At 49.3% G+C, this 72,089-nt stretch overlaps 1 non-coding gene across 1 annotated transcript; it reads left to right on the plus strand.

Moving 5' to 3' along the window:
- The first annotated feature begins 21,497 nt into the window (after nt 1–21,497).
- TRNAS-GGA (transfer RNA serine (anticodon GGA)) lies at nt 21,498–21,571 on the plus strand. Its single transcript has one exon. It is a non-coding gene; the product is annotated as a tRNA-Ser (tRNA).
- Nucleotides 21,572–72,089: the final 50,518 nt, after the last annotated feature.

The following is a 72,089-nucleotide window of genomic DNA, read 5'->3' on the forward strand; positions in this document are numbered from 1 at the left end:
GATGGAAGGACGTTTCGACTTGCACACGGAAGTCTTGTTCACTGATGGAAAAATTTCGCACACAAAGCTTAAGTACGTTGTGCTAATCGTCGCAGGCATCTAGCGTACGAGGGCGGTAGATTGCCGATGTTACGGTTGAGCGTCTGATCTGTTGTCTGGATAAACAGACTCCAGATATTGGCGTGACATCCAGTTTTTCTCACGGCCGATAATTGCCGCTTCTTCCCAAGCGATATCATGCTTCGTGTTTTCAACGTGTTCAGCCAGTGCATTGGAACAAGCCTTCTTTTTCTTGACATCATTCTTGTGCTCATTCAGCCGTCTTTCAAAGTTTCCGCTTTCACCTATGTAGGAGTGATCGCAGTCTGAGCAGGGGGTTTTATAAATTACTCCGGGAAACTTTTACTTTTTTATCTTGTCCTTTACGGACACCAACTCGTGACGAAGCTTGCACGCAGGCACGTGAGCTATATGCACATCGTAGGTGCGAAAAATGCGGGCCAATGACTCGCTCACGCCTGGCACATAGGGTATTGCAGCTCGGGCACGGCAAGGTAGGCGAACGGGCTGAGCTGGTCTCGTTGTCTGCTGTATTACAGCGTTCACGAAGTGCTGTGGGTAGCCACAATTGTTGAGCTCGCGTCGCACTTGGCGTATGTCAGAGGCTTTTTCTTCGGGTTTCGAGCATATTCATTCCGCACGACGGACGAGGGTAGAAACGACGGAGCGCTTATGGCATGTAGGATGGACTGAATTAAAGTGAAGGTATTGGCCTGTGTGCGTGTCCTTTCTGTACACCTTGAATGATAGGCGGTCATCACGTCGCTCCACCATGACGTCCAGAAAAGGAAGACGGCCAGAAATCTCCTCCTCGACGGTAAACTGGATGGAATCTTCCATGCTGTTCAAATGGTTCGTGAAAGCAGCCAAGGCATTCTTTTTGATTATGAAAAAGCAGTCATCAATGTACCGCAGGAAGACCTTCGGGCGCGGGTCGAACGAAGCCAAAGCGCGGCTTTCCAGTGCTTCCATTGTGAGGTTTGCGGTTGTGACCGAGATAGATGCTCCCATGGCAGTGCCATGAACCTGCTTGTAGACAGTGCCCCGAAAGATGAAGTACGTGTTCTTCAAGCAAAACTGCAGAAGCTTCAACAGGTCCGATGGATCGATGGGTGTCCTAGCACTCAGGCCGTCGTCGTCTCGAAGCGCTGAACGGCATACCTCCACCGCCAGTTCCACGGGGACGCTGGTAAACAGTGATCTGACGTCAAATGACACCATTATCTCGTCGCTGTCAATCGTGATTTCGCGTATTCTTTCAGTAAAATCAAAGGAGTTGCGTACGAAAGTCGGTCTCTTGCCAACGAGTGGCGAAAAAACTTTGTGCAAGTAGCCTGAAAGCCGGTACAAGGGAGAGCGGGTAAACGTCCCAAAGTGACTCAGGATAGATTTCAGACAACTTTCTACTTGTCCAACTAAATACATTTGCTGAGTCTTTATAAGAAAACCCTAGAGCTGTGTATTCCCGTGATAGCAGGATTTATCGGGACTGGCGCAAGATTTTATATCATATCTGCCCGACTAGCATCAGCTAATCTTTGAAGCCTTGCGGTTTATATTTTAGGATGACACATCGGCACATTGCGAATTGTATAAAATTATTCCTTTGAAATTAATCTGTCATGCTTGAAGAAACCTTCACATAAATACACGTATTATTACTGCATTTTCCTGTAGCCCCATAACGTTTTAGACAGTCAATCTCCATCAGATTCTGCATACTAGACAGAATAAGGTTTTTTGCGTATTTATGGCGATTGTATTGATACATTCTCCGTCGCAGACTGAAAGAGAGCTTATTCTGTAGAGGCATTTGCTTCGACATAACAATCAACACCACAAGTGTTCTAAGCCGACCCAACTGAATACTGAATACAAGCGTCCATGGTCCCGTGTACAAAACGTGGAAGCTAGAGCTGGAATTTCAAAACTTTTTGCTTTGTCACCTAGAACGCTATCCTTTTTGCTTTGCGCTGTGAGTTTACGTTCCTTTGATAATTATCACAGTGGTTAATTCTCGTTTGTATGAAGAAACTGCTGAGCAGTAATGGATGCGTAGAAAGTGTGTGAACAACCACCACGCTTTGTAACGGCGATCAGACGAGCTGCCACAGCTGTAGTTATGTTTGTCCCTTGCCAGCTGTGAAAATCAGCAAATTTGACTACGATTGCTTGCAACGCGATGTCTTTTGACTTGTAATGCCCTAGGCGGCAACCGTTTACAAATAACAGTAGTCATGTATGGGTTCTATTGAAGCCTTTTTTTCTGTTTTTTTTCGTCTATAATATCGAAGGTAAACTTCTCGAAGGTAAACTTTCTCTGCTGGTGCCGTAAGAGCATTCCAATTATGCACACTGCATTGCGCGTGAGGTGTTCATTTCTGATGTACATGGGTTGCGCTGAACTCATGTAAACAAGAGAAGCAAGGCGGAACAGGTGCGAAGTTAGCGGCACATAGAATTTGCATACATTTCCAGAGCAGCCGCGAGATGGCCTCCGAGTTAAACAAATTCAATGCAGAAATAAAAGCAATCAAATGCGCGTGGCTTCAAACACACGAACTTCTATATTACACAGACCTGTTCACGGTTCGCTGACGCGGTCTGTATGTATCTTTCTACCAAAATAGGCTTGTCGAATTTCTCGGTTATGTTCGTTACGGCATCTGCCTAGACAGTCGAAAGGTAGGCCACATATTTCCGAAACACTTTTAAACACATTTAGGACCCGTTTTCTGTGAGACTACATGTAGCTAGCTCATCCTGGTTTCTTTGATTTTATCTCCCTCCCCAATTCTTTAAACTCAACTAGACTTTCTTTTTATTGTCTACAAACAGTTTCCAGATATTTTTCCGAAGCCATTATTGTTATTGGTGTTTTCATGCATAAAATTGTACTACAAGGCAGTACAATGCTGAGATGTGCATTGTTGTATTTCAGTAACTTTACATATTTGTGTAGACTGAGATGAAAAACGATTAGCCATTTATTTTTTCTTGTTTTCCTAGTAATTGGTCGAGCATAAGCAAAAATAACGCGTTCAGATAATCAGGTGGGAAACACAAACAAATATTACCTTCAGTGTTTCGCTGAAATAATCTGCACTGTAAAACGTATTCAGTAGCCACTCGCCATTTAGACTGTACCACTCGTAATTTCATGCTTGTATGATTGCCTGTAGCCGCTTTGTCAAGTCCAGCTTTCCAGGGCAAAAATTTTGAACATTAGAAACTTGCAAGACACTGTTAAGCTAATCTTGAAGGTAATGGCCCAATATTCTGATACGTAGCAAAATCTTTCTTTTAAAGTGTGTCCAGGGATCGCATAGAACGGTTAAGATTGCCAGAGAAAACAAATGGGGAGCGCTTTTGACCATCGCAAAAAAAAGAAAAAATTCAAGACTGCCGTCGTGTGCTCTGCGGATATATTCATTGTCATAGTGAAATCTTTGATTGTCATAGTGATATCTTTCATAGTATGAAAAAATGTCTTCCTAAGCGGTTTTTCGCTCAAACATGCTTTTATCTAGTATTTCTGCGTATGGATATCTTCGGAAGCATTCAGAGTACAGTACTTTCGATGAAGGTCTACATTACGCGTCCATATGACATTGCAGCACACTGGAGATACACCAGATGCCTTAGGAAGTACCAGGAATATGAAAGTGCTCTACTTTATGCCTTGTGAACGTTGAATGCGAATCCTCAGTTAAGAGTCAAAGTTGTTATTCCGGTCATGTGCATTGAAAAGCAACGCAATATTTGGTGCGCGCTCCCAGACTGAGTCTTTAAATGACTACATAATTTGTGTTAAGCCTTAGGAGACATTATAGAATATCAGGCCGTGCAGGGTGCCGGGAAGAAGAACTTATTGCGTAAAGAAGTCACACAGGCTACTATTTTGCAGGAAACACTCTTTCTTCATGTGGCTCCTGAATGCACCGAAGGCCAGCCAACCTGATCTGGAACCTATGCAAAAATTCAGCAGATGCGATTACCTAGATTGGTTTATTAGCCAGTTCAAAGATATTTGTTTGACGGCTGTGTAGAAGCTTTCCTTTTTAATTTCATCGTGGCGTTAAAAGGAAGTGCGGGTTGGCCCGTGTATTTTAATGTTTAAGCAGTTTTTGTGTTGCAACCAGGATGTTTGATGCGTTGCTTATTCGTGTTCTTGTGTTTTTGAATTTATAATATTGAAGCCTGCTCAGACACTGAAGTGTTCTTGCACAGCATCAGGGCGCGCTAAAAAAAAGGTTTCAACTTTTGGCCAAATTTTAATATTATCAGCCATAGTATGTCTAAATCGCCATTTCAATTTGTACAAAGCGACTATAATGTACCATCCGTTTCAAGCAAGCCACATGCTAATAAAACGATTTCGGCGACTGGATACTGGCTACAATTTCCTTGGGTCATGCATGGACAAAGTATCGCCGGTGATTAGCAAAGACGGCCGTTTTCCGATAGATTTCAGGTTTTAAGGAGTGCACGTTAAAGATCCCTATGTGTGTTAATAATTCCGGAGCCACCCACTACGGCACCTTTTTCGTCCTTTATTCTTGAACTCGCTCCTTTTTCCCTTCCCTTACGGCGCGGTTCAGGTGTCTGCCGAGATGTGACAGATACTGCGCCATTTGACTTCCTCAAAAACCAATTTTCAGTTTGTTTTTTTTCATATCAGTTCCCATGATGGGGAGAATCTTGACGTTCGACATCGGCCCAAGGCGTTTCGTGGAACAGTTTGCATGCTTCGGTCTTGGGCCGGCCAAATTTTTGCGCCATGAGATAGAAAGCGAGCCTTAGAGGTTTACATGTGCTCTACAAGTACATGATCACATTGCCAAATGGGGGCCATTCAGGTGCTTAATACGGGGGCATCTAATCCGCATGCAAAATATAACTTTTGAAATATAGCAGAAATTCCAGTGGCCTGTTAGGTAAGCAAATTTTCCCGTAAAATTCCTGTTAGTTTATTGTGCTGAAATTCTACGTGTGACCCATTTTTAATTTTTACAGATTGTTATTTTTAAACCTGTGAGAGATACGTCGCTGTGTTAGGATCACTTGAAGTAGACTGCAAGGAGGACAATTTGAACGTATCATATTGCAGTTAACTAAAAGAAAACTAGGTAACTTAAATATTTCGTCAACGTTATATTGTACACATTAGCCTCAAGATTTTAGAGCGAACTTCAAGGCTGGTAATATCAACATTCACATTGGTCAGCAGCGCTTCGGGAATTGGCACTGTGCTTTAACAAAGCAGAGCGTCATATTCAAGTTTTTGAAAGGTGTTCTGCTGGCTTTCTCGTGTTCCACATACATAACATGGCGCCCCTCGAATTTCGAGTGACCGACGTAGATGCAATACGTATATTATGTACACGAACGTGACGTGATTTGGGAGAGATACCATACGCAGGGACGTTGATTATAAATACGCAACCCTGAAACGTAATTTGCCAACTTTTCAAAAGCATATTTTTGAAAGACGTTATTTCCAACCACAATACTTCGCTTTACTAAATGACCGCTTGGTCATAGTCATTTCATTACAGTGAACTTTCACTGAAGGCAAGTATTTTTGAAGGTCCCGTCAGCCAATTCAGCAAGACCCAAGGAGCTGTCGCATGGTACTTAATTTTATTGGCCGTTTTTTTTACAGGGTTTGCTTGCCCGCATTTACTTTTCCAGGGACCCGTCTTTATAATGAAACCCATATTTTTCTCTGTCTTAACTCATTCCATTATCGTCATATGTCGGTCACTTATTTCATTTTTTCCGCCAGTTTGTGCCCTTTTCAGTATCTGCTCAGCTATCGCAGAACAAAGCCACAGGGAATAAGCAAATTCAAAACAGGCCCAGGCGACTCTTCATATACTATCGGTTCCTTTTGTGTATACGCGAGGTTATGTAATTGCACTAAATCGTCCTGTATTCTTGTTTTATACCGCATATTCTCGAATATCCCCTGTCTGTCTTCTTCTACACAACGACACCTTCTATTACTTCGCCAAGCAAAACGTATGTTAAAGGCCGTAGTTTTACATCAATAGGCTCTCTGTCTAAATCAGCGGTGTGCGGGATAAAGAGTGGGTGCTTTTCGTTGACTTGGGATTGAATGTTTATCGCCTTTTATTTACAGTTTGAATCCCTGAACACAAACGCTCGTTCTATGCATAAGGAATAAGACAGATTCCCAAAAATATGGCGAGAATTGGGCCTAGTAACATGTTCATGTTAGTTTTATCGCGCTTAGCTTTTTACAGAACGAGTAGACACAAGAACTTGCGCTCTGTGCTGTTGTTGTGTCTTCTAGGTTTGTAAAAAGTAAAGTGCGTTGAACCATCAGGATTTCCAAAAGCTGGAAGCAAAATACGCTTGCATATTGAGAATTACATCATGCGAATATATGTAGCAGAAAACAGGGAGAAGAAAACTTCCACTAAAACGAAACCGCTTTTTTTTCTTAATTACCCAGCAGCTGATGCTATGGTTGTCGGAGGAAAAGTACAGCGACAGGGTAAGGGGAAATATTTGCGCAAGGTCGTTTACCTCGAAATGCTGAGATTTCTTAGAGCTTTGAGGGCCGTGACATGCTCTGAGGCGATGAACCATCATTATGCTCTGCGACAACTCATGCCAAATAGTGTGAGAATGTTATTTCGCAAGAAGAGGGCTACACTGCACGCAAACGGAGAACTGTAACCGTGCATCGGGATCTGCAAATGTCAACGGCAGCACATAAGTTAGTTCTGAACCGCTGGGCTGCTTTCGCCCTGTACTGAGATGCCGCATATAGTGCATAGAGATTTTAGCACTTGCTGGCAGCTTTCTTACACTCGCAAAATAATTGTACTTTGGAAAGGCTAGAAAATATGAGTAGCATTGGAGAGGTGGCGGTCTCTTTCTGACTGAAGCGTATCGTTCTCTCAATTGAGTAGCGATATTTTACAATTTAGTCCCAGTCAACAGCTCAGCTAGCAGGGCCATGGTTTATTGCTCCGTTTCTAAATTTAACAACTTCCAATTATCAATCTGAATGTAGTATGGTAAAGGCAATGCATTAGGTTATTCCCCCTTATTATGCCTCTAAACGCACTCGAAATTTAGGTTGCATCGCAAAAGCGTCGAAACACAAAGTACAGTTCGCTCCGGCTGAATGCATGTGCTACAGAAAGCATCTAGTTCATGTGAAATCGCCCGAAAACTTCCTGGCAAGGCACAGAATTCAAGGAGCCGGCCGCTAGTGTCTTTTAGGCGGCCGCTACGCGAACAGCTAGCCCAGCGATGAGAAATGAAGAAGAGGACTATAGGAGCAGGAGTTTACATGAAACGGAAAAAAACTTATGGGTCACCATTAAGCGGCTGTGGATCACTTCACAGGCTGGACAGAACAGCGTTCTGGTTTACCAGCGAGCAAGGATGTTCATTACGATAAGTGACGGTGGTGATCTAGCGCATGAATGTATCTCAGACAATCCTATTGCAATCGGCGACCTGCCGGCGAGCGCCAGTAAACACAGATTATACCCTCATTTACATGAACCCGACATCGGCGAGCTCAGTCAAAAGATCGAGTTTAGTAAGGTCAACCCAACTCGGAGACTGTCTGATAACGTGATCTGGAAGCGAGCGACTCAACTCACGTTGCGCGCACCGCGAGGCATGACCGCGCGAGTACTAAACCGGCTTCGAATTCTGTTTTCCCTGCAGAAAATGCTTTCACCAAGCCTGTAAGAGGATTAAGTGTAATTTGCGGAGGGGGCTGAGACCCGACCAACCTTTGAGGCCAAGCTGAGGGGTCGTGTTCAGTAGACTACCCTACCGGACTCGGCAGCGTTTATATGAACCCAGGAACCGGTTTTCAACTCAACACGACCCTGCCGGGGTCATGTGAACGCCGCTTATGAATTTCGACGTAACTTCTTATAAACATTCACGTGAACGTTACCCTAATCCTGCAGAAGAGAGATTTACAACTTTCTCAGAAATTGGTAGCCGTAGAATTCGTGCTGGTCAGGACTATTGAGAAGTTACCTTTCATTGGAATTCTAGACATCTCGGGATTCTCCACTGTATTTTGGGAAATTCTGGATGATGAATATGTCTTGTTCGAAAAGTCCTCAAAACCAGCATTATCATGAACAGTAGCCTTTATACGCCATAAATCATAAGACTGACTACGCCCACAGCAGGTAAAAGGCCTCTACCATGTCTCTCCTATTAACCCTGTCCTTTGCCAGCTGCGGCAACCGTTTACCCGCGAAATTCTTAACCTCATCCGCCCATCTATCTTCCTGCCGCCCCTGCTACGCAGCTCAGTGACCAGCGGTTATTTTGCTTTTCTATTAAGTGCCCTGCCGAAGTATATTTCTACGTGTTGCTTGCGACTAGGATGCCAATAAGCCGCTGAAAATAAGTTGAAAATCTGTTTTGCAGCGATATCCTGTATTCCTCTACTTTCCCTCTTTTCGGTAGCTCGGTATTGGGCGTCCGCTTCACTTATTTATTTTGGTCCCTCTACAGGTCTAAGCTAATTTGTGACCTTACCATTCTTTAGCCATTTCAACACACCTTTGCGAGGACATCCACATCCTGAACGATGCGGGGTTGAGCGCATAGCATGAAGTCTATTTCATTTTATTCTCACCATTGTGGCTCTTCCACGTCCAATTCCAGCTATTTTTTTTCCAGAAGAAGGCATTCATGATCCGTAAATTATTTTTCTCTGTGAAATTACTAATAACTCCCCTCTGCTATTCCTATAGGTTATGCCAAAGCCGCGAACAGCCTGGTATCCGGCCTGCTTCTTGCCTACCGTCGCATTAAAATCGCCCATGAGAGTACATCGCTAATCAACGATAGCACAGTACCTGCCCGCCCCTTAGTACTGTATACGCCTCATCTATCCTCCCTACCTCACTAAGCTGTATGACATCCCATTTAATACCCGCTAGTTCCTCGAACTGCACTGCTAGTCTAGCCTCACTGGATAAGGTTCCAGCGCTAAACGTTTGCAGGTTCAGTTTGCAGGTTCAGTTTCCAGTTTCCTGTCCAGAGCCAGAGATTCTTATCACCCTCCGCTGAGTCACAGGTCTGACAGCCGCCTTGGTCAGTTGCTCCGCAGGGGCTGCGGAGCAAGTGAGAGTTAATTGGTTTGTTCACAGAAGGTTGTGGACAAGTAATACATCAGAGTGGCCAAATCCTGCTCTGGTGATGGAGTGCGTTGTTGGTTCATGGCCCCCCAGATCAGGCTGCACGAGAGAGCTGGTTCTGCAATTCTATCGACACGCGGAGTTATTTCTTTCAAACCAGGTGAAGAATTTCGTTCACCAGAATTCAAACCTCGGCCCTCTTGCACTTATAAGCCATATAATCCATGTGTAGTTAGCGCTTTTCGGAGAAAATATTTATGCAATGGGGGTGTAAAGGTGTTTATTCGAAGCGCAGGTTGGTTGGCGTTGGTCGAAGAGGGACACGAAGGACACACTCACAGGCGTCACTCAAAATCCCGGCTGGCCTTCGTCTACCCCTTCACTGCACTGCTCTAACTGCACCCGGTCGGTCCCATTACGACTGTAAGATCAAACTTTGCGAGGAAAGTCATTACAGCTCCCCCCCCCCCCCCCCCCCCCCCCCCAGGGGTATTCCTAACATGACTCTAACTTGCGCAGCAGCCAAACGTAACGGCGAGCGCTATTGCATCCGTTTTGTACACTGAGAAAAAAAAGCATGGGAGAATCTGTTTTCAGAGGAACCCAAAACAAGAATTATGCCGACAGAAGCCCAGCGTACGGTAGACAAGTCACAGCGCGTTGACGCCCTGGAGGCATCTGGGCAAAAAAAGAAAATGTGAATAGATGCATACACAAGGCCACCCAATAAGAAATGTTGGCAACGGAGAGAACAAAAATGAAGCAAAAAGTTTCCGTTTTTCTCGAATTAAGGAAGGTGTTAATAATCAATTCGGCTATTCATGTTTCCTTCACATTATCGTAATGACCGGCCGTTGGAGCTTTTTTCAGAAAGGAAAACATTCTCTGAAGGTAACACCTCCTCAAGATCTCCTGAACTTTGATCATGTGTCTGTGTATAGTGTCAGCTATTATAGCAAGAGACAAAGAGGCGTCACAAGGCTCTGAATTTTATTAGTCCTAGCTTATCTTGAATCCTGCTTGCCTGCATTGCTTTCGTCGCTTATCTATATTTATACTCATTCAGGCAAAATTCCGATACATTTGCTAGTGCGAGATATGGTCTTGTGTGCGCTGGTTATTTTTTTACCAGGTATTTATTTCTCCATTACTTATCTTTCACCTCTGTCGCTTCTGATATTGGAGAAAGACCCAGCAGAAAAGCTCAAAGGACACTCAGCCTCTAGAGTCTCTTCGTTGGTCGGTCCTTTATTATATCACTGAGATGGTTATACACGCATGCTAGCTGGCTGCTAACTTTTGGTTTCTTAATGAAACCGACAAGAGCACAAAATCGTAAGATTATGATAGGGATGAAAGATCTTGTCTCATGTTGCAAAGGCGTAGCCTTTTACTATGGAAAAAACGATAATCTTAGAATTTGCAAGCGCATGAAGTTGGGCTAGTTCGTTTTCCATTGAAGAGAATTTATCACTAATACGGTACACAAGACGGGACAGCCGACGAGACGAGCGCTACTAACTGAATCTTTATTGCAGACAAGGCAAACAATAAATATTATTAGTTGCAAACATTCGAAAAAGCACACATAAGAAAAGATAAATAAAGCTTCGGTGGGTAGTAGCGTTCACGCTTCGTGTTGTTCCTTCTCGTGTGACTTTTGGACTTCAATTTTATAATGTTTATTGGGCATTGAAAATTGCATAAATAAAGTTTATGCGGCATCTCGAAGTGAAAACTACACATTATCGTATCACACCAAGTGACCACGGCGTCGAAAAAAATTACTTACAGCTTGTCAAGTGGACGTGTTTACTTCAGGAGTATTTCTCATATTATTATATTATATTATATATTACATAATATCATTGTAATATAGTGTTATAGCATATTATAATATATAATTGTACTATATAACGACTTTATGTTCCTTCGACCGGCTCCTTCCATGAAAAGAAACGCTCTCTTCTCAGTGCCAATGCAATGCCTTGAAGTTGTATCACATAATGGCGCCAAACTGTTAAGCATTTCTGTCTTGAAGAGGTAATCGCGGTGCACTAAAAATGCCACCGGCGATGAGTACATTACTTTGCCGTAAGAGGTTCAGGTGCGAAAAATATAATGCACACTAGTCTATTGTAAAGCTCTGTGGCTACTGTCTGGCGGCTTCTGCAATAGTTGTTGGCTTATCACTTTTTCCGACGTGCGATCGCTATCGTGATCGCTGGTCATACTTTCCGTACCGTTAGGATACGTAGTAACGGCCGCGTCTACTGATCTGAACATTGTTGGCATAAATTTTCGGAGCTTTTCTTACAAAACCGCTGCGGAATTGGCACCTAGAAATTCTCCTTTAAAAATTCAGTTGTCTGTCTGTTTTAAGCATGTTGGTGACTGATATAGCTGCATTCTTATGAACAAAGCAAGCTTGCATTACTTCACAAAACAACAGAATTGTAGGGTTCGTTGCCGTAGGTCAACAAACTCTCTGGGTAGATGAGTGATGCGCGGGGCTCCTCTTCATGAAATTCATATTAAATTCTCGCTGGCTTTTCTAAGCAAGTGAATGCACTCTACAAAAAGGTTCCTTAAATGTATAAGAGCTAGAACTTGTTTTATAAGCCGGCAGAAAACGACCTCGACGGAAAAAAATCTGCATCACGGGAAAGCATAAGCATGAAATGGAGATAAAGAAAACATTGTAAAATTTAGTTTAATTCCGGAGCTTGAGCAATATAGGTTATTTTTCTCGGAGTCAGAAGGCGCAAAGACAGCGCTGCTGCGCGGACTGGTATGCAGTATGATTACAGATGCCTAAGCATTCATGCACTTATCGCATACGCCGAAGCAGAAAAGCGGTATACTTACATAATGCAGCCAGGTAGTGAAGCATGATTTCACTGCTCCCGCGCGGTCCTCAAAGATAGCAGTCGATAAAAATTTGCCTCAGACACGTCATTTATTCCTTAGGGCCGAACATTCTGGGGATGTTATTTGGCAACATGAACTCACGACTGTATACCTAAGCGGTGGACGGTAACTAGTCTCCGGCTAAGTACTTGTACACGGACAACCATGCGGCCGCCATTGTCCTGCACACCACTCTTGTCGCCCCAGTACTTTGGCGCTGCTTGTAGAGCATCGGCAAGTATGCACTACCGGTAGCTTTCCTACAAACGAAAATATTCCTATAAAGATGCGCCATCCGACCTTCTTTAATCAACGTTGTTACCATAGCTTTTAATGAAGTTTAATTTCTCTGGAACCCAGACGACGATTTCCATTCTATGCTGCTGGGTATTTTTCAAAATGGTGTATCATTTTATGTACGTAATAAATTATTGCAGGTTTGCCATTTTTGTCGACCTTATTGCTCGTAGTCGTTTTTCACCCTTTAAGAGCTTCAAGCAATCCTCTGCAACAGAGCTAATAATGATGCCCGGAAATCATCACGCAAGATGAAAAAAAACTGCATGCCGCATTTTGGAAAAACAGTGCACTGGCTCGAAGCAAACATAGGAAACGCACAAATGTAGCAAAGCCCTATTATGCCGCCAGCACACAAGAGAGTTGCGTGAGCGCGCTGCCAGTAGAGTTGAATCTTGCCAAGATAAGGTTTATAAAATGCCAGCCAACCGCACATGATAGAAGATAAAAGATGAAAAAATTGTCACAGGCGAGCGCTTTTCCAGTGGTAATGCCCGGATTGCATTTTTTCATAAAAAACAGTTTTGGCTTTAAATGGTTTAACGACCCAAAGCTACTCACACTATGAGGGACGCCGTTGTGGAAGGCTCCGGATAATTTCGACCACCTGGTGTTTTTTTCTTAATGGGCAATGATATCACAGAGTACATGAGCCGCGGAAATTTCCCCTCTATCCAAATGGGACCGCCGCTGCCGGGATCGAACCCACACATTTCGAGTCAGTAGCCTAGCAACATAACAACTCAGCTACCTCGGCGGCGTTTTTTTTTTTGCGTAATTGGTTGTATTTACAGATCCAAAGACAACTTAGACACCTTCTATACCGCGATCTGAAAAAGAACTTCCAGTCTCATTTAAAAGCGCTGCCGCGGTGGCTCAGTGGTTATGGCGCTCGGCTGCGGACCTTAAAGACGCACGTTCGATCTCAGCCGGGGCGGTCTAATTTCGATTGAGGCGAAAATCTGGAGGCCCTGACTGTGCGATGTCAGTGCACGTTAAATAACCCCAGGTGGTCAAAATTTCCGGAACGCTTCGCTGCGGCGTGCCTTATGGTCTCAGTCGCTTTTGGACGTTAAACCCACATATATTATAAACCATCTTATGAAACCAGTTGTCATTTGCACGCTTGTCTTGCGGTCGTTGTTTTGCGCCATGTAGATTTCTACTGGTAGCAGTGTTGGATCCATCCCCTTTTACAACCAACTAGTACCAATCGCCGCCCTACTTTTGCACTTGTTCTTGATGATGAATCTGCAATTAATGCTACGTTGCCGTCGACTAACAGAGCACCACACTTCTTAATGATCCATAGCCCGACACAAAAGGATAAATGCAAATACAAAAGGTTTGTTGTTTAATTCACTCTGAAACGCACTGGTACGCACCATTACAACTCCCTTAATAGTAGTCCCCACCTAAATGTTTGATTCAAGCAAGAATAAACTCAGGAAAATGTTGCTGCTTGCATTTGGTCTCGTTTTCACTGGCGTGGTCCACGTCCCGCCTTTTGTTGTGTTGCGTTTATCTTCGCTGACGCTCGAGAATATTCGAGAAGGTCGCATTTGATTTGTAGTTTTCTTTTACAGGAGCAATATAACAGGTAGGTTTTTTGCAGACGCAAGAAGAGCAGGCGCCCCTGTCATGTGCCGAGGTAGGCATTTTTTGTGTTTGTTCTGTTGCTTTTTGTGCCACGCGTCACCATGTGGCCAACGAGGCACTAAGTCATGTATTGTCCTTTACTCGTGCCTTGACCACAAGCCTAGCTATGCCGCGTGCTAGGAGAGACGCCATACTTTTTTAATCATTTACCACTCTGCTTTGCGCGCCGAGTACTTAAAACGCGCGAAAAAGCCGGATACCTTGTCGTTAACCGCAACCTGCTTAAAACGCAATTGGCATGGACACAAGCCGAGAGGTAGCGGTTCGCAACTCGGAGTACCGAGATGTCGGCAGTCTTCGTGGCATCACCGGTTGTGCATTAACCAAATTTTTCCGTGATCTATGCTTTAGAATCAATGCCTTGGTCACCTACCCTGCGTGATCCGCGAATAAGTGATATATTAGTTGTAGCTGATTTTTTTTACACTTTAAGGGATACAAAAGGTCCCTCTTCACTCATGCACCCTACTTGTGTGCAGGGGGGGGGGGGGGGGGGGATTTGTGAGTAAATCGCGGTAATGCATATATACAGGTAAACATGATCTTTTCCTCATTTCTCTTCAAAAATACATGTTTCTAACTGCAAAGTTTTATTGATTAATTAGTGCTAGTACTGCTTCGTGCTTCTATTTCGCGTTTAATGCAGACTAAAAGGAAATAAATCGTGCTTTCAGTATCAAAGTTTCTAAACTGTTTCCTCCTAGCCGCCAGCCAAAGGCAGCACGGCGTCAGGATGGGGATATGTGTCAGGACAACTGCTTTATGATGCTTTCAGCAAGCAGCTCCAAAACTAGACAGTCGGTTGCATGAGCCAGGGTTACTGAAACAGATCAAGACTGCTCTCTGCTTAAAAAAATACGGGTTCGATCTCGGTCGCGGCAGTCGCATTTCGATGGAGGCTAAATTCTAGAGGCCAGTGTACTGTGCTTTGTAAGTGCATGTTAAAGAACCCCAGGTGGTCGAAATTTCCAGGGTTCATTACTAAGGCGTCCCTCATAGCCTGACTACCTTTTAAACGTTAAACCCCCTAAACGAAAACCGTAAACGAATTGTATTTGCATCAACTTCCTCAAAACTCATAAAAGTGGAGATAAAAAAAAATTCTCCGCCAAGACTACCTCAGTGTTCGACTGAACAGCGTTAGCTATGGGAGTTTCATGTGTTTACATCGGTGTGCTCAGCAGACGTGGAGAAGACCAATACAAAACATCCGCGGTTGTTTTCTTTAAATGACATGCCAGGTCATTTAACACCACTTCGAATACTCTGCGTCAAAAGCGCCCCTCCACCCCATTTAATGCAAGTGGTGGTCCTGGCGGGGTCCCACTTCGATGGCCGCTATACTGGCATGTATATAAGGGGTGAAAGTATAGGAATTAATTAAGGTGCCGTGCGCCCTCTGTTGTTACGTAATATAGTGCGGTCAGGTGGTAACCCTTTCGTCCATTTCACCTTCATTGCAGTCAGACGCGTTCTTGACGAACGTAAGTATTAAGAACTAACGCTCTTAAAAAATGAACAGACGCTGAGGCAGCGGTCGAATATCGATAGTTGACACAACTAACATAGGTTGCCGGTTTGAATCTCTGCCCCGAGCTAGACTTTAATTGAACTGGTAAATTTATGCTGCACGAAACGCGAAATCGTACGTATGCCAGCACCCCGAGCACTCTGCGACAAATCGTTGAAATGATAGTTCTTGACAAGAGCGCAAATATTTCACAGATTCACTATCGCCTTTATGTCTCCTTTAATATCTAAAACAAACTGCCATGCCATTGTTACGTCAAAAGGAGAACTCAATTATTGCCCCAAAAGCGATAGATAAAATCACCGCATAACAAGAATGCTGTTATATATATATATATATATATATATATATATATATATATATATATATATATATATAGGCATCGTTTTACTGTTAGCATTACGCGTCGTCGTGAAATTCAGTGCAACAAGTTAAGCTTGCAATTTTTTTTTATTTCCATATCCAGCTTGGTCTGAGCTATTATAGCTCTTCACCTCTTCTGATTAAGCTGATTACGCAGAATTATCTCGGTATGTCGACACTAGATCTTAGACTGTTATAACTACAGTTCTCAGTGCCAATGTTATAACAATCGGTCTTTGCAAGGTGTCCTCAAGATCCACACAAATTCTCACCCTGCATTGTTCACGACCCGCCCCGCGGTGGCTCAGTGGTTAGGGCGCTCGGCTACTGATCCAGAGTTCCTGAGTTCGAACCCGACCGCGGCGGCTGCGTTTTTATGGAGGCAAAACGCTAAAGGCGTTCGTGTGCTGTGCGATGTCAGTGCATGTTAAAGATCCCCAGGTGGTCGAAATTATCCCGGAGCCGTCCACTATGGTACCTCTTTCTTCCTTTCTTCTCTCACTCCCTCCTTTATCCCTTCCCTTACGGCGCGGTTTAGTTGTCCAACGATATATGAGACAGATACTGCAGTCATTTCCTTTTCCCAAAAACCAATTAATATTACTATTATTGTTCGCGATTTGGTCCTGAGCTCCTAACTCCTTTACAGAATACGTTGGTTGCGTTGTTTACCGGGCCCGTCCGACAAATCTCATGCCTTTCTTCTCATTTCGCTGCCTTCGGTTTTTTTTTTTTCAAAGCAGTAGTAGCAGATCCTGCGGTTATTCTTTTCTTCAGAAGAGAGCAATACCAGACACTATTTCCTCTCTCTTTCTGGCCTTAGATTGCCGTTTTTTTTTAAATAGGTAATTTAAGAGCTATTAATACTCCACATTTGGAGCACTGGGCACGATACATGTTCTTAAACACGTAGATTAGGCAGCGCATTGGTACGTAAACAAATCCACCACTGCTTCTATGTTGCTGTTTTTGATAGAAATTTCAAAAAGAAGATAAACACATTTGATGGCCCCAGTGAGTCACATGGATGTCTGTTAAAACTTTGATGTCGAGCTTGTCGGTTTTGAAACAAGATGAATGGTAGCAGCGCAAGAACAGAAATTTCTCTTTTGCAACACAGCCGAAGAAAGACACGAGACGAGCCCTCGTGTTGTATCTTTTTTCACCTATGCCTCTAAAAAATAAATTTGGTTCTCGTGCTGTTCCCGTTCATCACTGAACAAATACCACCTGAAACTTGTTCAGAAAAGTCGGAGACAACCGCGTACATTCACTGGGGCCGCCAACAACGCTTATGCGCCCAGTAAAAAGCCACAGGGCGTTTCGAATGGTCAACACAAATGCGGAGCCATCCTCCCCCCCCCCCCCCCCCCCCCAAACACACACACCTGGAAAATTGTTCGAGAGGTTGATCAGGTCGCCATGTGAATACCTACACATCTTCTAAATATATTTCTTTTTTTTATGGTCATCTTCGTGGACCATAAATATTGTTGTTCGCCAACGAGGTTGCAGAATAGGGTTTCAGGATTTAACGTCCCAAAGTGACTCAGGATAGATTTCAGACAACTTTCTACTGGTCCAACTAAATACATTTGCTGAGTCTTTATAAGAAAACCCTAGAGCTGTGTATTCCCGTGATAGCAGGATTTATCGGGGACTGGCGCAAGATTTTATATCATATCAGCTAATCTTTGAAGCCTTGCGGTTTATATTTTAGGATGACACATCGGCACATTGCGAATTGTATAAAATTATTCCTTTGAAATTAATCTGTCATGCTTGAAGAAACCTTCACATAAATACACGTATTATTACTGCATTTTCCTGTAGCCCCATAACGTTTTACACAGTCAATCTCCATCAGACTCTGCATACTAGACAGAATAAGGTTTTTTGCGTATTTATGGCGATTGTATTGATACATTCTCCGTCGCAGACTGAAAGAGAGCTTATTCTGTAGAGGTGTTTGCTTCGACATAACAATCAACACCACAAGTGTTCTAAGCCGACACAACTGAATACTGAATACAAGCGTCCATGGCCCCGTGTAAAAAACGTGGAAGCTAGAGCTGGAATTTCAAAACTTTTTGCTTTGTCACCTAGAACGCTATCCCTTTTGCTTTGCGCTGTGAGGTTACGTTCCTTTAATAATTATCACAGTGGTTAATTCTCGTTTGTATGAAGAAACTGCTGCGCAGTAATGGATGCGTAGAAAGTGTGTGAACAACCACCACGCTTTGTAACGGCGATCAGACGAGCTGCCACAGCTGTAGTTATGTTTGTCGCTTGCCAGTTGTGAAAGTCAGCAACTTTGACTACGCAAGCTTGCAATGCGATGTCTTTCGACTTGTAAATGCCCTGGCGGCAATCCTTTACAAATAACAGTAGTCATGTATGGGTGCTATTAAAGCTTTTCTTCCGGTGCGTTTTAGGGTTTGTAATATCTTTCCGGAAGGTAAATTTTCTCTGCTGGTGCCGCAAGAGCATTCCGATTAAGCCGACTGCATTGCACGTGAGGTGTTCATTTCTTATGTATAGTGGTTGCGCTGAACCAATTTAAACAAGAGAAGCAAGGCGGAACATGCGCAAAGTTGGCAGCACGTATTATTTGCATACATTTCCAGAGCAGGCGCAGGATAGTATCTGAGTTAAACAAATTCAATGCAGAAAGAAAAGCAATCTAATCCGCAATGCTTCAAACACAATAACTGCAATATTATACACCCCTATTTACGGATCGTTGACGCGGTCATATGGATCATATGGCTTATAAGTGCAAGAGGACCGAGGTTTGAATCCTGGTTAACGCAATTCTTCACCTGGTTTGAAGGAAAGAACTCCGCGTGTCGATATAATTGCAGAACAAGCCCTGTAGTGCAGCCTGATCTCGGGGGCCATGAACCTACAACGCACTCCATTACCAGAGCAGGATTTGGCCACTCTGATGTATTACTTGTCCACAACCTTCTGTGGACAAACCAATTAACCCTCACTAACTCCGCAGCCCCTCCGGAGCAACTGACCAAGGCGGCGATCAGACCTGTGACGCAGCAGAGGGTGATAAGAATCTCTGGCTCTGGACATGCCGCCATTGGAAACTGAACCTGCAAACGTTTAACGCTAGAACCTTATCCATTGAAGCTGGCCTAGCAGTGCTGTTCGAGGAACTAGCGGGTATTAAATGGGATGTCATACAGCTTATTGAGGTAGGGAGGATAGATGAGGCGTATACAGTACTAAGGGGCGGGCATGTACTGTACTATCGTAGATTAGCGATGTCCTCTCGTGGGCGATTTTAATGCGACGGTAGGCAAGAAGCAGGCCGGAGACCAGGCTGTTCGTGGCTTTGGCATAACTTATAGGAATAGCAGAGGGGAGTTATTAGTAATTTCACAGAGAAAAATAATTTACGGATCATGAATGCCTTCTTCCGGAAAAAAAAATAACGAAGAGCACATGGAAGAGCCACAATCGTGAGCATAAAATGAAATAGACTTCATTCTATGCACTCAACCCGGCATCGTTCAGGATGTGGACGTCCTCGGAAAGGTATGTTGTAATGACTACAGAATGGTAAGGTCACAAATTAGCTTAGGCCTGCAGAGGGAACAAAATAAATTTGTGAAGCGGACGCCCAATTACGAGCTAGCGGGAAGAGGGAAAGTAGAGGAATACAGGATATCGCTGCAAAACAGATTTTAAACTCTAACTGAGGAAGGCGATCTTAATATTCAATCAATGAACGCTTTTGCTAAAGCTGTCACTGCTATCATTACGCAGAGCGCAGTAGAAGTAGTGGGCAGGATTTTGAGACAAGAAACCGGCAAGCTATCTTAATAAAAAAAAATCTGATTAAGAAACGCCAAAGCATGAAAACATCTAACCCAACGGACAGAATCAAACAGGCAGAGCTATAAAAGTCAATAAATGTTCACAAGGTAGCCGACATAAGGAAGTTTAATATGGCGGAAATCAAGGATGCGATAAACAACGGAGGTAGCCTAAAAGCAGCGAAGAGGAAACTAGGCACAGATAGAAATCAGATGGATGCGATAAAAGAAAAAGAGGGCTATCCCATTAGCAGCATGGATAAGATAGAGTAGCCGAAGAGTTTTACTCAAATCTTTAAGAGTAGCAATGTAATCAGAACAATAATGAGTGAGGCAGTAGCGCTCAGCAATGGGACATCCCGCCAGAAACGAAAGAGGAAGTAAAGAAAGCCTTAGTAGAAACGCAAAAGGGGAAGCAGCTGTTGAGCATCAGGTAATCGCAGATCTCGTGAAGGACGGAGGTGAAATTGTGCTAGAAAATCTAACCACCCTCTATACGCAATGCCTTATGACATTGAGTTTACCGGAAGCTCACAAGACGCTAACATGATCTTAATTCACAAGAATGAAGACGTTAAGGACATGAAAAATTATAGACCGATCAGCGTACGGTCCGTTGGCTGCAAGGTACCTGCTAAGGCAATCGCAAATAGAATCAAGTCAACCTTAGACTTTAAATAAGCTTACGTAGCGCATATTCGACAATCAACCATATTCACAGTATCAATCAGGCGATAAAGAAATGCGCGGAGAATAACCAACGCACATATATATATATATATATATATATATATATATATATATATATATATATATATATATATATATATATATATATATATATATGTATATATATATATATTAGCAGACAAGGTAAAGGAAATGAGGGGCTCGCTTTGACAAACCTATGAAGGGAGCCAACAGTCACCGTAACCAAGATGCTTAGGGGAATGTTTAATTTGTTTTTTTTTTAATGTGTAGTGCTGATCAGTAAGATAATAATACTTAGATTAATCTATCGCTTAAAGAAAATTACTTATAAAGCAGCAGAAGAAACAACCATGCCGCCGGTGGGATCCGAACCAACGACATCGGAATATCGCGTCCGGTGCTCTTACCAACTGAGCTACGGCGACGGCTGTCCAATCTGCTTCTCTCGTGAGAGTGTTCACCAGTGTTCACCTTGAGAGTGTTCACCAGCGCCACCCTCGTCCATAGCGGCGGACGTTGCACGTCCTGTATTACCGCGAGTGTCACGTGGAACGTTTCTTCTGCTGCTTTATAAGAAATTTTCTTTAAGCGATAGATTAATCTAAGTAGTATTGCCTTACTGATCAGCACTACACATTAAAAAAACAAATTAAACATTCCCCTAAGCGCCTTGGTTTCGGTGACTGTTGGCTCCCTTCATGAGTTTGTCAAAACGAGCCCCTCATTTCCTTTGCCTTGTCTGCTAATAGCTTAACGAGGGTCTCGGTTCTGGCAGTCCTGATGCCATAGGTAGCATAAGAGGGCTCTCGCACAGTTTCCGCCCCCGCCGTAAGATGACGTTCCACGTGACACTCGCGGTAATACAGGACGTGCTACGTCCACCGCTATGGACGACGGGGGCGCTGGGGAACACTCTCAAGGTTCGCTTACACCAAATAAACATAAATACCCACGAGAGCAGCAGATTGGACAGCCGTCGCCGTAGCTCAGTTGGTAAGAGCACCGGACGGGATATTCAGAGGTCGTGGGTTCGGATCCCACCGGCGGCATGGTTGTTTCTTCTGCTGCTTCATAAGCAATTTTCTTTAAGCGATAGATTAATCTAAGTATTATTGTCTTACTGATCAGCACTACACATTAAGAAAAAACAAATTAAATATGCCCCTAAGCACCTTTGTTTCGGTGACTGTTCGCTCCCTTCATAAGTATATATATATATATATATATATATATATATATATATATATATATATATATATATATATATATATATATATATATATATATATATATATATATATATATATATATATAGAGAGAGAGAGAGAGAGAGAGAGAGAGAGTTCATTGATTACGAGACAGCATTTGACGCAGTGGTAACCTCAGCAGTCATGCAGGCATTGCGGAATCAGGTTGCATAAGAGTCATGATAAAATACTGGAAGACATCTGCAACGACTGCATAGCTACCATAGCCTTTCATAAAGTCAGCAGTGATATTGCTATAAGGAAGGGTGTCAGGCAGGGAGACACGATCTCGACAATGCTAATCTCGGCCTGTTTACAGGAGGTGTTGCTAGGCCTGCATTGTGAACAGTCGGGGTGAAGAATTAATGAAGAATACCTAAGTAATTTGCGATTTGCTAATGATTTTCTCTTTCTATGTCAATCAGGAGATTAACTGCAAAGCACGGTCGATGAGTTAGACAGGAAGAGCGAAACAATGGGCCTCAAAATGAACGTCCAGAAAACCAAGGTAATCTTCAATAGACTCGCAAGAAAACGCCAGCTAACAATTGGTAGCGACTTGCTGGATTTGACATTGTGCTGTGCGATGTCAGTGCCCGGAATAATTTCGACCACCTGGGGATCTTCAACGGGCACTGACATCGTGTGCTGTGTGATCGATTTCAGTGCGTGTTAAAGATCGCCAGGTGGTCCGGAATAATTTCTACCACCTGGGGATCTTTAACGGGCACTGACATCGTGTGCTGTGTTATCGATGTCAGTGCCCGTTAAAGATCGCCAGGTGGTCCGGAATAATTTCTACCGCCTGGGGATCTTTAACGGGCACTGACATCGGGTGCTGTGTGATGCGAGTGCATGTTAAAGATCCCCAAGTGGACAAAATTATTCTGGAGCGTTCTACTATGTTACCTCTTTCTTCCTTCTTGAACCCCCTCCGTTATTCCTTCTCTTAAGGCAGGGTTCAGGTGTCCGCCGATATGTGGCAGATACTGCACCATTTCCTTTCCCCAAAAACCAATTCCCGATTTTTTTCGTATCCGTCCTCATGCACGGGCGAATCTTGGCGTCCGACATCAGCCCACGGCGTTTTGTGGTGCAGTTTGCTTGCTTCAATCTTCGGCCGGCTATATTTTCGCGCCTTGAGACAGAAAGCGAGCCTAATACACCTGTCGCACGGGGCTACTTCTCGGCCTTTGCCGTAAAGCTGTCTTATTGCACTAAAGGAGGAAAACCGAAAAGGAGCAGCGACGCTGCTACACGGCAAATCCAAAGGATCTACAACGCGGCCTCCGTGAATGCCAAAAGTCACCTCTGTGTGTGCAGCGGCGCTAGTAACATTATGAAATTAAAGCAGACGGTAGCACTTCAGCTAAGAGTGCTTTCGTTTATGTTGGAAAAAGTAGCTATCACGATAATAAACGAGCGTTCTGACGTTGAGAAACGAATATTTTGAAACAAAGCTTCTTTTTTTTTTTCATCGTTCTCGGTCCGACCACGGTAGGCGCACTTTTCCGTTCGGCTCGTCGTCGTGTTCGAGAAGCGTGCTTTGTTGCTTTTGCCTTTGTGCACACAAGCAAACTCAAAACATGCACACAACAAAGAGCAAATGAAGAAAAAACAGCAAAGCGAGATGCGCAAGCACGTGTGTGTCGATGCGGCTGCTGAAAAGCGTTCAAGTCCTTTCTTAGCAGTGTGGATGTCTTTAGTCATAGCCTCCTCTACGGTTAAGTGCACTGTAACGCAAAATTCACCATTAAATAAGATAAATTAGGTATTTTTTTGCGGTTTCAAAACTAAAAATTGCGTCAATTTTTTATTCTTTGAGCTTGCTAGCTGGCGCTTCCGTCTGGGTTGCTCCTTTAATGGGCCTGTCACACTAGGCCAACAGTCGGCCGATTCGGTCTGTCAAAACCATGTCGTCGTGATGTCTGGCTCTATGTCACACTGCGCCGACGAAAACAGTCGGCCGACTGTCGGCGTCGGCGCCATGTCACCCACAAGACGGCAGTTGGCTGATGGTCCGCCAACTCCCATGTCACACTAGCGAGACAGCGTGCGAGACCTCCCGCCGACTTGGCCTTTTCTCGTTCTCACTCTTTTGTCATTTCCTGCTATGCGAAATTCATGGGTCGGGACGCTTCATTTTTAACTCTTTTAAATAAATCCCACCATAGTAAAACAAACTCTTTAACAATCGTGATTATGAACCTAGGTTGAGGGCAGCCCAGTACTGAGCGGCACTTATTGCTGGGTCAGAAAGGCATGGCTCGAAAAATAAATTTAGTCGCTCGCGGGTAAACAGGACGGGGGAGATTATTTAAGGCTAAAATAATAAAAAGAAAAAAATTCCGGCCAAGCGGATTTGAACTCAGAACCTCTGGAATGCGAAGCTACTGCCATACCCACGACGCCTAGGAGAACAGAGTAATTTTCCTCCTTCAGAGATGCTGATAAGAAGCACTCCGCAGAGTTATACTCGCGACAGAAGTAAAGCAGGCGACTCATGTTCGAAAACTCGGCCGCCGCGATGCACCAGTCGCTGCTTGCGCATTGCAGCCCCACTGCAAGCAGGGACACACGGAGCAGCAAGCATCGTTGAGCCGCTCGACTCAAGCACTCGAGCTCAAAGTGTACGCTTTGCCACCCGCAGCGGTGTGATTACTGCTTGGCTTGGTGGTGAAGTTCGCACCAGAAAAGAAGAAATAGCCATATTATCAGAAAGACCGCCTGCTATACACGAGCACCGACAAAGCATGCTTGCGCTAGTAGCGAGCTTTCGGCAACGGCACCGCCCGCGGTCCCGCCAGGCGACGAACTGTGCTGCTGCCTGGCGCAGCGGACGCCGCTTCGCAAGTAGCCTGCGCTATATCTCTTAATATCGCTTGGCTGTTAACAGTATAATCGCACCATGAACTAAAATTATGGTCAATTTCCGCGACACCTTCGGCTGCGGAGCTAGTGGACCGCTGCGGGCGACAGGCGAGCCGGACCACAACGGCGGGCCAGCGGCAGCTTGCGGGGCGATTCTGGCGAGATATATTGCTCTTATCAAAGTTGTTGTTTTTACCAGCAACTCGGTGTTGATCAACGATCCTCAGAAATGATACATTTGTCACATTTTTCAGTCTCAGCGTTTATTGCTTACGTCAAAACAATCTTAAGCTGATTTTTATTACGGCGGCGGACGGGATCCATGCTGGCCTGCCGGTGAGCAGGCTCGGTTTACTTCACGTTCGCAAAAGAAGAAAAAAACGAAACAGCCATGCTATCAGAAAGGCCGCATGCTATATTCGAGCAACGACACCATGCCTGCGCAACAGCCGCGCTTTCGGCAACGACGACGCCTGCGGGAGCGCCAGGGCGACGAACTGCGCTGCTTCCCGGCTGCCGTACTCGTCGCTAAGCCTAGCCGGTTTCGCATCGATGCCGCAGCTCAGGGCTCTTTGGAACAAGCCTGCGCCGTAATAAAGAAACTTCTCTAGTCACCCCTTTACTGCCAACCTGTCCCATAATAAAATAAAGTTATGCACGATTTCCGCGACGCCTTCAGCAGCGGATCTAGCAGATGTCAGGCGAGCCGCACGAAGCAGCAGTAGCACTAGCAGGCGGCTATAGGATGAAATTTGCTTGTGTCGTAGTTATCACTTCAACCAGCAGCTTAGCATTGGCCAACGATCCTCAGTAATGATACCTTTTTGGACATTCATCTATCCCAGAGCTTGTTATGAACATAAACAAACAGTACTATAGCGAAATCGTGTTCGTGTCTCATGAATGTTTTTGCTCGGCGACCGATCTCGCGACGACACGGTCGGCAGACCGATTTTGTCGGCGTCGCGGGCGTCAAAGCATGTCACACTACGGAGACATCTGGTCGTCGGACGAGTTGGTGTCGTTGTCGGCCTAGTGTGACAGCTTGGTCTGCCACAGACAATGTCTGCCGACCGGGTTGGCCGATCTTTCGTGTCTTTGTCGGGTCGGCGTCGGCGGCGTGTCGGGCTAGTGTGACAGTGCCCTTAGCAACTTTAAGGCCGCTGACGGCCGCCTTTATTGCTACGGACCTTTATCGCAAAGGTCTCGACGCTTTGCCGTGTAAATGCGCGTCACGCGCCTTTGGGGCAAAGTACCTTAATTTCTAAGGCCTTGCAAGTGCCCGTGTGACAGGGGTATAAGAGCTTTATATGAGCTTTACAAATACATGACCACATTGACAAAGGGGGGCCATTCAGGTGCTTAATTAGAGGGGCATATAATCCGCATGCAAAGTTTAACTTTTGAAACATAACAGAAATTACAGTGGCCTTTTAAATAAGCAAATGTTCCTGTAAAATTCCTGCTAGGTTATTATTCTGGGAATCTACATGTGGACTATTTTTGATATTTACAGATTGATATTTTTAAACCCGTGAAAGATAAGTCGCTGTGTAGCGACCATTTGAACTACACTGCAAAGAGGACAATGTGAACATTTTGGAGTGAACTAAAAGACAACTAGTTAACTGAAATAACTCGTCAACTTTATATTGTCGACATTAGGGCTTAAGATTCTGGAGCGAACTTCAAGGCTTGCGATATCAACATTGACAGCGGTCATCAGCACTTCGGGAATTGGTACTGTGATTTAACAAAGAAGAGCATCACATTCCTTTAAATTCTTCAAAGCTCTTTCTGCTGGCTTCCTGGTGTTGCACATTCATAAAATGGCGCCCCTCGAATATCGAGTGACGGAAGTAGACGCAATTCGAATATTTTATGCTGTACACGAAAATGGCGTGATTTCAAGAGATACCACGCGGTGGGACACCGGTTATAAATACGTAACGCTGCAACGTAATTTACCAATTTTTCAAAAGCCTATTTTTGAAAGACCGTATTTCCAACCACAATACTTCGGTTTACTAAATGAGCGCTTGGGCATAGTAATTTGAATACAGCGAAGTTTGACTGAAGGCAATTGTTTTTGTAGGTCCCGTCAGCTATTTCAGCAAGGGCCAAGGAGGTGTCGCAAGGTACTTACTTTAATGGCTGTTTTTTTTACATGGTACGCTTGCCAGCAGTTACTTTTTTAGGGACCTGTCTTTATAATAAGACCAATATTGTGCTTTGTATTCAATCATTCAATTTATATTCATGTGTCGGTCACGTATTTATTTTTTTCCGCCAATTCTTAATCGCTTTCCTGTATCTGTTGAGCTATCGCAGAATAAAGCAACAGGAAATGCTGAAATTCTAAACAGGCGGAGGCGACCCTTTATTTACTTACGGCTCCTTTGTCGTTACACGAGGTTATGTAATTGTAATAAATCGTCCTGTACTCTTGTTTCTTAGAGCAGATTCTTAATTATTCCCTGTCTGTCTTCTGCACAGCGACAGTCTATTCGCCAAGCAAAACGTATGTTTAAGGTTGTGGTTTTAGATCAGTAGACTGTCTGGCTAAACCAGCCGCATGCGGGATAAAGATTGGGTGCTTTTCGCTGATTTAGGCTTGAATGTTATCGGCTTTCATTTACAGTTTAAATTCCTGAACAGAAACGCTCGTTCTATGCAAATATAAGGCAGATTCTCCAAAAATGGCGATACTTGGGCCTAGTAAGTGGTTCATGATGTTTCAATGCGCTCAACTTTTTACAGAACGAGGAGACAAAAGAACCAGACATAAGAACTCGCACTTTGTGCTGTTGTTGTGTCTTCTCGTTTTACAAAGAGTGAAGTCCGATGAACCATCAAGATTCCCAAAAGCTGGCTGCAAAATACGTTTGTATGTTAAGAAATACATTACGCGAAGATATGTAGCAGAAACGGGGAAGAAGAAAACTGCCTATAAAAAAAAGGTGTTCTTTCTCTAATTACCCAACAGCTTATGCTATTGTTGTCGGGGACTAAGACGCCGCGACAGGGTGGCGGCAAAAATATGCGCAAGATCGTTTACCACGAAATTCTTAGGAATTCAGAGAGTATTGAGGGCCGTGATTAAAGCAGATGAGCTTCCGTGACATGCTCTGAGGCAATCAACTACCATTATGCTCTGCGACAACCCATGCCAATTATTCTGAAAATGTTATTTTGCAAGAAGAGGGCTAGACTGCACGCTAACAGAGAACTATAATCATGCATCGGGATCTACAAATGTCAACGTTAGCACATAAGTTAGTTGTGCACCGCTGCACTGCTGTCGCCCTGTATTGAGATGCCGCATGTAGTGCATAGGGATTTTAGCATTTGCGGGCAGCTTTCGTGCAGTCGCAAAATAATTCTACTTTCGAAAGGCTAGAAAATATGAGTAGCATTGAGGAAGTGGCAGGCTCTTTCTGACTGAAGCGCGTCGTTCTCGAAATTGAGTTTCGATATTTTACAATTTTGTCTCAGTCAACAGCTCAGTTAGCAGGGCTATGGTTTAATGCTCCGCTTCTAAATTTAACAACTTCCAATTATATATCTGAATGTAGAATGGTCATGTCATTGCATTAGGTTCTTCCTACTTATTATGCCTCTAAACGCACGAGCAATTTAGGCTACACCGCAAAACCGACGGAACTCGAAGTACAGTTCACTCCGGCTAAATGCATGCGGTACAAAAATCATCTGTCAGGTGAAATCATAAAAAAACTTGCTGGTAGGGCACCGAATTCAAGGAGCCTGCCCCTGGCGCCCTTTAGGCGGCCGCTACGCCAAGAACTCAGCGATGAGAAATGGAGAATGGGTACTAGAGGAGCAGGAGTTAACACGAAACGAAGAAAGCACATGGGCCGCCACGCAGCGGCTGCAGCTCGCTTCGCAGGCTGGACGGAACATCATTCTGGTTTAGCCGCGAGCAATGATGTTCATAACAATAAGCAGATGGGCCGTCACGCAACGGCTGTAGTTCGCTTCACAGGCTGGACGGAACAGCATTCTGGTTTAGCCGCGAGCAATGATGTTCATAACAATAAGCACAAGGGCCGCCACGCAGCGGCTGTAGTTCGCTTCACAGGCTGGACGGAACAGAATTCTGGTTTAGCCGCGAGTAATGATGTTCATAACAATAAGCACATGGGAAGCCACGCAGCGGCTGCAGCTCGCTTCGCAGGCTGGACGGAACATCATTCTGGTTTAGCCGCGAGTAATGATGTTCATAACAATAAGCACATGGGCCGCCACGCAGCGGCTGCAGCTCGCTTCGCAGGCTGGACGGAAGATCATTCTGGTTTAGCCGCGAGCAATGATGTTCATAACAATAAGCAGATGGGCCGTCACGCAACGGCTGTAGTTCGCTTCACAGGCTGGACGGAACAGCATTGAGGTTTAGCCGCGAGCAATGATGTTCATAACAATAAGCATATGGGCCGCCACGCAGCGGCTGTAGTTCGCTTCACAGGCTGGACGGAACAGAATTCTGGTTTAGCCGCGAGTAATGATGTTCATAACAATAAGCACATGGGCCGCCACGCAGCGGCTGCAGCTCGCTTCGCAGGCTGGACGGAACATCATTCTGGTTTAGCCGCGAGTAATGATGTTCATAACAATAAGCACATGGGCCGCCACGCAGCGGCTGCAGCTCGCTTCGCAGGCTGGACGGAACATCATTCTGGTTTAGCCGCGAGCAATGATGTTCATAACAATAAGCAGATGGGCCGTCACGCAACGGCTGTAGTTCGCTTCACAGGCTGGACGGAACAGCATTCTGGTTTAGCCGCGAGCAATGATGTTCATAACAATAAGCACAAGGGCCGCCACGCAGCGGCTGTTCGCTTCACAGGCTGGACGGAACAGCATTGAGGTTTAGCCGCGAGCAATGATGTTCATAACAATAAGCATATGGGCCGCCACGCAGCGGCTGTAGTTCGCTTCACAGGCTGGACGGAACAGAATTCTGGTTTAGCCGCGAGCAATGATGCTCATAACGATGGATGGATGGATGGAAGGTAGGAGCATCCCCTTTGAAACGGGGCAGTGGTTGTTGCCACTATACTCAGTTTTTTCTTTTATTTTTGTTTACTCTGCTGTAAGTTGTTAATACAATTCGCTATTTTCTTTAAAAAAACGTCATCCTACACTTTAAAACTTATGTCACCTCTCTCCTTTTGTACCACCAATACTCCAATCGCTTTTTGCTAATTTCCACCGCAGATTTAGTTACATGACTATTGTTATCTCTAAACCATAAGGCCTCAGGAAGAGTGACTGTGCCTGCATCGACATCGGTATGGATACCATCGCATTTTAGGATGAGCTGTTCTATTGTTTCTACAGATTTACCACACACAGCACATGTGTCATCTTCTTCGTTAAATTTTTTTCTGTAGCTGCGCGTTCTAAGACACCCTGACCTAGCTTCAAAGAGGAGGGCACTGCCTCTTGAGTGATCATAAAACGTTTCCTTCCTGATCTGCCTTTTCCAGCATCAATATAGTTCTACACTATGTTTCTTTTCCATTGAATCTATCCAATTTTTACCTTCGACGTTTTTAACCTGTCGTTTAATGCTCTTTCTTTCTCCTCCTCGTCTCTGGAAAACTTACTGGCCAGCTTTCTAGTTCGTTTCAGCCACTGTGTGTTAACGCTCTTTCTGCACAGGTATTTAAATACCTTAGCTGGCCACCGGTTATCATCCAATTTCCTCATGCGTTCTTCGTATAGTACTTTACTCTGGGCTTCTCGTGCTTCGAACGTTGCCCAGCCCATATCCCCGTGTACTGCCTCGTTGGTGGTTTTCCTGTGGGCACCTAGTGTTAACAATAAGCACATGGGCCGCCACGCAGCGGCTGTAGTTCGCTTCACCGGCTGCAAGGAAGAGCATTCAAGATTAGCCGCGAGCAATGATGTTCATACCAATAAGGACATGGGCCGCCACGCCGCGGCGGTAGTTCGCTTCAAATGCTGGACGGAACAGCATTCTGTTAGCCGCGAGCAATGATGTTCATAACAAAAATCACATGGGTCGCCACGCAGCAGGTGTAGTTCGCGTCACAGGCTCGACAGAACAGCATTCTGGTTTAGCGGAGAGCAATAATGTTCATAACAATAAGCAAATGAGCCGCCACGCAGCGGCTGTAGTTCACTTCACAGGCTGGACGGAACAGCATTCTGGTTTAGCCGCGAGCAATGATGTTCATAACAATAAGCACATGGGCGGCCACGCAGCGGCTGTAGTTCGCTTCACAGCCTGGACGGAACAGCATTCTGGTTTAGCCGCGAGCAATGATGTTCATAACAATAAGCACATGGGCCGCCACGCAGAGGCTGTAATTCGCTTATCAGGCTGGACGGAACAGCATTCTGGTTTAGCCGCGAGCAATGATATTCATAACAATAAGCACATGGGTCGCCACGCAGCGGCTGTAGTTAGCTTCACAGGTTGGACGGAACAGAATTCTGGTTTAGCCGCGAGCAAGGATGTTCATAACAATAAGCGCATGGGCCTCCACGCAGCGGCTGTAGTTGGCTTCACAGGCTGGACGGAACAGCATTCTGGTTTAGCCGCGAGCAATGATGTTCATAACAATAAGCGCATGGGCCGTCACGCAGCGGCTGTAGTTCGCTTCACAGGCTGGACGGAACAGCATTCTGGTTTAGCCGCGAGCAATGATATTCATAACAATAAGCACATGGGTCGCCACGCAGCGGCTGTAGTTAGCTTCACAGGTTGGACGGAACAGAATTCTGGTTTAGCCGCGAGCAATGATGTTCATAACAATAAGCGCATGGGCCGCCACGCAGCGGCTGTAGTTGGCTTCACAGGCTGGACGAAACAGCATTCTTGTTTAGCCGAGAGCAATGATATTCATAACAATAAGCGCATGGGCCGTCACGCAACGGCTGTAGTTCGCTTCACAGGCTGGACGGAACAGCATTCTGGTTTAGCCGCGAGCAATGATGTTCATAACAATAAGCGCATGGGCCGCCACGCAGCGGCTGTAGTTGGCTTCACAGGCTGGACGAAACAGCATTCTTGTTTAGCCGAGAGCAATGATATTCATAACAATAAGCACATGGGTCGCCACGCAGCGGCTGTAGTTAGCTTCACAGGTTGGACGGAACAGAATTCTGGTTGAGCCACGAGCAATTATGTTCATAACAATAAGCGCATGGGCCGCCACGCAGCGGCTGTAGTTGGCTTCACAGGCTGGACGAAACAGCATTCTTGTTTAGCCGCGAGCAATGATATTCATAACAATAAGCACATGGGTCGCCACGCAGCGGCTGTAGTTAGCTTCACAGGTTGGACGGAACAGAATTCTGGTTGAGCCACGAGCAATTATGTTTATAACAATAAGCGCATGGGCCGTCACGCAACGGCTGTAGTTCGCTCCACAGGCTGGACGGAACAGCATTCTGGTTTAGTCGGAAGCAATGATGTTCATAACAATAAGCGCATGGGCCGCCACGCAGCGGCTGTAGTTGGCTTCACAGGCTTGACGAAACAGCATTCTTGTTTAGCCGCGAGCAATGATATTCATAACAATAAGCACATGGGTCGCCACGCAGCGGCTGTAGTTAGCTTCACAGGTTGGACGGAACAGAATTCTGGTTGAGCCACGAGCAATTATGTTCATAACAATAAGCGCATGGGCCGCCACGCAACGGCTGAAGTTCGCTTCACAGGCTGGACGAAACAGCATTCTGGTTTAGCCGCGTGCAATGATGTTCATAACAATAATCACATGGGTTGCCACGCAGCGGCCGTAGTTCGCTTCACATGCTGGACGGAACAGCATATTGGTTTAGCGTAGAGCAATGATGTTCATAGCAATAAGCGCATTGGCCGCCACGCAGCGGCTGTAGTTCGCTTCACAGGCTGGACGGAAACGCATTCTTGTTTAGCCGCGAGCAGTGATGTTCATACCAATAAGCGCATGGGCCGCCACGCAACGGCTGAAGTTCGCTTCACAGGCTGGACGAAACAGCATTCTGGTTTAGCCGCGACCAATGATGTTCAAATCAATAAGCGCCTGGGCGACCACGCAGCTTTGCAGTTCGCTTCACATGCTGGACGGAACAGCATACTGGTTTAGCGTAGAGCAATGATGTTCATAACAATAAGCGCATTGGCCGCCACGCAGCGGCTGTAGTTCGCTTCACATGCTGGACGGAACAGCATTCTGGTTTAGCGTAGAGCAATGATGTTCAGAACAATAAGCGCATGGGTCGCCACGCAGCGGCTGTAGTTCGCTTCACATGCTGGACGGAACAGCATTCTGGTTTAGCGTAGAGCAATGATGTTCAGAACAATAAGCGCATGGGTCGCCACGCAGCGGCTGTAGTTCTCTTCACATGCTGGACGGAACAGCATTCTGGATTAGCGTAGAGCAATGATGTTCAGAACAATAAGCGCATGGGTCGCCACGCAGCGGCTGTAGTTCGCTTCACATGCTGGACGGAACAGCATATTGGTTTAGCGCAGAGCAATGATGTTCATAGCAATAAGCGCATTGGCCGCCACGCAGCGGCTGTAGTTCGCTTCACAGGCTGGACGGAACAGCATTCTTGTTTAGCCGCGAGCAGTGATGTTCATACCAATAAGCGCATGGGCCGCCACGCAACGGCTGAAGTTCGCTTCACAGGCTGGACGAAACAGCATTCTGGTTTAGCCGCGACCAATGATGTTCAAATCAATAAGCGCCTGGGCGACCACGCAGCGTTGCAATTCGCTTCACATGCTGGACGGAACAGCATACTGGTTTAGCGTAGAGCAATGATGTTCATAACAATAAGCGCATTGGCCGCCACGCAGCGGCTGTAGTTCGCTTCACATGCTGGACGGAACAGCATTCTGGTTTAGCGTAGAGCAATGATGTTCAGAACAATAAGCGCATGGGTCGCCACGCAGCGGCTGTAGTTCGCTTCACATGCTGGACGGAACAGGATACTGGTTTAGCGTAGAGCAATGATGTTCAGAACAATAAGCGCATGGGTCGCCACGCAGCGGCTGTAGTTCGCTTCACATGCTGGACGGAACAGCATTGGTTTAGCGGAGAGCAATGATGTTCATAACGATAAGCAAATGGGCCTCCACGCAGCGGCTGTATTTCGCTTCACATTCTGGACGGAACAGCATTCTGGTTTATCCGTGAGCAATGATGTTCATAACAATAAGCGCATGGGCCGTCGCGCAGCGGCTGTAGTTCGCATCACAGCGTGGACGGAACAGCATTGGTTTTATTGGAGAGCAATGATGTTCATAACGATAAGCAAATGGGCCGCCACGCAGCGGCTGTATTTCGCTTCACATTCTGGACGGAACAGCATTCTGGTTTATCCGTGAGCAATGATGTTCATATCAATAAGCGCATTGGCCACCACGCAGCTGCTGTAGTTCGCCTCACAGGCTGGACGGAAGAGCATTCTGGTTTAGACGCGAGCAATGATGTCCATAACAATAAGCACATGGGCCGCCACGCAGCGGCTGTAGTTCGCTTCACAGGCTGGACGGAACAGCATTCTGGTTTAGCCGCGAGCAATGGCACAGCATCGTGGCACGGTTGCTTGACAGCATGCGTTTGTTCATGCAGATAGCGGGATATCTTCAGATCTACGTGGCATCGACCGCTCCAACAGACACCGCATGGATTGCACCTGCACCTTATTGCTGTTTTGCTGACCTGGCTTCATATGACCCGTCCTGGCAACCCTCTTGGACCGTGGCTCCTTCGCAGAAGTTCAGCTCATCGCCTACGACATCACCATTTCCTCTGGATATAAACGAACGCCAGCGGCCCGCGCCTTCCAGTGGGCGTGTTAACAGCATCGTGGCACGGTTGCTTGACAGCATGCGTTTGTTCATGCAGATAGCGGGATATCTTCAGATCTACGTGGCATCGACCACTCCAACAGACACCGCATGGATTGCACCTGCACCTTATTGCTGTTATGCTGACCTGGCTTCATATGACCCGTCCTGGCAACCCTCTTGGACCGTGGCTCCTTCGCAGAAGTTCAGCTCATCGCCTACGACATCACCATTTCCTCTGGATATAAACGAACGCCAGCGGCCCGTGCCTTCCAGTGGGCGTGTGAACAGCATCGTGGCACGGTTGCTTGACAGCATGCGTTTGTTCATGCAGGTTAGTAATGACGTTCCTATGTTTGCAAAGAAATCTAGCAATGATTGTCTTGTGCTGTTCCCACGCCCGCAAGTGCTATTAGGTTTGCTTGTGCAGTCATTTGATGTGTGTGCTCAGCTGGTTCTGCAGTCGGGTGATGTCGAACTTAACCCTGGCCTTGGTACGCGTTCTAAGAACAGTGAAACGGATGACTCTGTACAGGAAAAGCTTAATGACGTGTTAACTTTATCACAGAACGTTAACTCACGCACTGCTAGAATGGAAACCGAACAGTTACGCTTAATTGCTTCCATATCTGAAATAAAGGAAAATCAGGAATCTATGAAAAACAATATCTACGATATCGATGCGAGGCTGTCGGCAGTTGAACTTCAAGCTTCTGCTTCTGACGCAGCTCAACAAGAGCTGCTGACCCTACGCGAACTCGCTGATAACCTGATTAGCGAGAATGCCAAATTGCGGCTTAGTCAGTCACAGCTCGAATACAGGCAGCGAAGAGACAATCTATTGTTTTTTGGCTTACGTGACAGTCCAACGGAAACATGGGAAGGAACGGAAGACAAGCTTTTGAGCGTTATCTCTAAATGCTTCAGTCCGGCGCTTATGAAGGATGCGTTTGAACGTACCCATAGGATTGGTACATTTACGGATGATAAATGTCGCCCGGTCATCGTGAAGTTCTCCTCCTTTAAAACAAAGCAACAAATTCTATCCCAGTCAGCGAAACTTAAAGATGAAGGTATCACCGTAAGTGAAGATTACTCGTAGGAAACGCGTCAGGCCAGGAAAAAGCTGCTTCAATTCGCTAAGGGTAAGGACTCGTTTTACAAGCTTAGGCACAACAAACTGTACATTAAGAACAAATGCTACAGTTATAACCCTGCTCGCGACTGCGTTTTCATGGAGGCTAATCTTCGGGCATCATCAACTTCTCTTGATAGTAACTCAAGTCACGGTATCGCTGCTTCATCACATGCTGAGCCGACTGATCGATTGTCTCCTTCGCCAGTCCACAATCAGCAGTCAAATGACGGTACCTCTGGCTCGACCTACGCGCCGTAGGGCTGCGCGAGGGGCAGTGGGCCAGTGTCCGATACTGGCAACTCGCTTTCTTTTCTTTTTTCCAACATACGAAGCTTACTACCCAAGCGCGATGAACTTAATCCTATCATTGATTCGTGTGATGCTGATGTCGTCTTACTAACCGAAACATGGCTTTCTTCCAAGATAGCGGACATTGAACTATTTGACTGCAAAAAACGCTATAACGGTTTAGATCTGACAGAAGTGAGAGATCTGGAGGAGGTGTTTTAATAGCTGTCGCGGATAATTTTGTAGCATCGCCTATTAATATTCCAACTAGCCTGGAACTGGTTTGGGTGGAACTTAGTGTACGTTTTAAGAGAATGATTTTGGGTATATGTTACCGTCCCCCGTCCTCGAGCCATACATTCGTTGATGAATTGCATGATTCCCTTAACATGATCACTGTACGATTTCCGAGTACACCTATTGTCTTCGCTGGTGACTTTAACTACCCTAGTATCGTGTGGACTAGTACATCACCTTATCTCAGCTCTTTTTCTACTGAGTGTAAAAAGTTTTTGTCAACTTGTATGGATTTCAATCTTTCGCAGTTAGTCTCTAAACCTACTCGAACTACTTTATCCTCATCGAATGTTTTAGATCTTGTTCTAACTAACGTGCCTTATCATATCCCTTCGATTTTTTACCTACCTGGTCTCAGTGATCATTCTTTGCTGCATTTTGATGCACAAATTCCTGTATCTATCCGAGTTAGTCAGACTAAACACATTAGAGATTATAAACGGGCTGACTTTAATGCTATTAACTGCGAACTAGCTGGTTTTTTGGATGATTACTTACCAGGCTTTTCACAGCGTTCTCTTTACGCTAACTGGGATTTGTTCAAGGATATCGTTGAACATCTCATTAACACTTTTGTACCATTAAGATCTTTGAAGTGCGATCGGGAATCACCTTGGTTTAATAATGTTTTAAAAAGACTATCCAATAAAAAGAAGCGCTTGTTCCGCTCTGCGAAGTTGTTGAATTCTAAACAACGATGGGAGGCCTACTTTTCCGCAGCTGCAGAGTACAAAGGTGTGCTAAAAACGCAAAGGACACATTTTTTAACCACACACTGCCTGCTATGCTGGTCAATAATCCAAAACAATTTTGGAATGTAGTTAACAAGAAAGACCCTTCCACAATACTACTTACTTCTTCTGATGGTGTTGCCTTTCCTCCATACGAATGTGCTTCTGTTCTAAATAATATATTTGCTGCGGCATTTTCTACCAACGTTTCTCTTGTTCATCGCGTGTGCCCTGTTTTTGATGCTCTTCCTATGGATCCAGTTATATTCGACGCGTCAGGCATCCAGTGCATCATAGAAAATCTTAAGGTTTCCTCTTCCTGCGGTGTTGACAACATTAATTCGAAGTTTTTAATTATTATAAAGTACTATTGTTCCATAATTCTTACTAAATTGTTTGAGCAGTCTCTTGCAACAGGTTGTATTCCCAATGATTGGAAAATTGGGAAGGTGATTCCACTGCATAAGTCCGGAAGTAAACATTCTCCTGATAACTTTAGACCTATATCACTCACTAGTATTCCGTGCAAGATCATGGAACACGTCATATATTCTCATCTCATCTCTTTTTTAGAATCTAACTCCTTTTTCAGCATTGCCCAGCATGGTTTTCGTAAGTCTTTTTCATGCGAAACTCAGCCTATATGTTTCACACATGACCTTCATTGCTTCCTTGACCACGGGTCTCAGGCAGATTGCATATTTTTGGACTTCTCGAAAGCGTTTGACACTGTTTCACATGAGCTTCTCTTTCTTAAATTAAGCAGTCTTAACATAGACCCTAATGTCCTTGCATGGCTACAATGCTTTCTTTCTAACCGTTCAAAATTCGTAACAGCGAACAATATAAACTCTCATTCTTTGCCTGTCCGTTCCGGCGTGCCTCAGGGGTCAGTTCTTGGGCCCCTCCTTTTTCTCATCTATATAAATGACTTACCGGCTAACATTTCTTCTTCAATTAATCTTTTTGCCGATGATTGTGTTATTTACCGCGAAATTAAAGATGGCAATGATGTCTCTTGTCTTCAATCCGATATTAACAAGGTTCTTGACTGGTGTTTTACTTGGAACATGCAACTAAACATTAATAAGTGTAAACATGTACGCATTTCTCGTCTCTCTAATGCCCCTTCTTCTTATCACATTAAGAACGTGTCTCTCGAAACCGTGTCATGTTATAAATATCTGGGTGTTTACGTTTCTTGACACCTGTCTTGGAAAACTCACGTTGAATACATAATAAATAACGCTGATCGCATGCTTGGGCACCTCCGCAGAAATTTCCACGTTCATCTACTTCAATAAAATTATTACTTTATAAAACATTGGTTCGGTCCAAGTTAGAATATGCTGCATCTGTCTGGAGCCCTGGCATCGATTCACTCGTTTCAGATTTGGAAGCAGTACAGAACCGCGCATGCCGTTTCATTCTTTCTAATTATCACCGAACAAGCAGTGTAACCGCCATGAAATCAAGTTTGTCCCTACCACTTCTTTCCCACCGCAGATCAATAGCCTCATTGTGTCTCTTTCATAAAATTTACCATAACAGCTTTCTCAATCCTAAGTTACTGTCTAGACCATGTTACATATCAGCACGCGTTGATCACCGTCATAAAGTTGGAAACCCATCTTGTCACACCAAATGTTTTCATGACTCATTCATACCCCGAACTTGTGTCAGCTGGAATCACCTTCCCCACGACATCGCAGGTATTTCCGATAACAATGCATTTCGTAAAGTCCTTAATGTTTCTTTCTGAGTATGTGTCGTTTATTACTGTATAAAAATTGCCTTTTTACTGTCTACACACTGTTTTTATATATCCCCACTGCATTCTAATCTTATTGCCTTCAAGTGTTTTCACTTTTTATGTATTCCTGGTTTATTTTTGTTTTCCCTCCTTGTTTTTGCTGTTTAGGCTGAATTTTTATGTATTCCCACTCCCCTCTGTAATGCCTTCGGGCCCTGAGGGTACAATAAATGAATAAATAAATAAGTAAATAAATAAATAAATAAATAAATAAGCCCATGGGCCGCCACGCAGCGGCTGTAGTTTCGCTTCACAGGCTGGACGGAACAGCATTCTGGTTTAGCCGCGAGCAATGATGTCCATAACAATAAGCACATGGGCCGCCACGCAGCGGCTGTAGTTCGCTTGACAGGCTGGACGGAACAGCATTCTGGTTTAGCCGCGAGCAATGATGTTCATAACGATAAGCCCATGGGCCGCCACGCAGCGGCTGTAGTTTCGCTTCACAGGCTGGACGGAACAGCATTCTGGTTTAGCCGCGAGCAATGATGTTCATAACGATAAGCCCATGGGCCGCCACGCAGCGGCTGTAGTTTCGCTTCACAGCTAGACGGAACAGCATTCTGGTTTAGCCGCGAGCAATGATGTTCATAACGATAAGCCCATGGGCCGCCACGCAGCGGCTGTAGTTTCGCTTCACAGCTAGACGGAACAGCATTCTGGTTTAGCCGCGAGCAATGATGTTCATAACGATAAGCCCATGGGCCGCCACGCAGCGGCTGTAGTTTCGCTTCACAGCTAGACGGAACAGCATTCTGGTTTAGCCGCGAGCAATGATGTTCATAACGATAAGCCCATGGGCCGCCACGCAGCGGCTGTAGTTTCGCTTCACAGCTAGACGGAACAGCATTCTGGTTTAGCCGCGAGCAATGATGTTCATAACGATAAGCCCACGGGCCGCCACGCAGCGGCTGTAGTTTCGCTTCACAGCTAGACGGAACAGCATTCTGGTTTAGCCGCGAGCAATGATGTTCATAACAATAAGCCCATGGGCCGCTACGCAGCGGCTGTAGTTTCGCTTCACAGGCTGGACGGAACAGCATTCTGGTTTAGCCGCGAGCAATGATGTTCATAAAGATAAGCCCATGGGCCGCCACGCAGCGGCTGTAGTTTCGCTTCACAGCTAGACGGAACAGCATTCTGGTTTAGCCGCGAGCAATGATGTTCATAACAATAAGCCCATGGGCCGCTACGCAGCGGCTGTAGTTTCGCTTCACAGGCTGGACGGAACAGCATTCTGGTTTAGCCGCGAGCAATGATGTTCATAACAATAAGCACATGGGCCGCCACGCAGCGGCTGTAGTTTCGCTTCACAGGCTGGACGGAACAGCATTCTGGTTTAGCCGCGAGCAATGATGTTCAAAACAATAAGCACATGGGCCGCCACGCAGCGGCTGTAGTTTCGCTTCACAGGCTGGACGGAACAGCATTCTGGTTTAGCCGCGAGCAATGATGTTCATAACGATAAGCCCATGGGCCGCCACGCAGCGGCTGTAGTTTCGCTTCACAGCTAGACGGAACAGCATTCTGGTTTAGCCGCGAGCAATGATGTTCATAACGATAAGCCCATGGGCCGCCACGCAGCGGCTGTAGTTTCGCTTCACAGCTAGACGGAACAGCATTCTGGTTTAGCCGCGAGCAATGATGTTCATAACGATAAGCCCATGGGCCGCCACGCAGCGGCTGTAGTTTCGCTTCACAGCTAGACGGAACAGCATTCTGGTTTAGCCGCGAGCAATGATGTTCATAACGATAAGCCCATGGGCCGCCACGCCGCGGCTGTAGTTTCGCTTCACAGCTAGACGGAACAGCATTCTGGTTTAGCCGCGAGCAATGATGTTCATAACGATAAGCCCATGGGCCGCCACGCAGCGGCTGTAGTTTCGCTTCACAGCTAGACGGAACAGCATTCTGGTTTAGCCGCGAGCAATGATGTTCATAACAATAAGCCCATGGGCCGCTACGCAGCGGCTGTAGTTTCGCTTCACAGGCTGGACGGAACAGCATTCTGGTTTAGCCGCGAGCAATGATGTTCATAACGATAAGCCCATGGGCCGCCACGCAGCGGCTGTAGTTTCGCTTCACAGCTAGACGGAACAGCATTCTGGTTTAGCCGCGAGCAATGATGTTCATAACAATAAGCCCATGGGCCGCTACGCAGCGGCTGTAGTTTCGCTTCACAGGCTGGACGGAACAGCATTCTGGTTTAGCCGCGAGCAATGATGTTCATAACAATAAGCACATGGGCCGCCACGCAGCGGCTGTAGTTTCGCTTCACAGGCTGGACGGAACAGCATTCTGGTTTAGCCGCGAGCAATGATGTTCATAACAATAAGCACATGGGCCGCCACGCAGCGGCTGTAGTTCGCTTCACAGGCTGGACGGAACAGCATTCTGGTTTAGCCGTGAGCAATGATGTTCATAACGATAAGCCCATGGGCCGCCACGCAGCGGCTGTAGTTTCACTTCACAGGCTGGACGGAACAGCATTCTGGTTTAGCCGCGAGCAATGATGTTCATAACGATAAGCCCATGGGCCGCCACGCAGCGGCTGTAGTTCGCTTCACAGGCTGGACGGAACAGCATTCTGGTTTAGCCGCGAGCAATGATGTTCATAACGATAAGCCCATGGGCCGCCACGCAGCGGCTGTAGTTTCGCTTCACAGGCTGGACGGAACAGCATTCTGGTTTAGCCGCGAGCAATGATGTTCATAACAATAAGCACATGGGCCGCCACGCAGCGGCTGTAGTTCGCTTCACAGGCTGGACGGAACAGCATTCTGGTTTAGCCGCGAGCAATGATGTTCATAACGATAAGCCCATGGGCCGCCACGCAGCGGCTGTAGTTTCGCTTCACAGGCTGGAAGGAACAGCATTCTGGTTTAGCCGCGAGCAATGATGTTCATAACAATAAGCCCATGGACCGCCACGCAGCGGCTGTAGTTTCGCTTCACAGGCTGGACGGAACAGCATTCTGGTTTAGCCGCAAGCAATGATGTTCATAACAATAAGCACATGGGCCGCCACGCAGCGGATGTAGTTTCGCTTCACAGGCTGGACGGAACAGCATTCTGGTTTAGCCGCGAGCAATGATGTCCATAACAATAAGCACATGGGCCGCCACGCAGCGGCTGTAGTTCGCTTCACAGGCTGGACGGAACAGCATTCTGGTTTAGCCGCGAGCAATGATGTTCATAACGATAAGCCCATGGGCCGCCACGCAGCGGCTGTAGTTTCGCTTCACAGGCTGGACGGAACAGCATTCTGGTCTAGCCGCGAGCAATGATGTTCATAACAATAAGCACATGGGCCGCCACGCAGCGGCTGTAGTTCGCTTCACAGGCTGGACGAAACAGCATTCTGGTTTAGCCGCGAGCAATGATGTTCATAACGATAAGCCCATGGGCCGCCACGCAGCGGCTGTAGTCTCGCTTCACAGGCTGGACGGAACAGCATTCTGGTTTAGCCGCGAGCAATGATGTTCATAACAATAAGCCCATGGGCCGCCACGCAGCGGCTGTAGTTTCGCTTCACAGGCTGGACGGAACAGCATTCTGGTTTAGCCGCGAGCAATGATGTTCATAACGATAAGCCCATGGGCCGCCACGCAGCGGCTGTAGTTTCGCTTCACAGCTGGACGGAACAGCATTCTGGTTTAGAGGCGAGCAATGATGTTCATAACAATAAGCCCATGGGCCGCTACGCAGCGGCTGTAGTTTCGCTTCACAGGCTGGACGGAACAGCATTCTGGTTTAGACGCGAGCAATGATGTTCATAACAATAGGCACATGGGCCGCCACGCAGCGGCTGTAGTTCGCTTCGCAGGCTGGACGGAACAGCATTCTGGTTTAGCCGCGAGCAATGATGTTCATAACGATAAGCCCATGGGCCGCCACGCAGCGGCTGTAGTTTCACTTCACAGGCTGGACGGAACAGCATTCTGGTTTAGCCGCGAGCAATGATGTTCATAACGATAAGCCCATGGGCCGCCACGCAGCGGCTGTAGTTCGCTTCACAGGCTGGACGGAACAGCATTCTGGTTTAGCCGCGAGCAATGATGTTCATAACAATAAGCCCATGGGCCGCCACGCAGCGGCTGTAGTTTCCCTTCACAGGCTGGACGGAACAGCATTCTGGTTTAGCCGCGTGCAATGATGTTCATAACAATAAGCACATGGGCCGCCACGCAGCGGCTGTAGTTTCGCTTCACAGGCTGGACGGAACAGCATTCTGGTTTAGCCGCGTGCAATGATGTTCATAACGATAAGCCCATGGGCCGCCACGCAGCGGCTGTAGTTCGCTTCACAGGCTGGAGGGAACAGCATTCTGGTTTAGCCGCGAGCAATGATGTTCATAACGATAAGCCCATGGGCCGCCACGCAGCGGCTGTAGTTTCGCTTCACAGGCTGGACGGAACAGCATTCTGGTTTAGCCGCGAGCAATGATGTTCATAACAATAAGCCCATGGGCCGCCACGCAGCGGCTGTAGTTTCGCTTCACAGGCTGGACGGAACAGCATTCTGGTTTAGCCGCGTGCAATGATGTTCATAACAATAAGCACATGGGCCGCCACGCAGCGGCTGTAGTTTCGCTTAACAGGCTGGACGGAACAGCATTCTGGTTTAGACGCGAGCAATGATGTTCATAACAATAGGCACATGGGCCGCCACGCAGCGGCTGTAGTTCGCTTCACAGGCTGGACGGAACAGCATTCTGGTTTAGCCGCGAGCAATGATGTTCATAACGATAAGCCCATGGGCCGCCACGCAGCGGCTGTAGTTTCACTTCACAGGCTGGACGGAACAGCATTCTGGTTTAGCCGCGAGCAATGATGCTCATAACGATAAGCCCATGGGCCTCCACGCAGCGGCTGTAGTTCGCTTCACAGGCTGGACGGAACAGCATTCTGGTTTAGCCGCGAGCAATGATGTTCATAACGATAAGCCCATGGGCCGCCACGCAGCGGCTGTAGTTTCGCTTCACAGGCTGGACGGAACAGCATTCTGGTTTAGCCGCGAGCAATGATGTTCATAACAATAAGCCCATGGGCCGCCACGCAGCGGCTGTAGTTTCGCTTCACAGGCTGGACGGAACAGCATTCTGGTTTAGCCGCGTGCAATGATGTTCATAACAATAAGCACATGGGCCGCCACGCAGCGGCTGTAGTTTCGCTTCACAGGCTGGTCGGAACAGCATTCTGGTTTAGCCGCGTGCAATGATGTTCATAACGATAAGCCCATGGGCCGCCACGCAGCGGCTGTAGTTTCGCTTCACAGGCTGGACGGAACAGCATTCTGGTCTAGCCGCGAGCAATGATGTTCATAACAATAAGCACATGGGCCGCCACGCAGCGGCTGTAGTTCGCTTCACAGGCTGGACGAAACAGCATTCTGGTTTAGCCGCGAGCAATGATGTTCATAACGATAAGCCCATGGGCCGCCACGCAGCGGCTGTAGTCTCGCTTCACAGGCTGGACGGAACAGCATTCTGGTTTAGCCGCGAGCAATGATGTTCATAACAATAAGCCCATGGGCCGCCACGCAGCGGCTGTAGTTTCGCTTCACAGGCTGGACGGAACAGCATTCTGGTTTAGCCGCGAGCAATGATGTTCATAACGATAAGCCCATGGGCCGCCACGCAGCGGCTGTAGTTTCGCTTCACAGCTGGACGGAACAGCATTCTGGTTTAGAGGCGAGCAATGATGTTCATAACAATAAGCCCATGGGCCGCTACGCAGCGGCTGTAGTTTCGCTTCACAGGCTGGACGGAACAGCATTCTGGTTTAGACGCGAGCAATGATGTTCATAACAATAGGCACATGGGCCGCCACGCAGCGGCTGTAGTTCGCTTCGCAGGCTGGACGGAACAGCATTCTGGTTTAGCCGCGAGCAATGATGTTCATAACGATAAGCCCATGGGCCGCCACGCAGCGGCTGTAGTTTCACTTCACAGGCTGGACGGAACAGCATTCTGGTTTAGCCGCGAGCAATGATGTTCATAACGATAAGCCCATGGGCCGCCACGCAGCGGCTGTAGTTCGCTTCACAGGCTGGACGGAACAGCATTCTGGTTTAGCCGCGAGCAATGATGTTCATAACAATAAGCCCATGGGCCGCCACGCAGCGGCTGTAGTTTCCCTTCACAGGCTGGACGGAACAGCATTCTGGTTTAGCCGCGTGCAATGATGTTCATAACAATAAGCACATGGGCCGCCACGCAGCGGCTGTGGTTTCGCTTCACAGGCTGGACGGAACAGCATTCTGGTTTAGCCGCGTGCAATGATGTTCATAACGATAAGCCCATGGGCCGCCACGCAGCGGCTGTAGTTCGCTTCACAGGCTGGAGGGAACAGCATTCTGGTTTAGCCGCGAGCAATGATGTTCATAACGATAAGCCCATGGGCCGCCACGCAGCGGCTGTAGTTTCGCTTCACAGGCTGGACGGAACAGCATTCTGGTTTAGCCGCGAGCAATGATGTTCATAACAATAAGCCCATGGGCCGCCACGCAGCGGCTGTAGTTTCGCTTCACAGGCTGGACGGAACAGCGTTCTGGTTTAGCCGCGAGCAATGATGTTCATAACAATAAGCACATGGGCCGCCACGCAGCGGCTGTAGTTTCGCTTCACAGGCTGGACGGAACAGCATTCTGGTTTAGCCGCGAGCAATGATGTTCATAACAATAAGCACATGGGCCGCCACGCAGCGGCTGTAGTTCGCTTCACAGGCTGGACGGAACAGCATTCTGGTTTAGCCGTGAGCAATGATGTTCATAACGATAAGCCCATGGGCCGCCACGCAGCGGCTGTAGTTTCACTTCACAGGCTGGACGGAACAGCATTCTGGTTTAGCCGCGAGCAATGATGTTCATAACGATAAGCCCATGGGCCGCCACGCAGCGGCTGTAGTTCGCTTCACAGGCTGGACGGAACAGCATTCTGGTTTAGCCGCGAGCAATGATGTTCATAACGATAAGCCCATGGGCCGCCACGCAGCGGCTGTAGTTTCGCTTCACAGGCTGGACGGAACAGCATTCTGGTTTAGCCGCGAGCAATGATGTTCATAACAATAAGCACATGGGCCGCCACGCAGCGGCTGTAGTTCGCTTCACAGGCTGGACGGAACAGCATTCTGGTTTAGCCGCGAGCAATGATGTTCATAACGATAAGCCCATGGGCCGCCACGCAGCGGCTGTAGTTTCGCTTCACAGGCTGGAAGGAACAGCATTCTGGTTTAGCCGCGAGCAATGATGTTCATAACAATAAGCCCATGGACCGCCACGCAGCGGCTGTAGTTTCGCTTCACAGGCTGGACGGAACAGCATTCTGGTTTAGCCGCAAGCAATGATGTTCATAACAATAAGCACATGGGCCGCCACGCAGCGGATGTAGTTTCGCTTCACAGGCTGGAGGGAACAGCATTCTGGTTTAGCCGCGAGCAATGATGTTCATAACGATAAGCCCATGGGCCGCCACGCAGCGGCTGTAGTTTCGCTTCACAGGCTGGACGGAACAGCATTCTGGTTTAGCCGCGAGCAATGATGTTCATAACAATAAGCCCATGGGCCGCCACGCAGCGGCTGTAGTTTCGCTTCACAGGCTGGACGGAACAGCATTCTGGTTTAGCCGCGAGCAATGATGTTCATAACAATAAGCACATGGGCCGCCACGCAGCGGCTGTAGTTTCGCTTCACAGGCTGGACGGAACAGCATTCTGGTTTAGCCGCGAGCAATGATGTTCATAACAATAAGCACATGGGCCGCCACGCAGCGGCTGTAGTTTCGCTTCACAGGCTGGACGGAACAGCATTCTGGTTTAGCCGCGTGCAATGATGTTCATAACAATAAGCACATGGGCCGCCACGCAGCGGCTGTAGTTTCGCTTCACAGGCTGGTCGGAACAGCATTCTGGTTTAGCCGCGTGCAATGATGTTCATAACGATAAGCCCATGGGCCGCCACGCAGCGGCTGTAGTTTCGCTTCACAGGCTGGACGGAACAGCATTCTGGTCTAGCCGCGAGCAATGATGTTCATAACAATAAGCACATGGGCCGCCACGCAGCGGCTGTAGTTCGCTTCACAGGCTGGACGAAACAGCATTCTGGTTTAGCCGCGAGCAATGATGTTCATAACGATAAGCCCATGGGCCGCCACGCAGCGGCTGTAGTCTCGCTTCACAGGCTGGACGGAACAGCATTCTGGTTTAGCCGCGAGCAATGATGTTCATAACAATAAGCCCATGGGCCGCCACGCAGCGGCTGTAGTTTCGCTTCACAGGCTGGACGGAACAGCATTCTGGTTTAGCCGCGAGCAATGATGTTCATAACGATAAGCCCATGGGCCGCCACGCAGCGGCTGTAGTTTCGCTTCACAGCTGGACGGAACAGCATTCTGGTTTAGAGGCGAGCAATGATGTTCATAACAATAAGCCCATGGGCCGCTACGCAGCGGCTGTAGTTTCGCTTCACAGGCTGGACGGAACAGCATTCTGGTTTAGCCGCGAGCAATGATGTTCATAACGATAAGCCCATGGGCCGCCACGCAGCGGCTGTAGTTTCACTTCACAGGCTGGACGGAACAGCATTCTGGTTTAGCCGCGAGCAATGATGCTCATAACGATAAGCCCATGGGCCTCCACGCAGCGGCTGTAGTTCGCTTCACAGGCTGGACGGAACAGCATTCTGGTTTAGCCGCGAGCAATGATGTTCATAACGATAAGCCCATGGGCCGCCACGCAGCGGCTGTAGTTTCGCTTCACAGGCTGGACGGAACAGCATTCTGGTTTAGCCGCGAGCAATGATGTTCATAACAATAAGCCCATGGGCCGCCACGCAGCGGCTGTAGTTTCGCTTCACAGGCTGGACGGAACAGCATTCTGGTTTAGCCGCGTGCAATGATGTTCATAACAATAAGCACATGGGCCGCCACGCAGCGGCTGTAGTTTCGCTTCACAGGCTGGTCGGAACAGCATTCTGGTTTAGCCGCGTGCAATGATGTTCATAACGATAAGCCCATGGGCCGCCACGCAGCGGCTGTAGTTTCGCTTCACAGGCTGGACGGAACAGCATTCTGGTCTAGCCGCGAGCAATGATGTTCATAACAATAAGCACATGGGCCGCCACGCAGCGGCTGTAGTTCGCTTCACAGGCTGGACGAAACAGCATTCTGGTTTAGCCGCGAGCAATGATGTTCATAACGATAAGCCCATGGGCCGCCACGCAGCGGCTGTAGTCTCGCTTCACAGGCTGGACGGAACAGCATTCTGGTCTAGCCGCGAGCAATGATGTTCATAACAATAAGCACATGGGCCGCCACGCAGCGGCTGTAGTTCGCTTCACAGGCTGGACGAAACAGCATTCTGGTTTAGCCGCGAGGAATGATGTTCATAACAATAGGCACATGGGCCGCCACGCAGCGGCTGTAGTTCGCTTCGCAGGCTGGACGGAACAGCATTCTGGTTTAGCCGCGAGCAATGATGTTCATAACGATAAGCCCATGGGCCGCCACGCAGCGGCTGTAGTTTCACTTCACAGGCTGGACGGAACAGCATTCTGGTTTAGCCGCGAGCAATGATGTTCATAACGATAAGCCCATGGGCCGCCACGCAGCGGCTGTAGTTCGCTTCACAGGCTGGACGGAACAGCATTCTGGTTTATCCGCGAGCAATGATGTTCATAACAATAAGCCCATGGGCCGCCACGCAGCGGCTGTAGTTTCCCTTCACAGGCTGGACGGAACAGCATTCTGGTTTAGCCGCGTGCAATGATGTTCATAACAATAAGCACATGGGCCGCCACGCAGCGGCTGTAGTTTCGCTTCACAGGCTGGACGGAACAGCATTCTGGTTTAGCCGCGTGCAATGATGTTCATAACGATAAGCCCATGGGCCGCCACGCAGCGGCTGTAGTTCGCTTCACAGGCTGGAGGGAACAGCATTCTGGTTTAGCCGCGAGCAATGATGTTCATAACGATAAGCCCATGGGCCGCCACGCAGCGGCTGTAGTTTCGCTTCACAGGCTGGACGGAACAGCATTCTGGTTTAGCCGCGAGCAATGATGTTCATAACAATAAGCCCATGGGCCGCCACGCAGCGGCTGTAGTTTCGCTTCACAGGCTGGACGGAACAGCATTCTGGTTTAGCCGCGAGCAATGATGTTCATAACAATAAGCACATGGGCCGCCACGCAGCGGCTGTAGTTTCGCTTCACAGGCTGGACGGAACAGCATTCTGGTTTAGCCGCGAGCAATGATGTTCATAACAATAAGCACATGGGCCGCCACGCAGCGGCTGTAGTTCGCTTCACAGGCTGGACGGAACAGCATTCTGGTTTAGCCGTGAGCAATGATGTTCATAACGATAAGCCCATGGGCCGCCACGCAGCGGCTGTAGTTTCACTTCACAGGCTGGACGGAACAGCATTCTGGTTTAGCCGCGAGCAATGATGTTCATAACGATAAGCCCATGGGCCGCCACGCAGCGGCTGTAGTTCGCTTCACAGGCTGGACGGAACAGCATTCTGGTTTAGCCGCGAGCAATGATGTTCATAACGATAAGCCCATGGGCCGCCACGCAGCGGCTGTAGTTTCGCTTCACAGGCTGGACGGAACAGCATTCTGGTTTAGCCGCGAGCAATGATGTTCATAACAATAAGCACATGGGCCGCCACGCAGCGGCTGTAGTTCGCTTCACAGGCTGGACGGAACAGCATTCTGGTTTAGCCGCGAGCAATGATGTTCATAACGATAAGCCCATGGGCCGCCACGCAGCGGCTGTAGTTTCGCTTCACAGGCTGGAAGGAACAGCATTCTGGTTTAGCCGCGAGCAATGATGTTCATAACAATAAGCCCATGGACCGCCACGCAGCGGCTGTAGTTTCGCTTCACAGGCTGGACGGAACAGCATTCTGGTTTAGCCGCGAGCAATGATGTTCATAACAATAAGCCCATGGGCCGCCACGCAGCGGCTGTAGTTTCGCTTCACAGGCTGGACGGAACAGCATTCTGGTTTAGCCGCGAGCAATGATGTTCATAACAATAAGCACATGGGCCGCCACGCAGCGGCTGTAGTTTCGCTTCACAGGCTGGACGGAACAGCATTCTGGTTTAGCCGCGAGCAATGATGTTCATAACAATAAGCACATGGGCCGCCACGCAGCGGCTGTAGTTCGCTTCACAGGCTGGACGGAACAGCATTCTGGTTTAGCCGTGAGCAATGATGTTCATAACGATAAGCCCATGGGCCGCCACGCAGCGGCTGTAGTTTCACTTCACAGGCTGGACGGAACAGCATTCTGGTTTAGCCGCGAGCAATGATGTTCATAACGATAAGCCCATGGGCCGCCACGCAGCGGCTGTAGTTCGCTTCACAGGCTGGACGGAACAGCATTCTGGTTTAGCCGCGAGCAATGATGTTCATAACGATAAGCCCATGGGCCGCCACGCAGCGGCTGTAGTTTCGCTTCACAGGCTGGACGGAACAGCATTCTGGTTTAGCCGCGAGCAATGATGTTCATAACAATAAGCACATGGGCCGCCACGCAGCGGCTGTAGTTCGCTTCACAGGCTGGACGGAACAGCATTCTGGTTTAGCCGCGAGCAATGATGTTCATAACGATAAGCCCATGGGCCGCCACGCAGCGGCTGTAGTTTCGCTTCACAGGCTGGAAGGAACAGCATTCTGGTTTAGCCGCGAGCAATGATGTTCATAACAATAAGCCCATGGACCGCCACGCAGCGGCTGTAGTTTCGCTTCACAGGCTGGACGGAACAGCATTCTGGTTTAGCCGCAAGCAATGATGTTCATAACAATAAGCACATGGGCCGCCACGCAGCGGATGTAGTTTCGCTTCACAGGCTGGAGGGAACAGCATTCTGGTTTAGCCGCGAGCAATGATGTTCATAACGATAAGCCCATGGGCCGCCACGCAGCGGCTGTAGTTTCGCTTCACAGGCTGGACGGAACAGCATTCTGGTTTAGCCGCGAGCAATGATGTTCATAACAATAAGCCCATGGGCCGCCACGCAGCGGCTGTAGTTTCGCTTCACAGGCTGGACGGAACAGCATTCTGGTTTAGCCGCGAGCAATGATGTTCATAACAATAAGCACATGGGCCGCCACGCAGCGGCTGTAGTTTCGCTTCACAGGCTGGACGGAACAGCATTCTGGTTTAGCCGCGAGCAATGATGTTCATAACAATAAGCACATGGGCCGCCACGCAGCGGCTGTAGTTTCGCTTCACAGGCTGGACGGAACAGCATTCTGGTTTAGCCGCGTGCAATGATGTTCATAACAATAAGCACATGGGCCGCCACGCAGCGGCTGTAGTTTCGCTTCACAGGCTGGTCGGAACAGCATTCTGGTTTAGCCGCGAGCAATGATGTTCATAACGATAAGCCCATGGGCCGCCACGCAGCGGCTGTAGTTTCACTTCACAGGCTGGACGGAACAGCATTCTGGTTTAGCCGCGAGCAATGATGTTCATAACGATAAGCCCATGGGCCGCCACGCAGCGGCTGTAGTTCGCTTCACAGGCTGGACGGAACAGCATTCTGGTTTATCCGCGAGCAATGATGTTCATAACAATAAGCCCATGGGCCGCCACGCAGCGGCTGTAGTTTCCCTTCACAGGCTGGACGGAACAGCATTCTGGTTTAGCCGCGTGCAATGATGTTCATAACAATAAGCACATGGGCCGCCACGCAGCGGCTGTAGTTTCGCTTCACAGGCTGGACGGAACAGCATTCTGGTTTAGCCGCGTGCAATGATGTTCATAACGATAAGCCCATGGGCCGCCACGCAGCGGCTGTAGTTCGCTTCACAGGCTGGAGGGAACAGCATTCTGGATTAGCCGCGAGCAATGATGTTCATAACGATAAGCCCATGGGCCGCCACGCAGCGGCTGTAGTTTCGCTTCACAGGCTGGACGGAACAGCATTCTGGTTTAGCCGCGAGCAATGATGTTCATAACAATAAGCCCATGGGCCGCCACGCAGCGGCTGTAGTTTCGCTTCACAGGCTGGACGGAACAGCATTCTGGTTTAGCCGCGAGCAATGATGTTCATAACAATAAGCACATGGGCCGCCACGCAGCGGCTGTAGTTTCGCTTCACAGGCTGGACGGAACAGCATTCTGGTTTAGCCGCGAGCAATGATGTTCATAACAATAAGCACATGGGCCGCCACGCAGCGGCTGTAGTTCGCTTCACAGGCTGGACGGAACAGCATTCTGGTTTAGCCGTGAGCAATGATGTTCATAACGATAAGCCCATGGGCCGCCACGCAGCGGCTGTAGTTTCACTTCACAGGCTGGACGGAACAGCATTCTGGTTTAGCCGCGAGCAATGATGTTCATAACGATAAGCCCATGGGCCGCCACGCAGCGGCTGTAGTTCGCTTCACAGGCTGGACGGAACAGCATTCTGGTTTAGCCGCGAGCAATGATGTTCATAACGATAAGCCCATGGGCCGCCACGCAGCGGCTGTAATTTCGCTTCACAGGCTGGACGGAACAGCATTCTGGTTTAGCCGCGAGCAATGATGTTCATAACAATAAGCACATGGGCCGCCACGCAGCGGCTGTAGTTCGCTTCACAGGCTGGACGGAACAGCATTCTGGTTTAGCCGCGAGCAATGATGTTCATAACGATAAGCCCATGGGCCGCCACGCAGCGGCTGTAGTTTCGCTTCACAGGCTGGAAGGAACAGCATTCTGGTTTAGCCGCGAGCAATGATGTTCATAACAATAAGCCCATGGACCGCCACGCAGCGGCTGTAGTTTCGCTTCACAGGCTGGACGGAACAGCATTCTGGTTTAGCCGCAAGCAATGATGTTCATAACAATAAGCACATGGGCCGCCACGCAGCGGATGTAGTTTCGCTTCACAGGCTGGAGGGAACAGCATTCTGGTTTAGCCGCGAGCAATGATGTTCATAACGATAAGCCCATGGGCCGCCACGCAGCGGCTGTAGTTTCGCTTCACAGGCTGGACGGAACAGCATTCTGGTTTAGCCGCGAGCAATGATGTTCATAACAATAAGCCCATGGGCCGCCACGCAGCGGCTGTAGTTTCGCTTCACAGGCTGGACGGAACAGCATTCTGGTTTAGCCGCGAGCAATGATGTTCATAACAATAAGCACATGGGCCGCCACGCAGCGGCTGTAGTTTCGCTTCACAGGCTGGACGGAACAGCATTCTGGTTTAGCCGCGAGCAATGATGTTCATAACAATAAGCACATGGGCCGCCACGCAGCGGCTGTAGTTCGCTTCACAGGCTGGACGGAACAGCATTCTGGTTTAGCCGTGAGCAATGATGTTCATAACGATAAGCCCATGGGCCGCCACGCAGCGGCTGTAGTTTCACTTCACAGGCTGGACGGAACAGCATTCTGGTTTAGCCGCGAGCAATGATGTTCATAACGATAAGCCCATGGGCCGCCACGCAGCGGCTGTAGTTCGCTTCACAGGCTGGACGGAACAGCATTCTGGTTTAGCCGCGAGCAATGATGTTCATAACGATAAGCCCATGGGCCGCCACGCAGCGGCTGTAGTTTCGCTTCACAGCTGGACGGAACAGCATTCTGGTTTAGAGGCGAGCAATGATGTTCATAACAATAAGCCCATGGGCCGCTACGCAGCGGCTGTAGTTTCGCTTCACAGGCTGGACGGAACAGCATTCTGGTTTAGACGCGAGCAATGATGTTCATAACAATAAGCACATGGGCCGCCACGCAGCGGCTGTAGTTCGCTTCACAGGCTGGACGGAACAGCATTCTGGTTTAGCCGTGAGCAATGATGTTCATAACGATAAGCCCATGGGCCGCCACGCAGCGGCTGTAGTTTCACTTCACAGGCTGGACGGAACAGCATTCTGGTTTAGCCGCGAGCAATGATGTTCATAACGATAAGCCCATGGGCCGCCACGCAGCGGCTGTAGTTCGCTTCACAGGCTGGACGGAACAGCATTCTGGTTTAGCCGCGAGCAATGATGTTCATAACGATAAGCCCATGGGCCGCCACGCAGCGGCTGTAGTTTCGCTTCACAGGCTGGACGGAACAGCATTCTGGTTTAGCCGCGAGCAATGATGTTCATAACAATAAGCACATGGGCCGCCACGCAGCGGCTGTAGTTCGCTTCACAGGCTGGACGGAACAGCATTCTGGTTTAGCCGCGAGCAATGATGTTCATAACGATAAGCCCATGGGCCGCCACGCAGCGGCTGTAGTTTCGCTTCACAGGCTGGAAGGAACAGCATTCTGGTTTAGCCGCGAGCAATGATGTTCATAACAATAAGCCCATGGACCGCCACGCAGCGGCTGTAGTTTCGCTTCACAGGCTGGACGGAACAGCATTCTGGTTTAGCCGCAAGCAATGATGTTCATAACAATAAGCACATGGGCCGCCACGCAGCGGATGTAGTTTCGCTTCACAGGCTGGACGGAACAGCATTCTGGTTTAGCCGCGAGCAATGATGTTCATAACAATAAGCACATGGGCCGCCACGCAGCGGCTGTAGTTCGCTTCACAGGCTGGACGGAACAGCATTCTGGTTTAGCCGCGAGCAATGATGTTCATAACGATAAGCCCATGGGCCGCCACGCAGCGGCTGTAGTTTCGCTTCACAGGCTGGACGGAACAGCATTCTGGTCTAGCCGCGAGCAATGATGTTCATAACAATAAGCACATGGGCCGCCACGCAGCGGCTGTAGTTCGCTTCACAGGCTGGACGAAACAGCATTCTGGTTTAGCCGCGAGCAATGATGTTCATAACGATAAGCCCATGGGCCACCACGCAGCGGCTGTAGTCTCGCTTCACAGGCTGGACGGAACAGCATTCTGGTTTAGCCGCGAGCAATGATGTTCATAACAATAAGCCCATGGGCCGCCACGCAGCGGCTGTAGTTTCGCTTCACAGGCTGGACGGAACAGCATTCTGGTTTAGCCGCGAGCAATGATGTTCATAACAATAAGCCCATGGGCCGCCACGCAGCGGCTGTATATTCGCTTCACAGGCTGGACGGAACAGCATTCTGGTTTAGCCGCGAGCAATGATGTTGATAACGATAAGCCCATGGGCCGCCACGCAGCGGCTGTAGTTTCGCTTCACAGCTGGACGGAACAGCATTCTGGTTTAGAGGCGAGCAATGATGTTCATAACAATAAGCCCATGGGCCGCTACGCAGCGGCTGTAGTTTCGCTTCACAGGCTGGACGGAACAGCATTCTGGTTTAGACGCGAGCAATGATGTTCATAACAATAGGCACAATGGCCGCCACGCAGCGGCTGTAGTTCGCTTCGCAGGCTGGACGGAACAGCATTCTGGTTTAGCCGCGAGCAATGATGTTCATAACGATAAGCCCATGGGCCGCCACGCAGCGGCTGTAGTTTGACTTCACAGGCTGGACGGAACAGCATTCTGGTTTAGCCGCGAGCAATGATGTTCATAACGATAAGCCCATGGGCCGCCACGCAGCGGCTGTAGTTCGCTTCACAGGCTGGACGGAACAGCATTCTGGTTTAGCCGCGAGCAATGATGTTCATAACAATAAGCCCATGGGCCGCCACGCAGCGGCTGTAGTTTCCCTTCACAGGCTGGACGGAACAGCATTCTGGTTTAGCCGCGTGCAATGATGTTCATAACAATAAGCACATGGGCCGCCACGCAGCGGCTGTAGTTTCGCTTCACAGGCTGGACGGAACAGCATTCTGGTTTAGCCGCGTGCAATGATGTTCATAACGATAAGCCCATGGGCCGCCACGCAGCGGCTGTAGTTCGCTTCACAGGCTGGAGGGAACAGCATTCTGGTTTAGCCGCGAGCAATGATGTTCATAACGATAAGCCCATGGGCCGCCACGCAGCGGCTGTAGTTTCGCTTCACAGGCTGGACGGAACAGCATTCTGGTTTAGCCGCGAGCAATGATGTTCATAACAATAAGCCCATGTGCCGCCACGCAGCGGCTGTAGTTTCGCTTCACATGCTGGACGGAACAGCATTCTGGTTTAGCCGCGTGCAATGATGTTCATAACAATAAGCACATGGGCCGCCACGCAGCGGCTGTAGTTTCGCTTAACAGGCTGGACGGAACAGCATTCTGGTTTAGACGCGAGCAATGATGTTCATAACAATAAGCACATGGGCCGCCACGCAGCGGCTGTAGTTCGCTTCACAGGCTGGACGGAACAGCATTCTGGTTTAGCCGCGAGCAATGATGTTCATAACGATAAGCCCATGGGCCGCCACGCAGCGGCTGTAGTTTCACTTCACAGGCTGGACGGAACAGCATTTTGGTTTAGCCGCGAGCAATGATGCTCATAACGATAAGCCCATGGGCCTCCACGCAGCGGCTGTAGTTCGCTTCACAGGCTGGACGGAACAGCATTCTGGTTTAGCCGCGAGCAATGATGTTCATAACGATAAGCCCATGGGCCGCCACGCAGCGGCTGTAGTTTCGCTTCACAGGCTGGACGGAACAGCATTCTGGTTTAGCCGCGAGCAATGATGTTCATAACAATAAGCCCATGGGCCGCCACGCAGCGGCTGTAGTTTCGCTTCACAGGCTGGACGGAACAGCATTCTGGTTTAGCCGCGTGCAATGATGTTCATAACAATAAGCACATGGGCCGCCACGCAGCGGCTGTAGTTTCGCTTCACAGGCTGGTCGGAACAGCATTCTGGTTTAGCCGCGTGCAATGATGTTCATAACGATAAGCCCATGGGCCGCCACGCAGCGGCTGTAGTTTCGCTTCACAGGCTGGACGGAACAGCATTCTGGTTTAGCCGCGAGCAATGATGTTCATAACAATAAGCACATGGGCCGCCACGCAGCGGCTGTAGTTCGCTTCACAGGCTGGCCGGAACAGCATTCTGGTTTAGCCGCGAGCAATGATGTTCATAACGATAAGCCCATGGGCCGCCACGCAGCGGCTGTAGTTTCGCTTCACAGGCTGGACGGAACAGCATTCTGGTTTAGCCGCGAGCAATGATGTTCATAACAATAAGCCCATGGGCCGCCACGCAGCGGCTGTAGTTTCGCTTCACAGGCTGGACGGAACAGCATTCTGGTTTAGCCGCGAGCAATGATGTTCATAACAATAAGCACATGGGCCGCCACGCAGCGGCTGTAGTTTCGCTTCACAGGCTGGACGGAACAGCATTCTGGTTTAGCCGCGAGCAATGATGTTCATAACAATAAGCACATGGGCCGCCACGCAGCGGCTGTAGTTCGCTTCACAGGCTGGACGGAACAGCATTCTGGTTTAGCGGCGAGCAATGATGTTCATAACGATAAGCCCATGGGCCGCCACGCAGCGGCTGTAGTTTCGCTTCCCAGGCTGGACGGAACAGCATTCTGGTTTAGCCGCGAGCAATGATGTTCATAACGATAAGCACATGGGTGCTACGCAGCGGCTGTAGTTCGCTTCACAGGCTGGACGGAACAGCATTCTGGTTTAGCCGGGAGCAATGATGTTCATAACGATAAGCACATGGGTGCTACGCAGCGGCTGTAGTTCGCTTCATAGGCTGGACGGAACAGCATTCTGGTTTAGCCGCGAGCAATGATGTTCATAACAATAAGCCCATGGGCCGCTACGCAGCGGCTGTAGTTTCGCTTCACAGGCTGGACGGAACAACATTCTGGTTTAGCAGCGAGCAATGATGTTCACAACAATAAGCGCATTGGCCGCCACGCAGCGGCTGTAGTTTCGCTTCACAGCTAGACGGAACAGCATTCTGGTTTAGCCGCGAGCAATGATGTTCATAACGATAAGCCCATGGGCCGCCACGCAGCGGCTGTAGTTTCGCTTCACAGCTAGACGGAACAGCATTCTGGTTTAGCCGCGAGCAATGATGTTCATAACGATAAGCCCATGGGCCGCCACGCAGCGGCTGTAGTTTCGCTTCACAGCTAGACGGAACAGCATTCTGGTTTAGCCGCGAGCAATGATGTTCATAACGATAAGCCCATGGGCCGCCACGCAGCGGCTGTAGTTTCGCTTCACAGCTAGACGGAACAGCATTCTGGTTTAGCCGCGAGCAATGATGTTCATAACGATAAGCCCATGGGCCGCCACGCAGCGGCTGTAGTTTCGCTTCACAGCTAGACGGAACAGCATTCTGGTTTAGCCGCGAGCAATGATGTCCATAACAATAAGCACATGGGCCGCCACGCAGCGGCTGTAGTTCGCTTGACAGGCTGGACGGAACAGCATTCTGGTTTAGCCGCGAGCAATGATGTTCATAACGATAAGCCCATGGGCCGCCACGCAGCGGCTGTAGTTTCGCTTCACAGGCTGGACGGAACAGCATTCTGGTCTAGCCGCGAGCAATGATGTTCATAACAATAAGCACATGGGCCGCCACGCAGCGGCTGTAGTTCGCTTCACAGGCTGGACGAAACAGCATTCTGGTTTAGCCGCGAGCAATGATGTTCATAACGATAAGCACATGGGCCGCCACGCAGCGGCTGTAGTCTCGCTTCACAGGCTGGACGGAACAGCATTCTGGTTTAGCCGCGAGCAATGATGTTCATAACAATAAGCACATGGGCCGCCACGCAGCGGCTGTAGTTCGCTTCACAGGCTGGACGGAACAGCATTCTGGTTTAGCCGCGAGCAATGATGTTCATAACGATAAGCCCATGGGCCGCCACGCAGCGGCTGTAGTTTCGCTTCACAGGCTGGACGGAACAGCATTCTGGTCTAGCCGCGAGCAATGATGTTCATAACAATAAGCACATGGGCCGCCACGCAGCGGCTGTAGTTCGCTTCACAGGCTGGACGAAACAGCATTCTGGTTTAGCCGCGAGCAATGATGTTCATAACGATAAGCCCATGGGCCGCCACGCAGCGGCTGTAGTCTCGCTTCACAGGCTGGACGGAACAGCATTCTGGTTTAGCCGCGAGCAATGATGTTCATAACAATAAGCCCATGGGCCGCCACGCAGCGGCTGTAGTTTCGCTTCACAGGCTGGACGGAACAGCATTCTGGTTTAGCCGCGAGCAATGATGTTCATAACGATAAGCCCATGGGCCGCCACGCAGCGGCTGTAGTTTCGCTTCACAGCTGGACGGAACAGCATTCTGGTTTAGAGGCGAGCAATGATGTTCATAACAATAAGCCCATGGGCCGCTACGCAGCGGCTGTAGTTTCGCTTCACAGGCTGGACGGAACAGCATTCTGGTTTAGACGCGAGCAATGATGTTCATAACAATAGGCACATGGGCCGCCACGCAGCGGCTGTAGTTCGCTTCGCAGGCTGGACGGAACAGCATTCTGGTTTAGCCGCGAGCAATGATGTTCATAACGATAAGCCCATGGGCCGCCACGCAGCGGCTGTAGTTTCACTTCACAGGCTGGACGGAACAGCATTCTGGTTTAGCCGCGAGCAATGATGTTCATAACGATAAGCCCATGGGCCGCCACGCAGCGGCTGTAGTTCGCTTCACAGGCTGGACGGAACAGCATTCTGGTTTAGCCGCGAGCAATGATGTTCATAACAATAAGCCCATGGGCCGCCACGCAGCGGCTGTAGTTTCCCTTCACAGGCTGGACGGAACAGCATTCTGGTTTAGCCGCGTGCAATGATGTTCATAACAATAAGCACATGGGCCGCCACGCAGCGGCTGTAGTTTCGCTTCACAGGCTGGACGGAACAGCATTCTGGTTTAGCCGCGTGCAATGATGTTCATAACGATAAGCCCATGGGCCGCCACGCAGCGGCTGTAGTTCGCTTCACAGGCTGGAGGGAACAGCATTCTGGTTTAGCCGCGAGCAATGATGTTCATAACGATAAGCCCATGGGCCGCCACGCAGCGGCTGTAGTTTCGCTTCACAGGCTGGACGGAACAGCATTCTGGTTTAGCCGCGAGCAATGATGTTCATAACAATAAGCCCATGGGCCGCCACGCAGCGGCTGTAGTTTCGCTTCACAGGCTGGACGGAACAGCATTCTGGTTTAGCCGCGTGCAATGATGTTCATAACAATAAGCACATGGGCCGCCACGCAGCGGCTGTAGTTTCGCTTAACAGGCTGGACGGAACAGCATTCTGGTTTAGACGCGAGCAATGATGTTCATAACAATAAGCACATGGGCCGCCACGCAGCGGCTGTAGTTCGCTTCACAGGCTGGACGGAACAGCATTCTGGTTTAGCCGCGAGCAATGATGTTCATAACGATAAGCCCATGGGCCGCCACGCAGCGGCTGTAGTTTCACTTCACAGGCTGGACGGAACAGCATTCTGGTTTAGCCGCGAGCAATGATGTTCATAACAATAAGCCCATGGGCCGCCACGCAGCGGCTGTAGTTTCGCTTCACAGGCTGGACGGAACAGCATTCTGGTTTAGCCGAGAGCAATGATGTTCATAACAATAAGCACATGGGCCGCCACGCAGCGGCTGTAGTTTCGCTTCACAGGCTGGACGGAACAGCATTCTGGTTTAGCCGCGAGCAATGATGTTCATAACAATAAGCACATGGGCCGCCACGCAGCGGCTGTAGTTCGCTTCACAGGCTGGACGGAACAGCATTCTGGTTTAGCGGCGAGCAATGATGTTCATAACGATAAGCCCATGGGCCGCCACGCAGCGGCTGTAGTTTCGCTTCCCAGGCTGGACGGAACAGCATTCTGGTTTAGCCGCGAGCAATGATGTTCATAACGATAAGCACATGGGTGCTACGCAGCGGCTGTAGTTCGCTTCACAGGCTGGACGGAACAGCATTCTGGTTTAGCCGGGAGCAATGATGTTCATAACGATAAGCACATGGGTGCTACGCAGCGGCTGTAGTTCGCTTCATAGGCTGGACGGAACAGCATTCTGGTTTAGCCGCGAGCAATGATGTTCATAACAATAAGCCCATGGGCCGCCACGCAGCGGCTGTAGTTTCGCTTCACAGGCTGGACGGAACAACATTCTGGTTTAGCCGCGAGCAATGATGTTCATAACAATAAGCCCATGGGCCGCCACGCAGCGGCTGTAGTTCGCTTCACAGGCTGGACGGAACAGCATTCTGGTTTAGCCGCGAGCAATGATGTTCATAACAATAAGCCCATGGGCCGCCACGCAGCGGCTGTAGTTTCGCTTCACAGGCTGGACGGAACAGCATTCTGGTTTAGCCGCGAGCAATGATGTTCATAACGATAAGCACATGGGTGCTACGCAGCGGCTGTAGTTCGCATCACAGGCTGGACGGAACAGCATTCTGGTTTATCCGCGAGCAATGATGTTCATAACAATAAGCCCACGGGCCGCCACGCAGCGGCTGTAGTTCGCTTCACAGGCTGTACGAAACAGCATCCTGGTTTATCTTCGAGCAATGATGTTCATAACAATAAGCGCATTGGCCGCCACGCAGCGGCTGTAGTTCGCTTCACAGGCTGGAGGGAACAGCATTCTGGTTTAGCCGCGAGCAATGATGTTCATAACGATAAGCCCATGGGCCGCCACGCAGCGGCTGTAGTTTCGCTTCACAGGCTGGACGGAACAGCATTCTGGTTTAGCCGCGAGCAATGATGTTCATAACAATAAGCCCATGTGCCGCCACGCAGCGGCTGTAGTTTCGCTTCACAGGCTGGACGGAACAGCATTCTGGTTTAGCCGCGTGCAATGATGTTCATAACAATAAGCACATGGGCCGCCACGCAGCGGCTGTAGTTTCGCTTAACAGGCTGGACGGAACAGCATTCTGGTTTAGACGCGAGCAATGATGTTCATAACAATAAGCACATGGGCCGCCACGCAGCGGCTGTAGTTCGCTTCACAGGCTGGACGGAACAGCATTCTGGTTTAGCCGCGAGCAATGATGTTCATAACGATAAGCCCATGGGCCGCCACGCAGCGGCTGTAGTTTCACTTCACAGGCTGGACGGAACAGCATTCTGGTTTAGCCGCGAGCAATGATGCTCATAACGATAAGCCCATGGGCCTCCACGCAGCGGCTGTAGTTCGCTTCACAGGCTGGACGGAACAGCATTCTGGTTTAGCCGCGAGCAATGATGTTCATAACGATAAGCCCATGGGCCGCCACGCAGCGGCTGTAGTTTCGCTTCACAGGCTGGACGGAACAGCATTCTGGTTTAGCCGCGAGCAATGATGTTCATAACAATAAGCCCATGGGCCGCCACGCAGCGGCTGTAGTTTCGCTTCACAGGCTGGACGGAACAGCATTCTGGTTTAGCCGCGTGCAATGATGTTCATAACAATAAGCACATGGGCCGCCACGCAGCGGCTGTAGTTTCGCTTCACAGGCTGGTCGGAACAGCATTCTGGTTTAGCCGCGTGCAATGATGTTCATAACGATAAGCCCATGGGCCGCCACGCAGCGGCTGTAGTTTCGCTTCACAGGCTGGACGGAACAGCATTCTGGTTTAGCCGCGAGCAATGATGTTCATAACAATAAGCACATGGGCCGCCACGCAGCGGCTGTAGTTCGCTTCACAGGCTGGCCGGAACAGCATTCTGGTTTAGCCGCGAGCAATGATGTTCATAACGATAAGCCCATGGGCCGCCACGCAGCGGCTGTAGTTTCGCTTCACAGGCTGGACGGAACAGCATTCTGGTTTAGCCGCGAGCAATGATGTTCATAACAATAAGCCCATGGGCCGCCACGCAGCGGCTGTAGTTTCGCTTCACAGGCTGGACGGAACAGCATTCTGGTTTAGCCGCGAGCAATGATGTTCATAACAATAAGCACATGGGCCGCCACGCAGCGGCTGTAGTTTCGCTTCACAGGCTGGACGGAACAGCATTCTGGTTTAGCCGCGAGCAATGATGTTCATAACAATAAGCACATGGGCCGCCACGCAGCGGCTGTAGTTCGCTTCACAGGCTGGACGGAACAGCATTCTGGTTTAGCGGCGAGCAATGATGTTCATAACGATAAGCCCATGGGCCGCCACGCAGCGGCTGTAGTTTCGCTTCCCAGGCTGGAAGGAACAGCATTCTGGTTTAGCCGCGAGCAATGATGTTCATAACGATAAGCACATGGGTGCTACGCAGCGGCTGTAGTTCGCTTCACAGGCTGGACGGAACAGCATTCTGGTTTAGCCGGGAGCAATGATGTTCATAACGATAAGCACATGGGTGCTACGCAGCGGCTGTAGTTCGCTTCATAGGCTGGACGGAACAGCATTCTGGTTTAGCCGCGAGCAATGATGTTCATAACAATAAGCCCATGGGCCGCTACGCAGCGGCTGTAGTTTCGCTTCACAGGCTGGACGGAACAACATTCTGGTTTAGCAGCGAGCAATGATGTTCATAACAATAAGCCCATGGGCCGCCACGCAGCGGCTGTAGTTCGCTTCACAGGCTGGACGGAACAGCATTCTGGTTTAGCCGCGAGCAATGATGTTCATAACAATAAGCCCATGGGCCGCCACGCAGCGGCTGTAGTTTCGCTTCACAGGCTGGACGGAACAGCATTCTGGTTTAGCCGCGAGCAATGATGTTCATAACGATAAGCACATGGGTGCTACGCAGCGGCTGTAGTTCGCATCACAGGCTGGACGGAACAGCATTCTGGTTTATCCGCGAGCAATGATGTTCATAACAATAAGCCCACGGGCCGCCACGCAGCGGCTGTAGTTCGCTTCACAGGCTGTACGAAACAGCATCCTGGTTTATCTTCGAGCAATGATGTTCACAACAATAAGCGCATTGGCCGCCACGCAGCGGCTGTAGTTTCGCTTCACAGGCTGGAGGGAACAGCATTCTGGTTTAGCCGCGAGCAATGATGTTCATAACGATAAGCCCATGGGCCGCCACGCAGCGGCTGTAGTTTCGCTTCACAGCTAGACGGAACAGCATTCTGGTTTAGCCGCGAGCAATGATGTTCATAACGATAAGCCCATGGGCCGCCACGCAGCGGCTGTAGTTTCGCTTCACAGCTAGCCGGAACAGCATTCTGGTTTAGCCGCGAGCAATGATGTTCATAACGATAAGCCCATGGGCCGCCACGCAGCGGCTGTAGTTTCGCTTCACAGCTAGACGGAACAGCATTCTGGTTTAGCCGCGAGCAATGATGTTCATAACGATAAGCCAATGGGCCGCCACGCAGCGGCTGTAGTTTCGCTTCACAGCTAGACGGAACAGCATTCTGGTTTAGCCGCGAGCAATGATGTCCATAACAATAAGCACATGGGCCGCCACGCAGCGGCTGTAGTTCGCTTGACAGGCTGGACGGAACAGCATTCTGGTTTAGCCGCGAGCAATGATGTTCATAACGATAAGCCCATGGGCCGCCACGCAGCGGCTGTAGTTTCGCTTCACAGGCTGGACGGAACAGCATTCTGGTCTAGCCGCGAGCAATGATGTTCATAACAATAAGCACATGGGCCGCCACGCAGCGGCTGTAGTTCGCTTCACAGGCTGGACGAAACAGCATTCTGGTTTAGCCGCGAGCAATGATGTTCATAACGATAAGCACATGGGCCGCCACGCAGCGGCTGTAGTCTCGCTTCACAGGCTGGACGGAACAGCATTCTGGTTTAGCCGCGAGCAATGATGTTCATAACAATAAGCACATGGGCCGCCACGCAGCGGCTGTAGTTCGCTTCACAGGCTGGACGGAACAGCATTCTGGTTTAGCCGCGAGCAATGATGTTCATAACGATAAGCCCATGGGCCGCCACGCAGCGGCTGTAGTTTCGCTTCACAGGCTGGACGGAACAGCATTCTGGTCTAGCCGCGAGCAATGATGTTCATAACAATAAGCACATGGGCCGCCACGCAGCGGCTGTAGTTCGCTTCACAGGCTGGACGAAACAGCATTCTGGTTTAGCCGCGAGCAATGATGTTCATAACGATAAGCCCATGGGCCGCCACGCAGCGGCTGTAGTCTCGCTTCACAGGCTGGACGGAACAGCATTCTGGTTTAGCCGCGAGCAATGATGTTCATAACAATAAGCCCATGGGCCGCCACGCAGCGGCTGTAGTTTCGCTTCACAGGCTGGACGGAACAGCATTCTGGTTTAGCCGCGAGCAATGATGTTCATAACGATAAGCCCATGGGCCGCCACGCAGCGGCTGTAGTTTCGCTTCACAGCTGGACGGAACAGCATTCTGGTTTAGAGGCGAGCAATGATGTTCATAACAATAAGCCCATGGGCCGCTACGCAGCGGCTGTAGTTTCGCTTCACAGGCTGGACGGAACAGCATTCTGGTTTAGACGCGAGCAATGATGTTCATAACAATAGGCACATGGGCCGCCACGCAGCGGCTGTAGTTCGCTTCGCAGGCTGGACGGAACAGCATTCTGGTTTAGCCGCGAGCAATGATGTTCATAACGATAAGCCCATGGGCCGCCACGCAGCGGCTGTAGTTTCACTTCACAGGCTGGACGGAACAGCATTCTGGTTTAGCCGCGAGCAATGATGTTCATAACGATAAGCCCATGGGCCGCCACGCAGCGGCTGTAGTTCGCTTCACAGGCTGGACGGAACAGCATTCTGGTTTAGCCGCGAGCAATGATGTTCATAACAATAAGCCCATGGGCCGCCACGCAGCGGCTGTAGTTTCCCTTCACAGGCTGGACGGAACAGCATTCTGGTTTAGCCGCGTGCAATGATGTTCATAACAATAAGCACATGGGCCGCCACGCAGCGGCTGTAGTTTCGCTTCACAGGCTGGACGGAACAGCATTCTGGTTTAGCCGCGTGCAATGATGTTCATAACGATAAGCCCATGGGCCGCCACGCAGCGGCTGTAGTTCGCTTCACAGGCTGGAGGGAACAGCATTCTGGTTTAGCCGCGAGCAATGATGTTCATAACGATAAGCCCATGGGCCGCCACGCAGCGGCTGTAGTTTCGCTTCACAGGCTGGACGGAACAGCATTCTGGTTTAGCCGCGAGCAATGATGTTCATAACAATAAGCCCATGGGCCGCCACGCAGCGGCTGTAGTTTCGCTTCACAGGCTGGACGGAACAGCATTCTGGTTTAGCCGCGTGCAATGATGTTCATAACAATAAGCACATGGGCCGCCACGCAGCGGCTGTAGTTTCGCTTAACAGGCTGGACGGAACAGCATTCTGGTTTAGACGCGAGCAATGATGTTCATAACAATAAGCACATGGGCCGCCACGCAGCGGCTGTAGTTCGCTTCACAGGCTGGACGGAACAGCATTCTGGTTTAGCCGCGAGCAATGATGTTCATAACGATAAGCCCATGGGCCGCCACGCAGCGGCTGTAGTTTCACTTCACAGGCTGGACGGAACAGCATTCTGGTTTAGCCGCGAGCAATGATGTTCATAACAATAAGCCCATGGGCCGCCACGCAGCGGCTGTAGTTTCGCTTCACAGGCTGGACGGAACAGCATTCTGGTTTAGCCGCGAGCAATGATGTTCATAACAATAAGCACATGGGCCGCCACGCAGCGGCTGTAGTTTCGCTTCACAGGCTGGACGGAACAGCATTCTGGTTTAGCCGCGAGCAGTGATGTTCATAACAATAAGCACATGGGCCGCCACGCAGCGGCTGTAGTTCGCTTCACAGGCTGGACGGAACAGCATTCTGGTTTAGCGGCGAGCAATGATGTTCATAACGATAAGCCCATGGGCCGCCACGCAGCGGCTGTAGTTTCGCTTCCCAGGCTGGACGGAACAGCATTCTGGTTTAGCCGCGAGCAATGATGTTCATAACGATAAGCACATGGGTGCTACGCAGCGGCTGTAGTTCGCTTCACAGGCTGGACGGAACAGCATTCTGGTTTAGCCGGGAGCAATGATGTTCATAACGATAAGCACATGGGTGCTACGCAGCGGCTGTAGTTCGCATCACAGGCTGGACGGAACAGCATTCTGGTTTATCCGCGAGCAATGATGTTCATAACAATAAGCCCACGGGCCGCCACGCAGCGGCTGTAGTTCGCTTCACAGGCTGTACGAAACAGCATCCTGGTTTATCTTCGAGCAATGATGTTCATAACAATAAGCCCATGGGCCGCCACGCAGCGGCTGTAGTTTCGCTTCACAGGCTGGACGGAACAACATTCTGGTTTAGCCGCGAGCAATGATGTTCATAACAATAAGCCCATGGGCCGCCACGCAGCGGCTGTAGTTCGCTTCACAGGCTGGACGGAACAGCATTCTGGTTTAGCCGCGAGCAATGATGTTCATAACGATAAGCCCATGGGCCGCCACGCAGCGGCTGTAGTTCGCTTCACAGGCTGGACGGAACAGCATTCTGGTTTAGCCGCGAGCAATGATGTTCATAACGATAAGCACATGGGTGCTACGCAGCGGCTGTAGTTCGCATCACAGGCTGGACGGAACAGCATTCTGGTTTATCCGCGAGCAATGATGTTCATAACAATAAGCCCACGGGCCGCCACGCAGCGGCTGTAGTTCGCTTCACAGGCTGTACGAAACAGCATCCTGGTTTATCTTCGAGCAATGATGTTCATAACAATAAGCGCATTGGCCGCCACGCAGCGGCTGTAGTTCGCTTCACAGGCTGGAGGGAACAGCATTCTGGTTTAGCCGCGAGCAATGATGTTCATAACGATAAGCCCATGGGCCGCCACGCAGCGGCTGTAGTTTCGCTTCACAGGCTGGACGGAACAGCATTCTGGTTTAGCCGCGAGCAATGATGTTCATAACAATAAGCCCATGTGCCGCCACGCAGCGGCTGTAGTTTCGCTTCACAGGCTGGACGGAACAGCATTCTGGTTTAGCCGCGTGCAATGATGTTCATAACAATAAGCACATGGGCCGCCACGCAGCGGCTGTAGTTTCGCTTAACAGGCTGGACGGAACAGCATTCTGGTTTAGACGCGAGCAATGATGTTCATAACAATAAGCACATGGGCCGCCACGCAGCGGCTGTAGTTCGCTTCACAGGCTGGACGGAACAGCATTCTGGTTTAGCCGCGAGCAATGATGTTCTTAACGATAAGCCCATGGGCCGCCACGCAGCGGCTGTAGTTTCACTTCACAGGCTGGACGGAACAGCATTCTGGTTTAGCCGCGAGCAATGATGCTCATAACGATAAGCCCATTGGCCTCCACGCAGCGGCTGTAGTTCGCTTCACAGGCTGGACGGAACAGCATTCTGGTTTAGCCGCGAGCAATGATGTTCATAACGATAAGCCCATGGGCCGCCACGCAGCGGCTGTAGTTTCGCTTCACAGGCTGGACGGAACAGCATTCTGGTTTGGCCGCGAGCAATGATGTTCATAACAATAAGCCCATGGGCCGCCACGCAGCGGCTGTAGTTTCGCTTCACAGGCTGGACGGAACAGCATTCTGGTTTAGCCGCGTGCAATGATGTTCATAACAATAAGCACATGGGCCGCCACGCAGCGGCTGTAGTTTCGCTTCACAGGCTGGTCGGAACAGCATTCTGGTTTAGCCGCGTGCAATGATGTTCATAACGATAAGCCCATGGGCCGCCACGCAGCGGCTGTAGTTTCGCTTCACAGGCTGGACGGAACAGCATTCTGGTTTAGCCGCGAGCAATGATGTTCATAACAATAAGCACATGGGCCGCCACGCAGCGGCTGTAGTTCGCTTCACAGGCTGGCCGGAACAGCATTCTGGTTTAGCCGCGAGCAATGATGTTCATAACGATAAGCCCATGGGCCGCCACGCAGCGGCTGTAGTTTCGCTTCACAGGCTGGACGGAACAGCATTCTGGTTTAGCCGCGAGCAATGATGTTCATAACAATAAGCCCATGGGCCGCCACGCAGCGGCTGTAGTTTCGCTTCACAGGCTGGACGGAACAGCATTCTGGTTTAGCCGCGAGCAATGATGTTCATAACAATAAGCACATGGGCCGCCACGCAGCGGCTGTAGTTTCGCTTCACAGGCTGGACGGAACAGCATTCTGGTTTAGCCGCGAGCAATGATGTTCATAACAATAAGCAAATGGGCCGCCACGCAGCGGCTGTAGTTCGCTTCACAGGCTGGACGGAACAGCATTCTGGTTTAGCGGCGAGCAATGATGTTCATAACGATAAGCCCATGGGCCGCCACGCAGCGGCTGTAGTTTCGCTTCCCAGGCTGGACGGAACAGCATTCTGGTTTAGCCGCGAGCAATGATGTTCATAACGATAAGCACATGGGTGCTACGCAGCGGCTGTAGTTCGCTTCACAGGCTGGACGGAACAGCATTCTGGTTTAGCCGGGAGCAATGATGTTCATAACGATAAGCACATGGGTGCTACGCAGCGGCTGTAGTTCGCTTCATAGGCTGGACGGAACAGCATTCTGGTTTAGCCGCGAGCAATGATGTTCATAACAATAAGCCCATGGGCCGCTACGCAGCGGCTGTAGTTTCGCTACACAGGCTGGACGGAACAACATTCTGGTTTAGCAGCGAGCAATGATGTTCATAACAATAAGCCCATGGGCCGCCACGCAGCGGCTGTAGTTCGCTTCACAGGCTGGACGGAACAGCATTCTGGTTTAGCCGCGAGCAATGATGTTCATAACAATAAGCCCATGGGCCGCCACGCAGCGGCTGTAGTTTCGCTTCACAGGCTGGACGGAACAGCATTCTGGTTTAGCCGCGAGCAATGATGTTCATAACGATAAGCACATGGGTGCTACGCAGCGGCTGTAGTTCGCATCACAGGCTGGACGGAACAGCATTCTGGTTTATCCGCGAGCAATGATGTTCATAACAATAAGCCCACGGGCCGCCACGCAGCGGCTGTAGTTCGCTTCACAGGCTGTACGAAACAGCATCCTGGTTTATCTTCGAGCAATGATGTTCACAACAATAAGCGCATTGGCCGCCACGCAGCGGCTGTAGTTTCGCTTCACAGGCTGGAGGGAACAGCATTCTGGTTTAGCCGCGAGCAATGATGTTCATAACGATAAGCCCATGGGCCGCCACGCAGCGGCTGTAGTTTCGCTTCACAGCTAGACGGAACAGCATTCTGGTTTAGCCGCGAGCAATGATGTTCATAACGATAAGCCCATGGGCCGCCACGCAGCGGCTGTAGTTTCGCTTCACAGCTAGACGGAACAGCATTCTGGTTTAGCCGCGAGCAATGATGTTTATAACGATAAGCCCATGGGCCGCCACGCAGCGGCTGTAGTTTCGCTTCACAGCTAGACGGAACAGCATTCTGGTTTAGCCGCGAGCAATGATGTTCATAACGATAAGCCCATGGGCCGCCACGCAGCGGCTGTAGTTTCGCTTCACAGCTAGACGGAACAGCATTCTGGTTTAGCCGCGAGCAATGATGTCCATAACAATAAGCACATGGGCCGCCACGCAGCGGCTGTAGTTCGCTTGACAGGCTGGACGGAACAGCATTCTGGTTTAGCCGCGAGCAATGATGTTCATAACGATAAGCCCATGGGCCGCCACGCAGCGGCTGTAGTTTCGCTTCACAGGCTGGACGGAACAGCATTCTGGTCTAGCCGCGAGCAATGATGTTCATAACAATAAGCACATGGGCCGCCACGCAGCGGCTGTAGTTCGCTTCACAGGCTGGACGAAACAGCATTCTGGTTTAGCCGCGAGCAATGATGTTCATAACGATAAGCACATGGGCCGCCACGCAGCGGCTGTAGTCTCGCTTCACAGGCTGGACGGAACAGCATTCTGGTTTAGCCGCGAGCAATGATGTTCATAACAATAAGCACATGGGCCGCCACGCAGCGGCTGTAGTTCGCTTCACAGGCTGGACGGAACAGCATTCTGGTTTAGCCGCGAGCAATGATGTTCATAACGATAAGCCCATGGGCCGCCACGCAGCGGCTGTAGTTTCGCTTCACAGGCTGGACGGAACAGCATTCTGGTCTAGCCGCGAGCAATGATGTTCATAACAATAAGCACATGGGCCGCCACGCAGCGGCTGTAGTTCGCTTCACAGGCTGGACGAAACAGCATTCTGGTTTAGCCGCGAGCAATGATGTTCATAACGATAAGCCCATGGGCCGCCACGCAGCGGCTGTAGTCTCGCTTCACAGGCTGGACGGAACAGCATTCTGGTTTAGCCGCGAGCAATGATGTTCATAACAATAAGCCCATGGGCCGCCACGCAGCGGCTGTAGTTTCGCTTCACAGGCTGGACGGAACAGCATTCTGGTTTAGCCGCGAGCAATGATGTTCATAACGATAAGCCCATGGGCCGCCACGCAGCGGCTGTAGTTTCGCTTCACAGCTGGACGGAACAGCATTCTGGTTTAGAGGCGAACAATGATGTTCATAACAATAAGCCCATGGGCCGCTACGCAGCGGCTGTAGTTTCGCTTCACAGGCTGGACGGAACAGCATTCTGGTTTAGACGCGAGCAATGATGTTCATAACAATAGGCACATGGGCCGCCACGCAGCGGCTGTAGTTCGCTTCGCAGGCTGGACGGAACAGCATTCTGGTTTAGCCGCGAGCAATGATGTTCATAACGATAAGCCCATGGGCCGCCACGCAGCGGCTGTAGTTTCACTTCACAGGCTGGACGGAACAGCATTCTGGTTTAGCCGCGAGCAATGATGTTCATAACGATAAGCCCATGGGCCGCCACGCAGCGGCTGTAGTTCGCTTCACAGGCTGGACGGAACAGCATTCTGGTTTAGCCGCGAGCAATGATGTTCATAACAATAAGCCCATGGGCCGCCACGCAGCGGCTGTAGTTTCCCTTCACAGGCTGGACGGAACAGCATTCTGGTTTAGCCGCGTGCAATGATGTTCATAACAATAAGCACATGGGCCGCCACGCAGCGGCTGTAGTTTCGCTTCACAGGCTGGACGGAACAGCATTCTGGTTTAGCCGCGTGCAATGATGTTCATAACGATAAGCCCATGGGCCGCCACGCAGCGGCTGTAGTTCGCTTCACAGGCTGGAGGGAACAGCATTCTGGTTTAGCCGCGAGCAATGATGTTCATAACGATAAGCCCATGGGCCGCCACGCAGCGGCTGTAGTTTCGCTTCCCAGGCTGGACGGAACAGCATTCTGGTTTAGCCGCGAGCAATGATGTTCATAACGATAAGCACATGGGTGCTACGCAGCGGCTGTAGTTCGCTTCACAGGCTGGACGGAACAGCATTCTGGTTTAGCCGGGAGCAATGATGTTCATAACGATAAGCACATGGGTGCTACGCAGCGGCTGTAGTTCGCTTCATAGGCTGGACGGAACAGCATTCTGGTTTAGCCGCGAGCAATGATGTTCATAACAATAGGCACATGGGCCGCCACGCAGCGGCTGTAGTTCGCTTCGCAGGCTGGACGGAACAGCATTCTGGTTTAGCCGCGAGCAATGATGTTCATAACGATAAGCCCATGGGCCGCCACGCAGCGGCTGTAGTTTCACTTCACAGGCTGGACGGAACAGCATTCTGGTTTAGCCGCGAGCAATGATGTTCATAACGATAAGCCCATGGGCCGCCACGCAGCGG

The sequence above is a fragment of the Amblyomma americanum genome, chromosome 4 (assembly GCF_052857255.1).
Source record: "Amblyomma americanum isolate KBUSLIRL-KWMA chromosome 4, ASM5285725v1, whole genome shotgun sequence".
NCBI lineage: Eukaryota > Metazoa > Arthropoda > Arachnida > Ixodida > Ixodidae > Amblyomma > Amblyomma americanum.